The sequence below is a fragment of the Mytilus galloprovincialis genome, chromosome 7, assembly GCF_965363235.1.
Source record: "Mytilus galloprovincialis chromosome 7, xbMytGall1.hap1.1, whole genome shotgun sequence".
NCBI lineage: Eukaryota > Metazoa > Mollusca > Bivalvia > Mytilida > Mytilidae > Mytilus > Mytilus galloprovincialis.
Genome location: NC_134844.1, coordinates 55,216,206 through 55,288,294, shown reverse-complemented (window position 1 = coordinate 55,288,294; position 72,089 = coordinate 55,216,206). Strand labels below are relative to the sequence as shown.

Genomic DNA, 72,089 nt, shown 5'->3' with positions numbered 1-72,089 from the left:
TGTTGCAAAGATGGTCTTTAATTAACACGGACTTTCGATTGACTATTTTTAAATCAAGCCAAGAGACAAAAAACAACTTTATAACTAAAATGTACTTATGTTTTCATCATTAGCCAAATTATATTTTTCTAAATTTTCATTCATTGAACTTATTTCTTTAATATTTTGTTGACGTTCAACACATTTTGCAACACAGCTTATGCAACATTAAATGTACATGTGTTCTCTAAATCAACTTACCTTCATGTTCGAGCCCCTTCACATATGAGTTTGTCTATATTGAGTCTTATTTATATAACTGATTTACAACATAATTTAACAAATGTTAACTATTTACACCTCTGGATCGATGCCACTTCTGGTGGACGAGGATATCACCAGCCCAGTAGTCAACACTTAAGCGATTAAGAGTTGCCATGAATATCAATAACGTGGTCATACATAAATTTCCTGTTTACAAAACTTTGAATTTTTCGAAAAAACTAAGGATTTTCTTATCCGTGGCATATATTACCTTAGCCGTATTTGGCACAACTTTTTGGAATTTTGGATCCTCAATGCTCTTCAACTTTGTACTTGTTTGGCTTTATAAATATTTTAATATGAGCGTCACTGATGAGTCTTATGTAGACGAAATCGGGTCTGGCGTACGAAATTATAATCCTGGTACCTTTGATAACTTTTTACACCACTGGATCGATGCCACTGATGGTGGACGTTTCAATCCCGAGAGTATAACCAGCCCAGTAGTCAACACCTTGGCGATTCAGAGTTGACATGAATATCAATAACGTGGTCATACATAAATTTCCTGTTTACAAAACTTTGAATTTTTCGAAAAAAACTAAGGATTTTCTTATCCCAGGCATAGATTACCTTAGCCGTATTTTGCACAACTTTTTGGAATTTTGGATCCTCAATGCTCCTCAACTTTGTACTTGTTTGGCTTTATAAATATTTTGATATGATATGATCGTCACTGTTGAGTCTTATGTTGACGAAATGCGCGTCTGGCGTACTAAATTATAATCGTGGTACCTTTGATAACTATTAACCTTATTAAATATTTCACAGGTAAACGTATGTTTTGTTTATCAATTTCCAATTGATAGGTTTGTTTCTGTCATACCATTCACGATATTATTATAACTGCAATAGACGAGATTGTTTCTTCAGTGATGCACGAGGCCTGAAAAAAAAATCCGTATCTTACTACAAAAATGAACAGCTGGTGAAATTAAAATTGTTTTACAATTACATTGCAACTTACTTAGGCAAGCTTAAACTAAATGGTGTAATACCACTATTAGTCTTTTTTTAAATTTGCACTTTCAAAAAAGTGTGCAGAATCTATCTTTGTTTCAAATAAAGAAATAAACTGTGTGAATACATATTTATCCTGACCAGTACTTTGGACAACTCATTTCAAACAAACTCATCATAGTTTTTTTATCATGAATTTTACATTTGCATTTGACGCGTGTTTCGGCTGCAGCAGATGCATTAAAACGGCCACATAAAAAACGAAGTTGAAGAGCATTAGGTACCAAAACTTTCTGAAAGTTTTACCAAATACAGTTTAGATTTTCAATATTCTTTAACAGTTCTTTGTTTACCAGACAATAACCATCAGTGGAAGTAAACATTCACATATCCCTTTGTTTTGGTGTACATGCTTCAGTAACCATGATTCACTTATAGGGTCTTTGCATCGGAACTAAACACATTTATTTAAAAACCATTTTTGTGTTCTTCTCATATATGTTATGATGGTATGATACTAAACCAATAACGGAAAGGATTGTGCCTGAGTTTCATATGATGAAGACATAACCTTTAATCAGTTTAATTGAAGTCTGGAGCTGGCATGGTACTTAACTGCTAGTAGTCTGTTTATGTATTATTGTCATTTTGTTTATTTTCTTTTGATTACATCTTCTGAAATCAGACTCGGACTTCTCTTGAACTGAATTTTAATTTGCGTATTGTTAAGCGATTACTTTTCTACATTGGCTAGATGTATAGGGGAGGGTTGAGATCGCACAAACAAGTTTCACCCTGCTGCATTTTTGCACCTGTTCCAAGGCAAGAGCCTCTGGCCTTTGTTAATCTTGTATTGTTTTTAATTTTAGTTTCTTGTGTACAATTTGGGGTTCAGTATTGCGTTCATTATCACTAAACTAGTATATATATGCTGAACGATTTTAAAAGCGCAACACTTATTTTGTTGATTTTTTTTTTACCAAATCTTGTTTGATTCTCTAACAACTACTTTTCCTGCTTATCATACTTCTTTCTCTTTACAAAAAATCAAAATCTGATTCAACTGTGGTTATTGAACATACCGAATTTTTGAAGTCGCACGAATTTCTTAAAGCGAACTTTTGGACCCATGAAAGATTGTTTCAGTTTGTTTTGCTTTGTAAAACAGTTCTTTCAATCCTTTGTCTCACTTAAGTCAGTTAAAAAAAGTTGCATCTCCATATTGCCAAGACTGAGGAATAAAAAACTGAATTAGCTCTTACGAATACTGCAAACATGAAAACATAAACGTGCTGCAAGCATACTATATGACTTCAGAAACTCGTCTTACTGTCCTTCCGACAACGATACAAGTAGACAAGATTTGTTGATAGCCATCAATGTACAGATCAACGTGTGGTGACAATGAAACGTCAACAGAATTTGATTACGCAACATCATTTGCCAGACATGTTCACGGCCGCAACGTCAACTGCTAATCAAATTGCCGTGTGCCATTGCGTACAGGTTCATGCCATAAATGTTTCCCATCAACTTATTGCTAAAGAGTCGACTGAAAGAAAACCTTTCAAACCCTCAAGTTCAAACCGCATAAGTGCCAAAACCAATTAAAGGGTTGAACAAATGCAAAATCAGAGGGTGTAAAACAGAACCCAAAATATGTCAGACAGAATTTGTTGACCTTTCTGACAATTATTTTGGCGTTTGTAACAGGCAGTCATTGCTTTTGACGGTGACACATTCAATCAAAAATAACAAAACATTAATCTAGTGTTGCGTTTCTAAAGTCGGTGAGTATATATTTGTTTAGGGGCCAGCTGAAGGACGCCTCTGGGTGGGGGAATTTTGTCGCTGCATTGAAGACCTGTTGGTGACCTTCTGCTGTTGTCTCTTCTATGGTCTCTCTTACGGGATTGTTGTCTCTTTGACACATTTTCCATTTCCATTCTCAATTTTATTTTTAATCTCAAGTTTCAAAAATATTCTATGCAAACAGAAAATATAATTAATGGTGCCTTAAAACACCCAAAATATATGTTTGTGACTCAGTATGTTTTTAGTGCAATAAATTCCCTCAATTCATGGCAAAACTTCGTACTTTATTTGGCCTTTTTAACTTTTTTGGATTCGAACGTCACTGACGAGTCTTTCGCAGACGAAACGCGCGTCTGGTGTATATACAAATTTTAGTCCTGGTATCTATGATGAGTTTATTTACAACCACTGGGTCGATGCCACTGCTGGTGGAGATTTATTTCCCCGAGGGTATTGCCAGCCCAGTAGTCAGCACTTTGTGTGCTGACATGGATTCGTCCTGGTATCTATGATGAGTTTAATTTCAGTCCTGTACGAGTTATAATTACAGAAGGCAAAAACTAGTACTTACAAAAGCAAATACCGTTTAAGGCCGTTCTATATGCATGTTTTTTTCTGATTGTATGTGTTGAGCAACGCACTTTTCGTGATACAAAGCTATACTAAAGGTTGGGACATAAACAAGAGCGAGCAAAATGTTGATTACCCAGTCAGCCTTGGAGACCGTTATGACTTACCGAACAGTCAAACGTTTTCGTAAGGGTTTAACTTCCGTTCAGACCCTACAGACGACAACAATAACCATATGTATAATCCATAGCCCTACTTTGGGACATAAAAAGATCATCCAATGTTATTCGTGATGAAGACGGTAGACATTATTCCTCTTGGTCTTTTTACTTTTCGATGACATCTTTGAGAAAAGGGACGAGACATTCTTGGACAAAACCTGTCTCATCAGTTGTCCGCTCAGATACCAATGACAAAACCCGAGTCGTGTCACGAGAAAGGATCATGTAGTACATTATTGTTCTTATTGTGCATATGTGACAATATTGTTAGACATTTCAAGTATATGTAGTTCTTGGATCTTCTTGGTTCTCGATACTTCGTTTTAATGCAAAAATCAGAAAACTACTCAACCTTGAAAAAACTATTCAACGTTTTGAGATAACAAAAAGAAAAATAGCAAAAATACTGAACTTAGAGGAAAATCTAATCAGAAAGTCCATAATCATATGGCGAAATCAAATAACAAAACACATCAAAAACGAATGGACAATAATTAGAATAGTCAAAATATGGGTACAGCAGTCATCATCGTGTAACAATTTTAAAAGGAACAATTTAACAGAACACAAAAACCTCTATCGTTTTATTCTTTTGTATCGGTCCTACTTTGGTGCAGACAAAATAAAATTACGAGTTGCTTGAAAATTAGAACCAAATGTGAATTAACCATTTACAACATGCCGGATATCACTAGTTGCTTAGAAACGGCGTACCATTCTGAAGGACTTTAGATCAACCTTAGTTTATGATAGGGTTTGTGTTGTTCAGACGTTGAAACAATTTACGTTGTGTTTTCTTTGACTTTGTTTTTTAGGGGTTGTTTCTTTTTTTAATTTTTTTTTATGTCAAGACGTTGTCAGTATGCATTTTGAGTTATGCGTGTTGATGTCTATCTAATCGTCTGTTGTGAAGAACAATGACCAACGCAGGGACAAGTATGTTACTGCGATATAAATAAATTTGGTGTATTTGCTGTCTTCTGATTGGTTAAAAGTATTAGTTTTATTTTCAATGATGTCAATTTTTATGGCGACACGCCCACTCTGACGTTGTGTATTCATACGCAAACATGTGTGTACGTACGTTGTTATTGTTAATATAAATAATATAAAAAGTTCTTTGAGCCTTATGTTTGATAGAAATTTATTTATAATGAATGGCAATAATTTAGTTTGAATTTATTGACCCATAAAATTAGTTTTTGACTCTTCACATTTTACATAATCCGCTTCGCGGATTATTCAATGTGAAGAGTCAAAAATTAATTTTATGGTTCAATAAATTCAAAATAAATAATAGCCATTCATTAAATAAAACCGAAGTATATGTCTCTGCCGAAGCATGTAGATCCAAATTTGACATATGCAAACTTCTTTAAACAATATTCATTCAGCCAGATTTATCAAACAAGGCATATAAATCGTATCATCAACTTTAAAAAACGTGCATTTGACTTTAAAACAATTTACGTAGTGTTTTGTCGTTACTTAGTGTTTACGCTGACTAGTTTTGCTTGTGTTTTTGTGTTTTTTGGTTTTTTTTTTTTTGCACGGCGTATTAATATTTTCGTCTAATGAGGTTTGCATGTCCTTCTTAACGCTTTTTGTAAAGAACAATGACCTACTCAATAATGTTACCACGATATATAACCGTAGTAGACGTGTCTGCAGAAATATAAAGATATTAGTTTCACAAGTAAAAACTTATACAATATAGTTTGAAATTTAAAGACCAAAATTAATAAACACTTTTTTAACTATAAATAAAGTCAAAGCTTTAGGTATGATGTATTTACCAGATTTATCATACTTCACCACTTGTAAGTCATTTTTCATCGTAACATCAACTTCACAAAATCTGCCTTTTCGTCATATTGACATACAACCACCACATGATCTCCCAGTTGAGCTGGTCCTGCGTAATGGTCACACAGATGCATGGTATAAGGGGAAGTACCAACAATAATATCCAAGTTACCCAGACGTAATCCTGAAACAAATTAAAAGCTAATCTTTGTTTATCTATGCTAACATTTAAGTATAATTCGATGTTTTTTATTCGTATATTAGGTAAGCTTAAGGGCATCCGATACAGTTTCAAGGGAGTTAACTCTTGGCGCGACGTTAAGCGTTTGAATTCCCTTAAAACGTCACTTTTTTAGGGACGTAATGCGTGTTATTTTCCGTAATTAGAAACGTAATGTGGATTTTTCGATGCTCCCATTTCTGTTTCTCCCGCATCTAACTTCTACACCATTAATATTAGTGCATTTGATTCTAACAGGTTAACAGTCTAATAAAACCATAAGAAATAAAACACATTACTGTTTCTGTGAGATCTTCAACAAAATATCGTATAGTTAGCAATCTCAAGATGACTGACCCATTTAGTGTCACTAATATAATGCATGTCAATTATCATTTTTGATATGAGGAAGGCGTTACCTTAAATGCCAGCTTAATACCAAGACTATATCCTATAAATTGATTGATTGTTGGTTGCTTAACGTCCAGTGGCATATATTGCATGCAAAAATTTTGACGGGACGTATTATGGTATACAAATGTCAGACTTCCGTCTGTCCGTCGTAAACATGGTACAGCATATTATCCTAATGTCATGGTTTTTTTTTCATGATGGTCAAATTATCTGTATGCTTTTTGGTGAAACTTTTTAGTAACCAAAACAGGGATGTTTTTTCATAGTCCGCGATGTATCTCAAAGACGATTTATGATTTTTGCTAAAAGCTTTACACACTTCTTAGTTATATGAATCTGAAGATCTGTATACTTTTTGAGGATGATTAAAATTTTATTTTAGAGTTATTGAGTTTATGTAAAAAGAGGTGGTTTTCACGTGTGTCGTCGTATTTCAGAAACTATAGAAAATTATTGCATAAAAAAATTCAAATACTTGTTAGTTAAATTATTCTTAATATCTGTATATTTTTTCGTGATGATTCTTTAATTCATTTTTGAGTTCTCAGAGAATTTTTATTCAGCTACAATTTGGTATCATAGAAAAGATGTTGTGATATACAAATTTCCCTTTGAGCAAGAATAAGGAATGAGTCAGAATATACTTCCCATGACTTCCTGTACCACCCCAGTGTTGTTTTAAAAACGTTTATTATGTTTCTTTCATAAGACGACGAGCGTATCATGCGCTCGTAGTGCAGCTGTTTATTTTGTTCTTTTATTTCTTTTACAAATATATTAAAGAAATGACGGAATGACAGCAATTACAATGCAATTTCCAATATAATTAATATTTCCGAATAGCATAACTCTTTTAAAGGATAGTTGATATGCACTGATTTTCGAACGTGTCCATACGATATCAGTTTAATATAAATTTGGCAAGAATAGTACACTTGAAAAAACTAATTAACCATAAGGACCGGAAGGACAGACAGAGGAATGAACGTGCGATATTTTATATACCCCGCAATACGTCGCACTGTGGTGAAAATAAAAATATAGATATATAGCAATGAAATTCGCATAGGTCATATGTCCAGTACTCTCGCTATTAATTTAATCGTTTTTTTTTGCCAAATGAAAAATTGAAATATTTATTGTATAGTTTCTCTGTCTGGACAGAAGCATATTGAAGATTCTCCTTTATAAGATATAATTTTGTTTTCTGACAACAACACAAAAGAAGATGTGGTATAATCGCCAATGAGACAACTCTCCACAACAGACAAACATGACACAGAAATTAACAACTATAGGTCACCGTACGATCTTCAACAATGAGAAAGGCCCATACCGCATAGTCAGCTATAAAAACTGTGAATTTTAAAACTGTTTATGAGCCTCCCAATTTTATTCAATTGTTATCATTGACCCGAATAAAAGTTTAATTTTATGAATTAATGTGAAATTCTTAAAAAGTGATTAAAACGTAAATAGAGGAATTTAAAGGAGTATTGTAATGAAACAGCAGCCCACCAAACAAAACAAAACATAAAAAAAAACCATCTAGAGGTCAACATATGGTATAAATTAGTACATACGTTAATACACGAGTGTGTACAGTACATGTACCTGTATGTGAAAATCTAAATTGCCGAGTCTTTAATTTTAAAAGCCGTAAAAATTATCAACAGTCCGTAATCACTTTTCTTGAGATATTTCTCACTTGGACCACAAACAAAGAGATTTATGATTTACATGATTTTATTTTCAAAAATAATATTACCTATTTATAGGTAGCTCTTTACAAGCAATATTTATACATCTGAAAAATGTCGCCGGTAATTTGCAGCGATAACGTCGAAAAAGTCTGCCAGCAATGTCGTACACTTTAGCGCTAACGTTGAGGTTACAAAAGGGGGACGCAATTTTTAGAATAAATCGCGTTTATCATAGAATCCAGCACGGTGACATATATTTTTTATTTGAGATTTGGAGAAAGCATGACAAAATACAGTTTATGCAGAAAAATGATAAAAATGACATTTTCAGAAACACTTTATTTCCATATTTTTTTGGATTAAAAAAATACCACTTTGAGCATCCTGTCCGCAAGATCAAGCGAGGCTTGAATAATTGTATAGTCAATCGTGTAGGGATTTATTGTTTTCCTTTTTGTCACTTATCACAGCTTCAAATTGAACCCTATCTTACTAATTTACGAGGAAGAATATTTGCTCCAAAAATTTTATAACATTGACTACCTTTTTTACAATATTGAACAAATCCCCAATTTTCAGCCTCAATTTTCTCGAAACCGAGCACGGTGACCTATGTTTTATATTGTGTTTTATTTTATAACTCGCCAAGGCCTACAACATATTTCAGAACTATAAAAATGACATTATATCGAAAAACTGTATCGGATGCCCTTAACACCTGCATAACAGTCAGATAATAATGTATACACGAACGTAAACAGCAGACCTAAAACACATTTAAAATTTTAGAAAGTAATCATAAGAGAAAAATTTAAATAAAAACACCATAAAACACAGGCTTACAATTTTGTACGCCATCTTCGAAATTCGTCAACAAAACAAATCGTCATTCAAAAAAGATCATTGTATCTACTCATAAATGGAATAAAGTGAAATAAGTGGCATAGGGTAAAATCATAAAATACTGAACGTCGAGGAAAATTCATAAAGGAAAATCCCTTATCAAATGGTAAAATCTAAAAATCAATCCCATCAATCGAATACAATTATTCGTTGATAAAAGTTCAAACCAGTATTTTATGATATTATACAATATAAGATATATCAAAGGATAAATACTTTGCTTATAACACACCATTACATTCGTTGTACATTGTTTGACACCTTAAATAAATTGGCAAACATCTTACTGAACTTTTTCAATATTCGGAGCTTTATGAAAGCCCCATATCGCACTGCCATAGCATACAATACAACTTATATTATGTATCAAACAAATAAGATATGCGAAAACATTCAAATATAAGGATGGTACTTCAGATTTCAAAGCAAATACAGCTTTTCTACTTTGCTCAGCTAATTGTTTTCGATGTGTTTTTTTGTTGTTAGTCGTGATAACAGTGTCCGTAACACTACCATCAAAATATCACTTTTTTCAACCCTCACATTTCTAAATACCATCCTTTTTGTTTTATTATTTTTATAGTTAAACCCCATTTTTGAGTGTACATTAAAAGTGTGTCTAAAAGAGGGACGAAAGATACCAGAGGGACCGTCAAACTCATTAATCTTAAATAAACTGACAACGCCATGGCTAAAAATGAAAAAGACAAACAGACAAACAATAGTTCACATGACATAACATAGAAAACTAAAGAATAAACAACACGAACCCAACCAAAAACTAGGGGTGATCTCAGGTGCTCCGGAAGGGTAAGCAGATCCAGCTCCACATATGGCACCCGTCGTGTTGCTTATGTGATAACAAATCCGGTAAGTAGTCTAATTCGGTAGGTCATATTCATGAAAGGGAAGGGGATTGTAGTTACGACGTTAGGAACATATCCGATATCATTTGTGAAACGGTTATTCCGTAACGGTCAACCAACTCGTGATGGCGTCCGTAAAATTTACGAAGGGATGATTTCAACTTCACCATTTTGAACTATTGGTTTTATAGCTTACTTGTCAGCAGTAACCCTCTATCAAGAAAATCATGATAGGAAATGCAAGCACGGGAATATCGTATCAATTGGGAGATATATACCCCGTATGCAGGTGCTGCTGGAATGTTGATACTTAGAAATGGAAAGTTCACAATTGGAAAGTTGAAATCATCCCTTTTGTCTAAAATATCTTTTAAGCCTTTCACAGAATCATAAAATAGAATCATATCATCGGCATACATGAGCAAAAATAAAGACAATTCCTGACCTTCATTCGGTACATAATCGTTACCTCAAAATTACATATCAAAATCGTTCATGTACAATGAAAACAAAATATAAAAGTACCATACATAGCTAAGTGAAATCGAAGGACTATCGATATTGAACATCGACACTTTGGTTGTAAGTGGGCCGATTTATTGAAAATATAATTGAAATTACTCAGTTAAAATAATAATAAAGAATAAAGATAAAAACAAATATATATTTAAATCAACATTTAACTAGGTTCAAATAACGGTCCCGAAACCACATGTCAATCCCTCAAATGTTGTAAAAAGAAATTGAATGGTTATTCAATACTTTAGAAACCATATAAAAGTTAAGAAATGTTGAAAGTTGTATTAAATATAAAATGTTAGCTTAAAAATAGAACAAAACATTCGTCGCCAGTAACCAATATTATATTGAAAAAAAGTAAAATCACAAAAATACTGAACTCCAAGGAAAATTCAAAAAAGAAAGTCCCCAATCGATTTAGACGTAAACATTATCTTTAATTGTTGTTTTTCCAAAATATGTTCGATTTAATAAGTACCTTTAGTTTTACCAATCTTATGAAAAGAATAGCACTACAATCAATAAAATGATATGCACCATCTGTAAATTCCCATCAAAGATGCACAATTTGAAGATCGTAGGATATAATGATATAGGTTGAAATATTTATCAAACAATCAAATAATAAACATTGACGTACAAACTTTAATTTATATTTGTGCTCGCAACAATAGAAAAAAGAAAATCGAACTCAAACATGTAATTCTAACGGAAATTGTCATTCACTTCTGTAATACGAAAAGGAGTAGATAGCTTAAACTGCTGAAACAAAATGTTTTGATATACATTTGTTATTTTTTTATAATCAGAATAAGTCAAATAAATAACTTTTGAGGTCAAATCAGGACATTAAAAATGATAATACATATACTAATAATTTACGTTCCTAAAATTTAATCTTTTCAAAATGAAAAAAACCACGAATGAATGAAAATATGAATTAAACAAGACGTCTAAAGTTCATTATAAAACAGTTTGATCATGCCTAAATTGACATTTGTAGAATAAAAAAAAAAGAAAATGCGGTATGATTGACAATGAGACAACTCTCAAGAAGAGACCAAAATGACACAGAAATTAACAACTATAGGTCACCGTACGGCCTTTAACAAGGAGAAAAGCCCATACCGCATAGTCAGCTATAAAAAGTCCCAATATGACAACGAAAAACAACTCAAACGAGAAACGTAACGGTCTAATTTATGTAAAAAATAAACGAAAAACAATTATGTAAAATATAAACAAACGACAACCACTGGATGCAGGCTCCTGACTTGGAACATTTCTTTTTGTAGAAAAGATAACTAACAATAAACAGAATGAAATAAAATAAGTGGCATAAAGTAAAATAAAGTACTAAACGTCGAGGAAAAAAAAAGAAAATCCCTTATCAAATGGCAAAATCTAAAGCTCAATCACCTCAATCGAATAGATAACAGCTGTCGTAATTTGGTAGAGGAATTTTTGTATATAGAAAGTGGTGGATTGAACCTGGTTTTATAGCTAGCTTAACCTCTCAATATTATAACAGCCACATCAAATTTCATTATTTAGACACTGATGCGTGAACAAAACAAATAGACACGATAGGTAAAAATGTTAAAAACGGGTGTCAGCAGTCAAAGTTGTGTAATAATGTTAATCACTATATAAACAAACAAATGTACATCAAATAAAGAAGCACAAAAAAATAAAAATTCAAATTAAACAAGCTCATCTTTTTTTTATTATACAATATGAAAGAATCACGTCAAACATGTCAAATGGATATCACAATAAAACAGGACATAAAAATGTACTTAGGTGATCTGAGGTAAAATTAAATAAATCAAGTAGTCAAAATTGATACTTTAAGCTTGAAGAGTAATAGTTCAGGATCAAAATTAGCTAAAAATATTGATAGGTCATGGAGCTCCTTTTCGAGATATTTGATTTCTAAAATACGGCGGGAAAAGGCTGACTCGGACTTTTACCTTATATATTTGCATTGGTATTGTTTTGGCCTCAAATCAAAAGAAAGAAAATCAAGAATCTGCTTAAATTTTGTCAAATGACCTTTTAGGAGCTATGAAGTCTTATGTTAAAAGATAAATAGGTGTTATGGGGCAAAATATGTTACCTTGTATCGCATGGAAAACACCAAAGATTCTGTACATTTAACACTTATTCCAAAACCTCACCTAAGTACATCCTTGTCACTAAAAGAGATATTAATAAAGACAAGTAAAAGAATACTATAACACATTATAAATATAATAAACACAGAATATATACTTCAAAACCATCGTGTATTATTTGTTAAGTGGATACGGAATATATTTCAACAAGGTCTTGGTACCTTCCGATGAACTGTTTTAGAAAAGAGGACGAGAATTCTTTAAAATACCCCTGGTTCAGTAGAAGCTGCAAGCTCTTGAATACCGAATAAGTAAGGAAATGTATAACCTATATATAAGTGATGTTGGTATATATTGCTACTAACGTGGGGGAAATTGATAATTTCAAAATTAAAATCCTCTCGTGTGTCATAGATTCTGGTACTGAAATGAATGACTGTGTATGTCAAATTCGAAGTATAATTCTGTCAAAAATGAGGCGAGGGAGCCATATTTTTTCCCATCATAACAAACCGAGATAATTTTTGTTGTCAACTATGCAATATGGCTGCGTAAAAAATGATTAAATTGTACACAGAAGACTAAGTTAATGATATTTATATGTACTGGTAAAAGCATTGGATAGTCATTATTTTTCACCAGTCACTCGACCATATGACCTTTAGTATACTTTACATCTAGTAACTAACATTGTACATATATAACTTTATATATATGCATTTTTTACTATATTATGTGATTTTAAATAGAGTTGGTAATTTTTGTTTAATACACATACCTTGCACATGTATTATGGAAAGAGCTTGAATAGGCTATGCATGTTGCTTAATCCTTTTTATATCTAAAATAATGAAATAAGTTTAAAATCTCAGTTCCATCTACGATTAGTTGTCTCAGGGAATTGAAACCTTTATTTCTCAATAATTTCTAAATTAATGAACGAATAATTTAAGAAAGATATGTTATGAATCATATCAGTATTAAAGTACCGCACATAATAATAGAGCTAAGTAAAATAGCAGACAATCAATAATGAATATCTACACTTTGTTTGTTATTGGGCTGATTTTGTGAAAATAGAATTGAAATAACTCAATAAAACATATTACAGTTATTTGAATGAAGATAAAAACAAATATATATATAGATATAGATATATCAACATATAGCTAGGTTCAAATAATGGCCCCGAAATCACATGTCAATCGCTCAAATTTGTTAAAAGAAGTGAATGGTTATTCAATTCTTTGGAAACCATATAAAAGTTAAGAAGTGTTGAAAGTTGTATAAAATATAACATTTTAGCTTATAAAAATAAGAAAACATTCGTCATTAGTAACCAATATTATATTGATGTCGAGGTAAACAATATCCTTAATTATTGTTTTATGAAACAAGTTAGATTAAATTAAGTACATTTAGTTTTATCAAACATATAAAAGTTGAAAAATGTTGAAAGTTGTATAAAATATCAAATGTTAGCATACAAATAGAACAAAACATTCGTCGTTAGTAACCAATATTATATTGATTTCGAAGTAAACATTATCTTCAATTATTGTTTTTTTTCAAAATAAGTTAAAATTAATAGATATTTTTAGTTTTACCAAACATATAAACAGAATAGCATCATCTGCAAATACTCATCAATGTTGCATACTTTGAAGATCGTAGAGTGTAATAATACAGGTTGACATATTGTTTAAACAATCAAATAATAAACATTGACGTACAAACTTTAATTTATATTTGTGTTTGCAACAATAGAAAAGAAACTCGAACTATAACATGTAATTGTTAAGGAAATTGTCATTCACATCTGTAATACGAAAAAGTAGTAGATATCTTAAACTGCTGAAACGACAAGTTTTGAAATACATTGCTTTTTTGTATAATCAGAATAAGACAAAGAAACAACTTTTGAAGTAAAATCAGGGGATTAAATATGATGATATAGATACTAATAATTTACAGTCTTTACACAATTCGAAATGAAAGAAATGAAGGAATGAAAATAAGAAGTGAAAAAATGTCTGAATTTCATTGAAATATAGTTTGATCATTTATCAATTGATATTTGTGGAATTTGGCTATTTTTTATGTCCTTTATGAGCTCCTTATGTTGTTACGTAAATATACAAACATGGATTTCAAAAATATATAATTTCTTTTGGGTGCTCATAAGTAGCATGCATTTCCTACTGTATTACATTTTTTTTTAAATACAGTTTTTTTTTTTTTCATTTAGCTTGTACACGTTATTTGGCGAGAGCTTGTTTAGGCTGTGTCTGTTGATCAATCTTTTCATATCTAAATGACTAAAATATTTTTTAAATGACATTTCCATCTACGGTCAATTGTATACGGAAATTGAAACCCCTGATTCTCAATAAAGTCTCAATTAATCAAGACAATTTCAGAAAGACGTGTTATGAATCATTTCAGTTTCAATTCAATTCAATTCTTTTTTAACATTGAGCAAATAAGGCTCATCAGCACAAATACATGTAATTTATGATATATATGCAAATACAATATATGATTAATAAATACAAGATACATACATAACTGATAACTGTAAAATGCAACAAACGTCGTTTTTTTTTCTCGTATTAAAGTATAAAGAGTGTGTTTTTTTTTTTTTCTAATTTATTAACACTTGTGATATTGGCCTGTTTCAACAAATTTGAAGATATGTGAAGACAATCTAAATCTCGTCAGATTCACTCTAAAATTCACACTTTTAGTTTGGTAAAATTGTAAACAAACATTATTTACAAAGTATTTATACTAAAACCACTGACGGCGAGCCATTCAATAATTGATTCAAGAATTGATTAGGTTAATCAAATACTCCAGTTTTGATGTTTTATGAAATACTCAAGAGTGTTATTCACAACTATATTATTTTAATGATACTAGCAGTCATTCTGACCCAAATTAAACAATACATACTTCAGCTGATAAATCCAACTTTTTCTGTTATTACATCGATGCAATACCTGTTCTTTGTAAAACAAATTGAGTATACAATTATTTGTTGATAAAAGTTAAAATCAGTATCTTATAATATTATACATTATCAGATATATCAAAGGATATCTACCTTGCTCATAATACACAATTACAACCCCCTTCCCTTTCATTAATGTGACCTACCGAATTAGACCATTTACCGGATTTGTAACTCAAAAGCAACACGACGGGTGCCACATGTGGAGCAGGATTTGCTTACCCTTCCGGAGCACCTAAGATCACCCCTAGTTTTTGGTGGGGTTCTTCGTGGTGTTTATTCTTTAGTTTTCTATGTTGTGGCATGTGTACTATTGTTTGTCTGTTTGTCCTTTTCATTTTAAGCCATGTCGTTGTCAGATTATTTTCGATTTATGAGTTTGACTGTCCCTGTGGTATCTTTCGTCCCTCTTTTGTACATTGTTTGACACCTAAAATATGTTTGCAAATATCCTACTGAACGTTTTCAATATTCGGAGCTTGATTAGAGCCCCATATCTCACAGCTATAGCATAACATTCTACTCTTTTATGTATCAAACAAATTAAGGTATGTGAAACCATTCGAATATAAGGATAGTAATTTTGATTTCAAGGCAAATAGAGCTTTCCTCCCTTGCTCATCTGGTTGTTTTTTGTTTTGAACAATTTTCGTTATAATTCAACAGTATACATAAATGAAAAAATACATCAACAATGTCAGTAACACTACAATCAAAATACCACTTTTCTTCAACCCTCACATTTCTAAATACTATAATTTTGTTTAAGCATTATTTACAGTTAATAAAATGTAAAAGAAAGTAAAGGTAAACCATACTTTGAAAACCATATAAAAGTTAAGGAATGTTGAAAGTTGTATTAGATAAAAAACGTAAGCTCATAAATAGAACAAATCATTTGTCGTCAGTAACCGATATTATATTGATTTCGAAGTAAACGTCATCTTTAATTATTGTTTTTCAAAATAGGTAAGATTTAATAAGTACCTTTAGTATTACCAAACATATGTAAAGAATAGCACCATCTGCAAATTCCCATCAATGTTGTATAATTTGAAGATCTTAGGGTGTGATAGTATAGGTAAAAATTTTGTTTAAAAAATCAAAAAATAAACATTGACGTACAAACTTTAATTTGCATTTATGCTTGCAACAAAAGAAAACTAGAGGCTCTAAAGAGCCTGTGTCGCTCACCCTGGTGTATGTGAATATTAAACAAAGGACACATGACAAAATTGTGTTTTGGTGATGGTGATGATCTTACATTTTTGTACTTTACTAAACATTCTTGCTGCTTACAATTATCTCTATCTATAATGAACTTGGCCCAGTAGTTTTAGTGGAAAATGTTAGTAAAAATTTACAAATTTTATGAAAATTGTTAAAAATTGACTATAAAGGGCAATAACTCCTTAGGGGGTCAATCGACTATTTTGGTCATGTTGACTTATTTTTAGGTCTTACTTTGCTGTACATTATTGCTGTTTACAGTTTATCTCTAACTATAACAATATTCAAAATAATAACAAAAAAACGGCAAAATTTCCTTAAAATTACCAATTCAGGGGCAGCAACCTAACAACCGGTTATCCGATTCATCTGAAAATTCTAGGGCAGACAGATCTCCACCTGATAAACAATTTCACATCCTGTCAAATTTGCTCTAAATGCTTTGGTTTTTGAGTTATAATCCAAAAACTGCATTTTACCCCTATGTTCTATTTTTAGCCATGACGGCCATCTTGGTTGGTTTGCCGGATCACACCACACATTTTTTAAACTAGATACCCCAATGATGATTGTGGCCAAGTTTGGGTAAATTTGGCCTAGTAGTTTCAGAGATTTTGTAAAAGTTAACGACGACGGACGACGACGGACGACGACGACGACGACGGACGACGACGGACGCCGGACGCCAAGTGATGGGAAAGCTCACTTTGCCCTTCGGGCCAGGTGAGCTAAAAAATGAACTCAAACGTGTACAGTAATTCTAACAGAAATTGTCATTACTTCTGTAATACGAAAAAGGAGTACATATCTTAAACTGCTGAAACGACTTGTTTTGAAACACATTTGTTAATTTGTATCAAAATAAGTCAAATCAGAGTTTTTAGTATGATAATATAGATACTAATAATTTACGTTCTTAAAACATATTCTCTTCAAAATGAAAAAAAAACCACGAATGAATGAAAATAAGAATTAAACAAAACGTCTGATGTTCATTATAATACACTTTAATTATGCCTAGATTGACATTTGTCAAATTAAAAGAAACATGTGGTATGATTTCCAATGAGACAGTTTTTCACAAGAGACCAAAATGACACATACATTTTACTTTTTAACACCTATAGGTCACCGTATGGCATTCAACAATGAGCTAAGCCCATACTGCATAATCAGCTTTAAAAAGCCCCGACATGACAATATAAAACAAAAAACTAACGGCATACTTAAGGTAAAAAATGAACGAAAAACAATAATGTAACATATAAACAAAGACAACACTGAATTACAGGCTCCGGACTTGAGACAGGAACATACATACAGAATGTGGCGGGGTTAAACATGTTAGCGGGATCCAAACGTTTCCCTAACCTGGAACAGTGGTATAACAGTAAAACATAAGAACGCACTATCAACATCAGTTGACAAAGGCATAACTCACAAGATGGATAAAAAAAAGCAAGTGGACGTGGACGGGTACTTGTACATCCCATCAACAAAACAACACTAGGTGCAGATCTGGGAGTAGTCACAATTATCTGACATTTAGTTCAAAGCCACTTACAACTAAACAAAATCATGCATCTAAGACTCTACTTGGCAATTCTTTCTGGTCCTTTTTAAAAGAGCTCCTTTAATATGAAAACATGGATTTCAAATGGATTTTTTGTTAAAGCGTTTATGATGAAGAATAATCCAAACGAAGCACTTTAGATGCATCAAGTATAAGGTTTTTATTTTATACTATGTATATTAATATAAGGATAAGTGAATAAATAAATAATATCAGTTTCAGTGAAAAAAAGTATTATTCTGAATTGATTAAATTCATAAGCAAGGATGAAATGATGATATCAAACATGTATGTTGAAAGATACATTAAAGGACATAAAAAAACGTTCAAAGTGCATAATGCCTACTCTCTTACAGACGAAAAGCATTGAAAAATAACACGACATATTTATTAATAGCATGAAGGTTGCAATATGAATTTGTAACGTGCAGGTACCGAGACACTCAATTTAAATTAAAAAAATAATGTACAATGTTTTCGTCCTTACTCGAATAATACAAATCAACTTGTTATTCTGTAAAGTAAAGCTGTTGATATTTTCAAACCATTTTAGTTGATATACAAAGGCTTAAATCACAGATATCAAATATTTAATTGAAGTATGGTTATAATTGTATAACCAGTAATGATATAGGAACAACACCATCTACTATTTCAAAATGTATTTGGGATCAATCTTGTAAAACTTGAACAGTAACAGTCATCGCTGATATGTATATCCACTAAGACAAACTAACTTCCTGAAGGTTGCATATTTTCTTAACAGAATTGAAATAAGTCTGCCAAAAATCATAGTATCAATTACTTGTTATTCACATTGTTAATATTTTCTCACGAACATTCCTTCTCCAGCGAATATTACTTGATTATTTAATTTGACTGGGCGGGCGGGGTTCGCTTATCATAGACCGGTCCATCTATAGATAGGTGTTTTGGGATAAACTCATCAATGAAGTGACAAGTTATGGCCATAGATTTGTTTAAAATTTGTAAACAATATATGTGTTTTCGCAAAGTAAATAGTGAAAAACAAACGTTGATTTTTCGTAAAAAATAATATTAAGTTTAAAAACATTTGACAATTGTCACATTTTGGAAATTGTGAATATAAAATTTTAACTATTCTATTCGTCCCTTATCATACACACTTCTTTTTTATATCTATTTTGTCAAACTGATACGTGGTTAGAAATCAATTATAATTAAAACGGAAATTATTCGGATCACACACATCTTAAAATAGACCAATCAGTTGAAATAACATTAGTCATACACATCACTCACACAAACATTGGTGGTACTTTAATCGCACCTGAAAAACTTTCTAACATAATTATTATGATAGTTTTACAATATTACATAACGTGTAGGTTTATATCGTTTTTATCATTGAACCATTATTAGATAAACAAAAATGTAAATATAACCAATACTAAAATATCTTGTATTCGATAGAGCTCTTTTGATTGGTTAATGAATTTAAAAAAAAACTGTTATAATTATTGTCACATAGTGATAAAATCCTGTATAAGTTGACTGTTTAGAAACTTTATACATTTAATATAAACTTTTGTATAATCAAACATATGATCAATTATTCAACAGAAAGAAAGTTAGACATGTTTGCACCGTGCTTAACATTATCATGGATTCTATTAACACGCATTTCACTTTCTGTTGCGTCTTTTCAAGAAGGGAATGGAACTTTTGTAGTTGAGACCAATAAACGATTAGTTTCATGGAACACAATACTTACGGCATCATCAAGAATAGAATGTTCACTTTTATGTGCCAACAATGGTGACTGTTGTTCTGCCAGCTACAACGAGAAAAGTATGTTCTGTTATTTGAACAACGATTGTCCACCCAAAATGGAAAAGGATACCAATTCCAAGGCATTAATTAGAACATGTAGAAAATCAGGTATTTGTTTTAAATATTTGTATTCTTCTTTTTTGCTAGTTTTTTTTCTGTTTTGTTGGTATTAGAATTAATAAAATTTTGATGTAGTTAAGATCAGACTGCACATACTTCGTTTGAATTAGTATGTGGGATTTAACTATTTCTGATTTTTATAAAAACAAAGTAAATTTTTATGTTTCGTATTATCATTGATCATTTACTTTATTTGAATTTTATCATTGTTTTAACAAGGTTATTCTAATTCGGCGTTTCAAAAGCTAATGCATTCTGGTTTATATTTGTGTTATTATACAAAAGTATTTAACAAAATATTACAATTGGCTAAAAATGCAAAAGTACAATAAATATTCAAGCAATAACGTGACGTTATTTTCATTTGTGGTACGCATAATAAAATAAGTACAAGTCCTGAAGCGTCTGAAACGGCCACTTTTTTATGTTTTCCTTTTATTGTTCCTTTGACTGGTATGGATATTTTTTTTAAGCCAAAACATTTCTGGGCATTTAATCATTATACAAGCAAGGGAGGTATAACAAGACTGTTATGAGAGGAGACCTGCTCTAGTGAATCACAAAGAGGGAAGCCAAGCCCCCAACCTCCTCTTAAAGACGCCTCTGTCAAATGTTAAATGTTAATAATGGTTTTATGAAATTATTTAAACTCTTACATAGGGAGTTTGGCACAGATGGTCACTGATTTTCTTCAAACTTAACATATTTACCAGTCTTGATGAAACAAACAAAAAATGGCAAACTTTTGGCTCCTATGCATATCGGTTGTCATAGCAACTGATGACGAGTTTTACCTGTTCTTTATATCTATCATTTAAGTTAAAAATACTATTTTTAATAAGATTTTTCATAATAAATAAAAAAAAAAATATTTTTGTTATGATTTAATTAAATATATGCATTTTATTAATTCTTTTAATGTAATTGAAGGTAGATCATAAGTATAGACTTTTTGAGACAGAGTTTTCTTATAATTTGCCAAAATGAAGATTTTACTATGCTTTTTTCAAAAATATGATATGATATGCTATTTTGTAAGCTATGAGTCGTTGAAAATTGTTTATATTTGGTTAGATTTTTCATTAACAAACAAATTTATATGCATACAAAAATTTCTATGAGTTAGAATTTAGAAATAAATTGTTAGAAGATAGGTTTTATTATATGTTTTAAGAAAATAAAAAGAAGAAATGGTGTCAACTTGTTTTCTTCCTGCTAGTAAAAATTTTAAAAATCCATATTAGTTCAGTATGATTGTTTTACTTTAAAAGTTATCTCCCCTTAAATGGCTCATTAGAAAAATGATTCCAAAAACAAACAAAAATGATATTTGTTTAAATATTATAAAAATAGTCTAACCATTAAATTGCAATTTTTTCTCCAAATTTGCAGATTTGAGCAAATAGCTAGACCGATTTTGAACTGTGATTGTATAATCCAAGATGGAGGTTTACCATAAATCTACCTTTAAAACTAATATGTTCATATTAATTTTCAATCATAACCACATATCATTCTCCCCTTTTTGTGGGGTTTGTTTGAGGTCATTTTGAATGCTCACCAAAAAAATTTGCAGACACCTAAGTAAAAGACAACATTGAATTCAAAAATATATTATCAATGACGCGAAAAAGTCATAGGAAATTATGTTTCCTTTTATTATGTTACCATGAATACATCATGATTACTTTTAATTTAAAAAAAAAATGAAAAATTTTGAAAACAAATGTTTTAAAACTTAATAATGCAGTCAAAAAAAAAATTGAAAAATATACAATATGTAGAAGTTATTGTATTCATCATGTTCATCAAAATTTTAAACATATTCATATGTATCAGCATTATAGTTTCAACTGTGTTGCTATTAAACAGTTTCATAATAATACACAAGTTTGAAACTATTAAAAAAAAAGAGTTTCAGTTAGTTTCTTAAATGTGCTCAAAAGTGAAAACTAAAACACTGATCATGTTTTATTGTATACACACACGTATATATAAATATTTTTTTAGTATTGTAAAGCGATAATGATGTTTCCAATGGAAGGAAACAAACACAATTTCTCTAATCTTGATAAAAGTGCTGATTATGAGGAAGTTTCAGTCTGTTTTCATGGTCATGAAAAATATACAAGAAAAACAATTACTCATTTTAGAAAACAAAACCAAATAAAATCATTTAAAAGAATATATATATTCAATTCTGCAATATTTGCCATTGAATTCGTTTGAAACAAGCAGTCCATTTTCAAAATTACTGATGAGTGCTGGTTTTTACAAATTCATTTTAATGAACTTCGATTCATATAGCAATGAATGTATACAATTTTGCTTACATTGTGCAGATTTTCTTGTTTGCTGTTCTGGCCGAAGAGGAACTTTCGAGATATTCTAACAAGTTCCATGTCCCTATGAGGACCCGCGGACCTGCGGGTCTTACGATGAGCAGTGGGGAAAAATATAACGTCTAGACAATGTTCATCTAAGGGGTATCATTGACTGCCCGCTACATATATGCTTCAGTGATTCCATATATAATCAACTGTTTACAATGAAAGGAGTAGACCCTCAGGGCCCCATGAATCCAACTTATAAGGTAGCACTATCTAAACTTTAGTAATAGGCAATTGATGATTGAAATATACATGTACATGTAATTTTATTTTCACTGAAAGCCCATTTACAGAAAGATAAGAATTAGTATATTGTCTTGATTTTAACCAAAAGAAAAATAAATTTTACTATGAAACAGGACTCAATGTTTATAATATAATATACATGTTACTTTTGTCCGTTACTTATTCATGTTATTGTCTATTACTTTTTTTCTGTGACTTGATATCCTACGTTCTGCCAGTTAGGTTGACCAGGATAAATGACTTTATACATATGCTAGTAATATGCTTTGCATAAAATATATATAAATACTTAGATTGGACTACTAATTTATCAAATAAGAAAATATTAAATGATTTTCAAATGATACTAGCAAATAATAAATGTATTGACTTTCGGGATCATTTAAATTAAAACAAGACTCTGGCATACCTCAAGTTAAGTCCTTGAATATGTTAACTTATACTTTATAAAAGTATTTTTTAAACTACCAAGATATCGTGCATACAGTCCCTCGGACATACCTCAAGTTGTCCGCAAAATGCTTATTTGTGTGTAATGAAAATATTTTAACTACCAAGATATTCTGCACAAAGCTCCAGCTCGAATTTATCAACTTACACGTATTTTAGTACTGCAACCAGAGTTCATTTTTTAAAACTTTAATGGTCCGGAAGAACACACACCTAAATTATATATCGATGGAAAGAGGAAAACGTGTACAATAAGAAAAGTTGGGTCGTAAAAATCCAGAGTGGTCACAATTTTGTGAAATTGAGGTCAAAGGTCAGACCTAAAAATATCAATATTTCAACCACAAGGACAAAAAGGAGAAATATTCTGATATTTATTCAATAGAATGCTACAAAAACGATTCAATCATAAGCATATGCTATAAACGATGTTAAAACGACAAATTTGACTACTTATATGAAGAGCTGCCATTACAAAATGGCGTTGATTTGGAACCTTCTGATTTTTTTCCATTGAAGACATAACAAAAGAAGAAGTGGCCTTGACCTTTTCACATCCATAAACTTTCATATTGTGTATAGTATTTCACTATAGTATATTACAGAATTATTTTCTAACGTTTAAAACACCACTTTATCAAATTATTTCAATGTTTTTTCTATCTTTGAAAAAAAAAATTCAAGCGCTGAAAATTGTGCAGTAAGTACAAATTCATTAAGTTTATACACTCCCCAACCTCACTCGGAGATCATAGAAATAATTACCATTCATGTTACAAAGTGTCATGTCATATGATTTGCTCACTTATTATTTACCGTCATGATTCGGTCAAACTCAGATATAGTCTTACCGTTGCATAGGAAACACAAAAGAAATGTGAGTACAAAGTTTCGATCAATGTTCGTGACCCATATTCCTATATGCATATGCATGATGTATCTGCACTGCCAATCCCAAATGTAATGGGGCGAATGTTGCTACAGAAACGATTGATTTTGTAATAGCCATACGTTTACGAATTTTTGTTATCTTTAGGGACAATATACGGTTCAGAAGCGCCTTTGTGTTATTTTTCATCAATTAACTAACAAATGAATTTTTGAGCAAAGGCTCCGTGTTGAAGACCGGACCGTGACCTTTAATGGTACCATTGGCACTCATATCACATCTTCCTATATCTATTAACAAGCTATGCGGGCATAAGAGCACTGGTGGCAGGGTGAAGTAATTGTTCTTCTTTTAATGTATCCTTGATATTTTCAGACACACCTTGGTGTAAATCTGAAAGTCTTAACATAGACTTCAATTTTCCTGCAGCATATATGGCATCCCCTAAATTGAGTTCAGGGCTAAACTCTATATTTCATATCCCTTGGCCCCACTGTGTCTGAATTGTAAGGTGTCACAATATCTAGTTAGTTCTGGAGTTTGGCAGTTTGGTAAGCATCAGAGACAATCTTGGATAAAATTGATCGGTATATATAATGGATGTGTTACATGAGAAAGGCTTTTTCTTATGGAAGAACAAATCACATCACTAACAATCGTTATTAATGAACTGACAGCAAGTTCAAATTCTAATTTTTCAGTAACTGTTTTACTTAATTGCACAGGTGTTGACTTCAATAAGTACTTGGTTATGCATGGATAAATGATTACTCACATTAATAAGCACAACTTAAAAGACTGTCAACACATTTAAAGGACCCAGTTTTGCGTAGTTTTCTGTTTTTTTTAAAGGTTTTTCTTTTACACAAAATCCCTGTTTTCATATCCAAACTACAAGGAAGAAACTGAGCGCGAGATTGTATAAAAGTGTCAGGTTGTGAGGATACATGTCGATTAGTTTGATCACATATATGGATTTCTGTTGTTTCTAATTTAAAGTTCCCCAAGGGTGACTGGGGAAACGAAATATGGTCACTTGGTCTTCCCCCGACCGGCAGTAAAACGAAGTGGGGCGTTCGTTTGGCTGTGCGGGATGTATCAAGTTCGCAGTCACGTCCGGTCAAAATAGGGACGTTAAATCCGATGCCTCGTGTAAAGGGAGTGTCATGTTCTTTGCACGTTAAAAACCCTTGCATCAACTCTTTGAGGGGACCGTAGGTGGCATGTTGCAATGGACAATTTCTGTCCCAATCCAATATACCATCATTTTCCATTGGCAGTCTAAATTTTCCCGATCATCATCCCGAATGGGCTCTATTATGACAAAACCTACCTATTGTTTATATTGTTAACTTGTTCTCATCCTGGACATGCATGAAATATTTGCCACTGGACGTTAAGCAACCAACAATCAATCAATCAATCTAATTTAAAGATGCACACCAAGTTTGCCTTCTAGTGCAAGTCTCATAACATCACTGATGATTCGCCCACGGAAAGCAGAATATCAAGAGAAGTTGGTTTTAGCATCACCTTGTCACACACCAAATCTCTGCGAAACTTCAATAGTACTTTTCCCCCGACCACTTGCATGCATATTAATTGCTCTGAAGTTAAACATTGACATACAATGTATTTTCACACGATGTCAACTATAGTCATTATCCGGAAAAACCTCTTATCCGAAGGATTTGGTTAACTTTTATATAAAGTCAAAATTTTATTAACAAAAATATAACTTTTTTAAAGAAAATACACGAAAGAACTACTATATATATTCAAATCACTCAAAAATAAATTAACTTCTCCTACAAAATATACATAATCACATCGAAACTATCAAATTGATTGTGAAGGAAAAAATAAATGGTGGAGCTGATTGACGGATAGGAAATTTCCGTAATTAAAAAAAGGTACAAATGATGTTTTTATTTTTGAGTTTTTGACAAAATTGTTTAGAATTTGCCCAACAAAATTTGCATGCAGTATCGCAATAATATCGTTTGTCCTCTCAAATGTCAAATACTGTTTATGAATCATATCTTTTTTCGTTTTCAAAGAAAAACGCGTTAAATTTCTATCTAAAAAACAGCCAACTTTAAGTTTGAAAGTTTTAATTGGAGATGGTATTATATTTATGTCTTCATCATTCCGATGATCCTTGATGATATGTGCATAGAAAATATTTACGAAAATAGCGGGAAATTTAATCAAAAAATATATTTTTGGATTTTAAGGTAACTACCCAAAACCGTAAATTGAGGGGTAACCCCGTTAAAGGGATAAAATACAAAAATGTGACCATAGAAACTTTTTACGACCCGACGGAAATTAAAATATAGATATTATTCTATCATTTAAAAAAAATTGCAGCCGTGTGTTATTCCGGACCATTAAACTCGTTAACTAAGCGTCTTTTTCGATGTCAGTTGCAGTACTATGTATGGCCTACTTCAAACATGTTGTGTGTTACCTTATATTTTTGATCAAACGTGTCAAATTATAACCGGTAATATACGAAATAGTTTACAATACAGTAAAATACAATATACTACCTAATACTATAAAAGTTCAAATAACTCTGTGCTAGTTATAGTACCATAAACTGGTTTCCCCAGTTTTTTTTTCTTAATTATTTGATACAGACTTTACCATTCAACTTTAATGTATTTTTTAAGCAAATCCTATAAGATATAATTTTAAATGTATTAGGTAGTACAACAATCAGGACACAGACAACGTTACACAAAAACATATATGTTTCCTTCTTTTTTTTAATCATATAAAAAAACACAGAAAGTTTCATCGGTAAGTTCATAGCTGTTGTTGGTCAGGTCATTGTCAACGTTAGAAAGATACTTTGATTATATATAGTAAGTCATGTATGAAAATATTGATAAAATAAATAAGCTAAAGACATTTGAAACTACTGTTTTGTACATCCTAGCAATACTTTTGGCTACAACACACATGCACTTTAATGCGTTTCAATTTTCTTTTTCTTCATTTTGTTTTAAGATATAAATACCGGAACCACAACAAGGGAAAAATTGTAACGAAGTTTATCATTATTTTTTTTAGTATTAGTACTATTATTAGTATTAGTATCAGTATCTTTTTTTAAATTTTCTTTGGTATTTTAATTTAGATCTTACTTTATATGAGCAGAAAATTCATATTGGCAGAATTCATTTAGATTACAAGGCTTCATCAGGGGGTACCTACACACAACCAAAATTATTAAAGACAACACAAGATATGAATCTTGGTGTACAGTATGCAAAACATGTAAGTTATATAAATCACTTGGGATAGATAGCAACACAAAAGTGTGTAATGTATGTGGATATTATGTTATTATATTGATAACATTTTGTATGCATATCTATAGCATCCATAGAAGTAGGTTCTGTAAACTGTAGGGGATTAGCAAATAAGGTAAAAAAGATTAGATTTTTTTTTCAATTTGTAAGAAACGTTATGATATTACGGTGTTGGTTGATACTCACAGTTGTTTAGAAAATAAAAATAAATGGCCTGAAGAATGGGGATATACAGGTAAAATTAGTAGTTACTCAAACATGAGCAGACAAGAAGAAGTCTTGTTTAAAATTCTTTTGAATTTAGAATACATTATGAGATGGTAGATGATAATGGTAATTTCATTATTTTAGATATTACTGTTCAAGATTATAGGTTAACACTTGTAGCACTGTATGATCCAAATAAGGACTGTCCTGGATTTTTTCATTCATCGGAAAGCAAAATTTGTCTTTATCATGTTTATGAAAATTCGTTAGTTATAGTTGTTGGAGACTGAAATCTAGTACAAAACTATAGTATTGATACTCTGAACTATCAGACTGAGAATAATCCCAGAGCTCAAGTTAAAAGTCATGAAATGATGAATAATTCAGACTTACTAGCTAGATATTTGGAGGATACAAAATCCTACAGTTAAAAGATTTTCTTGGAGGGGCCTTAATAAAAAACAAGTTCGTTTTGATTTTTTTGTATTTCTTCCGACTTAACGTCGTTTGTTGTGACATAAGATATTTGGATAAGCTATATATCTGACCTTTCACCAGCGGGTTTGAGCTCAAATATATTAATCAGATCAGGAGAAAAGGGACTTGGAAATTTAACAATAGTTTATTGAAGGATATTGATTTTATAAACAAAAAGGTCAAGCATGATATTAGAGAGGTTATATCTGAATATGAATGCAATCCGAATAAAAATCTTGAAAACCTTGATAAGGCATACAAAATTAATTAACCAACTACTTTGGGAAACTATTAAATTGAAAATAAGGGGCACAGTCATTTCTTGCTCTTCTTTTAAGAAAAAAGAAAGAGACAAAATGGAGAATATGCTTTTTGAAAATTTAGAAAATTTAAACATCCTTTTTGTCTTTAATAATTCGGATGAAATTAGACTTGATATTGAAAAGACTGAAACATAAATTAAAATTTTAAAAGAAGAACAAATTAATGGAATTATAGTAACAGCAAAGGCAAAATGGCAAGTTGAAAGGGAGAAAAATACACGTTTCTTTTGTAATCTTGAAAAAAAAACATTATACAGAAAAAATAATATCAAAATTACTCTTGTAAGGTAATTAAGTTTACAAGATCTAACCGCTATACTTAGAATAAAAACATTATTTTATGAATCTTTGTACAAAAGTTCTAACCCAAGGGATGAGGAGAATGCCACATTCATGAATAAAAATAACCCATTCTTAAATAAATCTGGCAGAAAAGAGATTAATTTCTGTGAGGGTTAAATTACCTCAAAAGAATGCAGTATTGCCCTTTAAAATATGAAAAATTTAAAGTCACCAGGCATAGATGGATTTACTGCAGAATTCTAAAACATTTTCTGGAATGACATAAAATGTCCACTTGTCAATTGGCTGAATAAGACCCTTACAAAGGGTAATTTCTCAGTAAGTCAGCGACAAGGGTTAATAGTATGTCTACCAAAGGATGGAAAAGAAAAACACTTCATCAAAATTGACGTCCAACTACTTTACTATGTGTTGACTCTAAATAAGCATCTGCTTGCATAGCAAATTAATTATAACCTCTTGATAGATACATTAGAAGAAGAAGATATTCCAGGATTACTATTACTGGTTAACTTTGAAAAAGCCTTCGACATGGTCGAATGGTCCGTTATTGAAAAAATCTTTAGATTGTTATGGTTTCCACACTTTGTAGACATTACAAGTGCAATTTAAAATAATAGACATTTATCAGAATTTTTTACTTTGGCTGGGGGGGGGGGGGGGGGGGTTAAACAAGGAGATCCTATATCCCCCTATCTCTTCATCCTTGTGTTGGAAATTCTTAGTGCAGCTTTCAAATATGACCCAAAGCTATCTGATGTCACAGTAAACGACTCAGAGTTTTTACTAAGTCAATATGCAGATGACTCCTTTCTGATTCTAGATGATAATGAGGAATCTCTTGAACAAGCATGCACATTTTTGATAACTTTGCTGCTTGTGCTGGTTTGAGGGTAAATGGAAATAAAACTGAATCCATATGGGTTGGCTCAAGATTGGGCAGTAATGAAAAACTATTACCAAATAAGAAATTATCTTGGAATACATCAGGAAAGTTTAAACTATTGAGAAGTCGCTTCAATCTCTTAAATGAGGATAAAACTTTAGAAATCTATACAGAAAAAATTAAAAGCATAAGAAGTCTTCTCAATTTATGGTCATACAGAAACATGACATATATTGGCAGAACCATAGTTATAAAAACTTTGGCTCTCCCACTTTTGGTACAGGTTCTGACAGTACTTCCAAATCCACCAATTCCGGTTATGCAAGAAATACAAAGAATTTTCCTAAAAAATTTATGGGATAGACAACCAGACCAAAAAAAAGGAAGATTATTATAAATAATTATGATGAGTGAGGTTTAAAATTCCCCCATATAGAAAATTTGGTTGTCCCTAAAATGTCATGGCTTTATAAATTGGTAGATCACTTGAATGTTTCCCCCTGGAAAATTGTATTATTGAGTTATATAGAAAAACATGGAGGGCATAGCATATTGTACCTAACAAAAGAGGGTATGGAAAAAATTGCACCAAAGATAATCATTTTTTGGAAGGACAATATTCTTAATCTGTCTAAATTGAAGCCAGCAAAGGTGAAAAATGAAAACAATCCCATGATTATTCTGATCAACCCATTTAGCTGAATATTAACATTAAAATTAGTTGGAAAGCTATTTATTTATGAAAATTATTGTAATGATGGTATATTTTTTAAAAATAATCTAATCTCAGACGAAAAAAACATACAAATATTTGAACAGTTTGAAACTCATTATGCAGTTAAAACCAATTTTTGTTGAATATTATGGACTTGTTAGTGCAACCCAGGTATCTAGAAGAAAACAATTTCAGATCAAGGTAGATAAGTTATTATTGAAAATGATATTGTAGACAGACTTAAAATGATAGAAAAACAATGTAAATATTTTTATCAACTATTTCTAGAAAATATTAAAGAAAATCCATCAAGATCACAACACAAATAGTCTAAAGATTTATAACATATTTTAAATTGATGATTGGGGGATAATGTAATCGATGGCATTTCCTGCAACAAAAACACTAAACTTCAAAATGTTCAGTGCAAGTTATTACATAGATTTGTATCCACAAACTATTTTCTATATATATAAATGTGGTTTAACAGAAACAGAATTCACTTTTTGCACTGAAACCAAAGAAAGCTTACTGCATATCTTTTGGGAATGTATAAACAGCAAACATATTTTGATAGCACTTAAAAATTCATTATTAAAATGTGGTTTTAGCCTTAAAAATATAGAGGCAAAAGATGCTATTTTTGGTATTGGGGAATTTTTTCCCCCATGTAATGTTGTACAACATATAATGTTGATTTTACAATTTTATATTTATAGCTGTAAAAATTCAGGAGAAAACCCTTCTGTTCAAGGAAGTATTACATATTTGAAATACTGTATAAGAATAGAACAATATACAGTGAATTTCTTATCGCCTACACAAAAAGAATATATAGATATAAAATGATTGCCATTACAATCTGTCCTCGGTGATTTAAATATTCCATAACTAGTACAAACATTATAATTATATTTTGTTTTATGTCTTGCTATTTAGAGTTGAAGTAATATGATAATATCTTTTAAGACCATATTTAGAACTGTCCATGTGTGTAATCCTGTTTGATTGTTTTCTGTCTTTATGTCAAAACAAATTACTAAAAATAAAAAAAGTAAGGAAGATCAGTTTTTCGGAATTTTTTAATAATGTTTTCCGATTTTATATATTGAATGATAAAACTTTATTATGATTTAAAATTTGAAATATTTTTTTTTTTCAGAAGGAAAAAAGTTATAAGCTTTTTTATTTGGGTCTGTCAATGTCAGCGGTGGCCTGGTCAGGTCAAGTTTTATGAAGATTTAAAAAAGTTTTCAATATTTTTTCCGATATTTATGTCTTAAATGGTCTAAATTTATTACAATTCAGAAGTTTGAGAAAGATCGGTGACTATGTGTGCCGAAAACGTTTACGTATTTACAGAGAATGAGTATTAAGAATGTTAATTATATTATTGAGGTTACCGTAGTGAATTTTTTTTTCAATCTGCTATAATATAAAAAACGGAAGATGTGGTATGATTGCCAATGATACAACTCTCCACCTGAGATACATTTTTTGGTACATTGTTCTTAGATTCAAGAGTCCCTAGTTCAGACAATGTACAACTTGCATTTTTTTAGCATACAACTTCCACATTTATTTCTTTATTTTAAATGCATAAGTAACAGTAAGTAAAGGGTGAAATAACATGTAAAAATATTTGAGTTATGTGTTCTAAGGGAAAGTAGTGATTTGGTCCAGTTAGAAAACCAGTATGCCTGAAGCTGTCGCACTGAATCACAGACCCCGTACATAAAATTATCAATGCTTTAAGTTAGAGATGATAGACTTTTCTATAAGTTTGTTATAATTGGTCACAAAAGTAATACACTAAACTGTAAACATTTTTTTTACATATCGCGTTGTGATTTTTTTAGTTTTGCATGTTTGTCTAAAAGAAATGCACTACGAAATAACTGTGTTCTCGGGCCATACTATCCAATCATAGGGTATTAGAGTATATTGTAGTTAAAATTAGCTACCCAATAGTAAGATTAACCAAATGGTGACATCAAAAATTTGAAAAAAAACAACAAAAAAACTTTAATATGAAAATAGTTTATTAGAAGTTTAACAATCGTAAAAGCATGTACAATGTTGCTGAAATGTTAGTTCGAGACCAAAGTTCACAATATCATCAATTTTGATGCGTTAAGATACGTGAAATACATAAACATTAATTTTGGCAAATTCTTTGATTAAGTTTGTGATACATCTTTTTGAAACCTTTTAAACTGTCGATTATACCGCTGCAAGATATTATAAACCACATTTTGTTTATAAATGAATCTTTCAAGTAAATTTTGTTTACATTGCTCCAATTTCTTGACAAAAAACTGAAGCAGCAAAGCAAATCAACAAAACATGGACCCAGTCATATGCATAAATAAAATCGAGAATGGAAATCGGAACATTTTGAATGAATACTGTCCATGTTAGTTGTTTCAAAAATGATATGATAAATTTCGTGTCCAGAAATAGAGAAGTAACAACAAAAATATGATAGCTATTTGTTGCACTATTTCATGATAAATGTTGCCAAACAAAGTTTGTTTTAGATTTGAGTGCATTTGTTTGATAGGTCCCATAAATCCGCACAAGTCATGTAAACAATCTAAAGATCATATGAGGAATTTGAGGTTCTAACGCAGACAGACAATAAATCACACGCAAACGTTCCGGAAATCACGCATTGATTGGTAAGCTCCGTATTGAGCCGCCTATTACACAATCATATCCTTCTCATTGTACAACTGAAGGTAACCGCAGAAAATTTATAACCCAACGTACAAGTATATTAACTTTGCCACGATTAGGCTTTGAAAAGTTGAGAATACTACCATATTTTAAAAATGAAGCATGTTTCTGACAAAAAAAGAAAAAAAAAGATTGCGGAAAAACAGTCCTCCAAACCGAAAATAGACTGTCTGCTGCATAAGTCTTATCTTCAAATTTGACACAGATGGATTACTTAAAACTTGAATGTATATATACGTGATAAATTTTATGCTAATATATATTTGATAAATATCTATTGAAATACTAGTACACTGCAGATCTACTTAAATACCATCAATGCCAGTTCAAATTTATAGATCCTAGAAATCAATACAATACTTACCTTCAGGAGGTAAAGGGAGACCAAAAAAATGTATCATTCATCAATTTATATCGTTTCTTTAAAAAGGCGTCGGATAAGGCTTTATATGTTTACCAATGATACTGTGTAAGGGAGATATCTAAGAAAGAGAACAATAACCTGCATGTACGCTAAAGTCAAACATATCTTGCGTATTCAAAATGGAGATAAACATACTGCTGAAAACTGTAGACCTGCATCTCTAAAATAAGCCCATCTCTCTAACCTGTATCCTTAGTAAATCACTAGAACATATAATTGTATCATCCATAATGAAACATCTAGACATTCACGATTCACTATACCCACTGCAGCATGGTTTTAGATCAAAAGTTAGGTGTGAAACACAACTTTTAACTTTTACACAGCAAATACTTGATTATATGGCAAACGGTAAACAAACTGACGTAGTTGTCATGGATTTTTCAAAAGCGTTTGATAAGGTGGACCACCTAAGACTTATCCTAAAACTGAAACGCATGGGAATAAATAACAAAACAACAAATTGGATAGAGGCATGGTTATCACATAGATCCAAAAAAGTAGTTGTTGACAGTCACACATCAAATAGTTGTCCTGTATTGTCAGGCGTTCCCCAAAGCTCTGTTCTCGGACCATGTCTGTTCTTAATTTACATTAATGACATGCCAGACAACCTCAAAAGTAATGTTCGCCTCTTTGCAGATGACACAATTGTGTATCTAACAATTTCATCATTAGATGACTGTCACACCCTTCAATCAGACCTACATAAACTGGAACATATGGAGCAAGAATGGCTTATGTCCTTTAACACAGACAAATGTGAAATCATCCACATAACAAGAAAACATAAACCAATCATCTATAAATACACATTACATAATCATATTTTAAAATCAACAAACAAAGCAAAATATCTTGGCGTTTCCATCACAAACGATCTGACATGGAATTCTCATATAAATGACATCACGAACAAAGCAAATGCATCACTGAGATTTCTTAAAAGAAACGTCAAAACTAACAGCATAAAAACAAAAGAACTGTCTTACAAAACATACGTACGACCAAAAATAGAATACTGTAGTGTCGTCTGGTACCCCTGGCAGAAACAACAAATACATAATATTGAAATGGTACAGAGAAGAGCTGCCAGGTATACACTCAACCAATACAGCTATCAAAGCAGTGTAACAGCCATGCTTAAACATCTAAGATGGCCAACATTACAACAAAGAAGAAATCTTGCATCCGTCACCATGCTATATAAAATTCAACACCAATTAGTCTCCATCCCAGTAAATACATACCTAATACCATCTAAAGAACATAAATTTATATAGCCATTCTCTCCCACAAACTATCATTTATATTCATTTTTCCTAGAACAATAAGGTTGTGGAATTCCCTACCATACCAAGTAGCCTGTAGCCCAGACTTAGAAGCTTTTAATTCTGGTGCAAAACCACATGTATTGCTAAACCAAATCATGTTTTTATCTATTTTTTAACATCATTAAACAATGGTTTCAAATATGGCTTTTCATGCAAATCCTATTTTCCTAGGGTCTCTTAACTGATAATGTCATCTCAGATTTCTGTAAAGTTTTCGACAAAATAACCCATGTCCATAATACACTACTTTCAAAAATGGTCGAATTAGATTTTTTAAATATTAAACGACGACAAACGACGACGGAGGACACATATGACGACAGACGACGACTGAAGACGACATATGACGACAGAAGACGGACAACGACGGATAACAAGTGATGAAATAAGCTTTCAGTGGACCCTTTTGGCCAGAGTGAGCTAAAAATGCTGGAACAAATAGAGTGATCAATAAAAATGTAAAGTGGGTGGTGCATATTTTTGCCGTTTTGCTATTTATGTAAAATTAGTGTTCCTTTAACAAGCACTAGCCTAAATAGATGGAAAAGGCTGTTTGTAATGTTCGAGCTTTTGATATTCATCTTTACCCCATTTCCAAGGTTTTCCCCACATATAAAGAAATATGCAGGTGTTTTTAAACAATCTTAAACAATCGATGTTAGTAGAAATGGACGAATTGTGCGGCGAATATGGGTCACTCACTATAGGACAAAAGTTTTCATCCGAACCCTCCCCCTGAAAATCAAATGGTTGCTCCCTTATAAGTATGACTTTGTGAGACATTACTTACAACCTTTATTATGATGTACTTAGTCGTACATGATTTAAATACAGATACACTGTATGTGTAATATGGTCAACGGCAATCTTGCTGTATCAGTTATCCGTGATGATATCGATATCACTCACAGTTGCAAAGGCTTTATAAGACCTTTAATATATATGACATCTCGTCATCGATGTCAGTCAAGGTTGCAAAGGCTTTATAACGCCCTAATCTGTATATAGTCATGCCACATAAAAAACATTTACGTGAGGTATATAATAAACTATATTACCTGTATTGCTTTGTAACTGAGAGACGTCACCTACAATCTGTAAGACTTTATTTTTTGTCTATGTGATACAATGTACGCGTGAGAAATGAAGAATAACTATGTTTACGACACAAACTTGATTGCCGACAGCGACACTACCACACGTAAAGCATACTAATGAATAACATAGCAGTTACTGCGGACCCAATTCATCAGATCGGTACAAAACACACCAAGTATGAGTACCGACCTACCAACGAGAAAACAAACTATTTTGCCATATATATATGTCCATTACTAAAATATTAATCAAGCATAAGTAAAGTATAATAAAAGAACCTGAATATGTACGAAGGCAACGCAGGATTGGAGAAAAACGGATTTTCTTTATTCAAAATTATATATGATTAAGTGTAACGATTTTTCATTCTTTAAACCTTGTATCTCTCTATTTTTAATTTGGTCACTAATTAAACTCTGGTTTTTGTTTTTCGTGACCGTTATCTATTATCTTATTCTATATAATTTAAGTCTAGGTGAATTCAAATAATATATGCACTTAATGTTTTTATTTCAAGGGATATGTTTTTATGGCGAAGAATCGTGGTCCAAGGCAAAAGGATTAAACATCAAAATGTTTTTCATGATCTAAGTTATTTGTTTCGCTAGTATTTTTCTTACCCATTTTGTTATGGATAATTTCATATTGAAAGTTATATAATTAAAAAAAGTATAATTGTTTGAGTACATAACGATACAAATGCAAACGTTTAGTCTCAATATTGTTTTTTTAAGTTACACCAATCCCATCTACTTCGGAATAGAATGTGTGTCCTTCTGTTTTAATGAAAACACTATAGTCTGCTCCAATCATCCTGAAATTCTGCATCACTAGCTTCGACCGAGACTTGGCGATAAAGGACACTTTTATAATAAGATGAAGTAAATAGTATTTCAGAATTTATTATATCATCATTATGTTTTGTCTCATTGTAGAAGATAGACCTATTGACTGTAATGATATTCCTGACACATATCCAAGTGGTGTATATAAGGTGTTTCCAAATCAAACAGAAGGATTTGATGTTTATTGTGAAATGAATTCTGACGAAGGACACTGGACGGTTAGTTAGATTAGAGTTACGAAATGATAAAACAAAAAGTATTTAAGACTCTATAGTGGCACGTACAAAGATGTAAAGCATTAAAGAGGGCCCAAAATTCAAAAACGTTGTCTTAAATACGGCTAAGGTAATCTATGTCATGTATAAGAAAATCCTGAGTCTTTCGAATAATTCATACTTTTAAAAATAGTAACTTTATAAAAATGACCATAATTATAATTGAGATGCATGTCAACACCGAAGTGCTAACTACTGAGCTGGTAATTACCTTGCTTAAAAAACATAAATAAAACTGATTTTTTGGCAAACGCATACATCATTTTAAGTATTTACTCCCTGAATCGAAGTCTACCATCGTAAGTTAGGAAAACATGTATAATTATTATTCAAAAGAACAGATTGATAAACAAAAAAAACTTAAGAGAACCGTTAAAAAAACAACAGATAATTCAAAAGCGAATAAATAAAAAAAAAAATAAACACCCTCAAAAGTCTAGCACTTTTCGCAGTTTAATTTGCTTTGCTGTTGTTGCTACATCTTAAAGAACAAGGCGTATTCTGATATTGACAGAATAGACGTTTAACATGTTTTTACTTTAAAATCCTCAGATTTTGATTACCGAACCTTTTCTAAGATTGTAATGCACCACTCATATCAAATTGACTTATTTCTTCTTACAGGTTTTTCAAAGAAGAGAAAACGGCTACGTTGACTTTTACCGCGGATGGAATGAGTACAAAGCAGGATTTGGGAACCCGAGTCATGAGTTTTGGCTCGGTTAGTTTGCATTGATTAAAAGCATTTACAATTATACTAACCATTATTTGAAAGTTAAATCAATTGTCTTTTTTTCAAATCCGGTATTTTATTTTTAGTTTCTGTACGTTGATTTAATTATACACCTAGTCTGTCCCAAACTGTAGTGGGTACTATTTTCATTTGATAAGTGCTTGACGGCAGTAGCTTAATATAAAATATCTGAATAAAGATTTCGTCACCAATCAAAACAGGTTAAGAACATGCAGGGATATATCAGTTTTGTTCATGGTTTCTAAAGAAAATCTTTTGATAGAAAATATCATCAGACTGACCACGTTAGTCATGTTAGTACCGGTTTCCTCAACATTGTCAATAACAATTCCCTGTGAAATGTGTTATCCTAAGGTCCGAAATATCGTGAGGCTAAATCAATCAAATGGAAATAAAACTTCAAAATACTGAAGGATTCAGTCGAGGATTATGCCGCGTAATCATGGTAATTGGCTAAGCGCAAGTAGAAAGCCGTAAATACTCTTCCCAAATAGACAAAGGCTGTATTATAAGGTCGTTGATACAAATCAGAGTTGAGAAACTAAATGGGTCTATCCATATCCATGATACGTCAATCTTCAGAGACCCAAAATATTGCAAAACTACTGTCCTACTTTCATGACAAATGTGTTGTTGTCCCTGCAGATAAAGCCAACAAACAACATCGTGTGTGTGTGTGTAAAACTCATTACGTGAACTGCTTGATATTCGGTATTGACAATTCACTTGTTATCTAAACATATAACCTCACGACATTTACTAAAGAGGAAATCCTTGATAAGCATAGGTCTGTTCTATGTTCCTTCTGACAAAACAGAGGATTTTAGCTTCCAAACTGTGAACTTTCCATTTCTATGTAGCAACAATCCAGAAGCGTCTGTATATGGAGTATATATCTCCCAGTTAATACGAAATTCCCAGGCTTGTGTCCTGTCATGATTTCTATGATAGAGGGTCACTGCTTAAAGGGAAGCTATTTAATCAAGACCGGACCAATCACGAGCTGGTTGACCGTTATGGAATAACCGTTTCACAGATGATATCGATATGTTCCTAACGTCGTTTCTACAATCCTTTTTCCTTTGCATAAATGTGACCTACCGAATAAGGGTGTTCGCCAGGTTTATAATAATATGAGCAACACGACGGGTGTCACATATGGAGCAGGACCTCGATATATACCGATATATTTAAACTAATCATCCCATATCTTTTTATATTTTTTAATTTGTCTATTTTAGGCAACGATAATTTGCACTCTCTAACTTCACAAAACAACTTTGAAATGAGGATTGATTTAATCGATTTCGACGGGAACACTGCATTTGCAAAATATAAAGTGTTTTCGATTGGAGATGAAAGTTCAAAGTTCAAACTAACCGCTAATGAATACCATGGTACTGCAGGTACGTATACAATTATGTTCAGGTTTGTTTTAACATTCAGAGTTAGTTTTTGCTATGTGTCTTGTCAATATGCCTTTTTATGATTTTTTGTTACATATATGACGTGGCTCTGTACATCCCGTCACTGTGTTATTGTAAAATGGTAAATTTGTGTATGCTTGTCTTTAATGTTTGCTTATATACTTGGTCTATATGTATTTTGTGCTTCTTTGTCCCATATGAGTATGCTTTATTTTAGTTATTAAGATTATAACAAAATGTTGACCACTGTATATTTGACATTTGTTACCTATTAAATCTGTTTGTTTTGTTCACGCATCGTTGTCAATATAATGGAATTTGATGCGACTGTCATACAAGTTCGAGGTTAAGCCAGCTATAAAACCAGGTTCAATCCACCATTTCATACATAAAAAATACCTGTACCAAATCAGGAATATAACAGTTGTTATCCAGACGTTTAATGTGTTTGATCGTATGGTTTTGCAATTTGAGTAGGGTCGCTCCATTTTGAATTTTCCTCTGATTTCAGTACTTTTATAATTTTACTTTTTAGTTGTATGGGTACAATGTAATTAATTAAGCATGATTTGATTAGACGAAACGTGAATCATTTTATGGATAGAATGTTGATTTTTATTAAGGTTTATTAATTTAATTAAAACAATTAGCCTGGGATTTAAAAGTTCAAACAATCAGGATACCGGTATATCTCCTTTTTTCGACATTATATCTTATCTTCCTTAAGGAATTTATACCTTAACTTACTATTATTATGGGAAAAACTTGAGCAAAGCGATCCCTAACAAAACGGGGATGGGCTCACGCAAAGTGAACACTAAAATTGAATATGTACATGTAATAGTAAAAGTTCAATGATAAGTTAATATTGATATTAAAAGACCTCCGAACAAAAACGGGTGTTCAGATCCCCGAGCCCGAAGGGCGAGGGGATTTGAACAGCCCTTTTTGTGAGGAGGTCTTTGAATGTCAATAATAACTTAATCATTGAACTTTTACTGACTTACAAACCGTCCAAAATAGTCAAGAAAAGTACATAAAAAGAACTTGCAGAAACCTAATTCCTCTGAACTGGACGAGTCTAAATATGTTCAACTTAAATGATAGTTAAACAGTACTCAGACTGATATATACAACTAACAGTTACCAAATTGAAATGATAACGGACCGATTTAATGGCATTACATCATATAATTATTTATTTATGATAAAAAAAAAATGACATCTAAATAACACCAAATGATAATTTTACAAAATTAAGGGGGGAATTTATTCTTTTTTAGCCAACTTTTCAAAATAACGATTTCTTATATAATTAATCAGGCAAACAAAACCCCATACAGACCTCATTTATAACTGACCAATGAATATAATGCCCAACAACTTCATGCTATATATACTTGATGTTTTTGATCTATCAGTAATCATGAAATATATTCGTAAAGATCAGACCTTAGAAAACAGTAAGTAAACTCTTCCAACAATTAGCTACAGCTTGTTTCAGAACTTCTAATCGGACAGACCTAGATGTATAAGGTCCTTCACAATATTCATCCGGTAAATGTTCCTTTTGTTTCTGATTTGGAAATTTGGGAATTTTCCTGCATTACGTTAAATAATTAGTTTTGTCTATTCAGTCCAATTAATTAATAAATCTTGCTTTATTTGTGTTTTTTTTTAAATAAAAACTATGCATGCAAACTTCAATGAATAAAACCGTATTAAACTATGTTTCACTGGCCTGATCAAAACTTGTGAGGTGGGATATATTCGCAAGTTCAATGCATTATATGAAAACAAACTCTTTAATTTAGTCGGCCGTTATTCCCATTTCATTTCTAAATGAAGCAAAAACACCTGAAAACAAACCTTTTATCTTTCTTAGTTTTATCCTTGCCTGACAAAAACAATCATATGTTATAAATCGTATTAAAACAGTAGATAAGAACCATAGTAAAAAATATTTGAATTTGTTAATAAGCAGTCTATTATGTAATAAACGGAAGAGCCCCCCCCCCTCAAACAGAAACCCATAAAAATATATACTATAATCTATAAAACTATGGAAATTGTAGAAAGTAAAAACACAAAAATACTGAACTCCGATTATAGCATTTTACAAGATCTTGTCTTTGTGTGCTAAGTACTAGTACAGAGAAATCAATATAGTTGGTCGATTGTTGTTTGCTTTACGTCCAGTAGCAAATATTTTATGCATGTTCATGACTGTAAAGATTGTTGCCAATCTTTAATTTAAAAACAATATCTTTGGTTTCTGGATATTAAATAATGACTAAACAACTTTTAAAAGTATCAGAGATTATTATTATCAATAATAATAAATACAGGTAAATGGAATACAATATGTTAAAACGTTTGAATGTGTTTTTCGTGTATGCGTTATTACCTCTTGTATTCTTTCAAGTTTGGTTCAAATTCGTTTCGTTATAAGAAAAATCCGGTTTTTATAATACTTAGCACGCCTTATCCTTACGTGTAAGAATATAGTCCGTTGCCGGTCAAGGTTAAATCATGTACATAACTGTCAGTACGTACATACATATGAATTATAAAGAAAGCAAGCATAATTTCGTACGTCTCGACACCGATTCAACGATATAAAGCATGTAAATACAAGTAACTAAAGAAATGTAGGATTCATAACAAGCTAGAAAACAAAGATGTTATTCGAACGCCACATGTTGGCGGAATTTCGCAACGTTAAATCGGCAACTGTCAAATTTGCCGGGAACGACGTTACGTTTACAAAAAGGTACTGCCGCGATATTTAACGTTCACAACACTGCCCTCCGTCAAAAATAGAATTTCGTCTCGAAATTTAAATACCTACGAAAGATTAAATCATTATATACAATCGAACAAAATTTAAACAAGCACCTGCTGTCTCAATAGAATATTAAAATTAAGAAAATTTGTTTTTATCTAAATCACGAATAACCTACCACGATCTATGACACGTATACATAATGATTAAATTGTACGAACGGCATACAAAACAATATGCATATAAATAATATCAACAAATGTCTAGTTTTGTGTCTTTTCAATATAAATAAATGTTTTTTTTTAAATTTTCAACGTCTTCTTTTCCAACAACTTCACTGTATTATTGGTTCGTCTCTTTTTGTCCTCTTCTGTTCTTTGCTCCTTCTGTGTTCTCTTCTGCTATCTCGCTTCTGTGTCAACTTTTCGTCTTTTCTTCCGTTTCCTCCAATCTTTTTGTGTATCTCGAGTTACATGTTCCTCATTCTCAAATTCATTCGTAGTTTGGTCTAAATCTGTTTTATGTAAACCTTCTTTAAGTTGACTTATCTTTTCCTCCTGACAGAACATGTTTCCATCCTCTTCTGTAACTATAACATTTATAATTTCTTCAGTAACTGGAACATTTTCATCTGTAACACTTAAATTATCTTCTGTAGCATGTTGCAAAAGTTCAGGCAACATTTGGACATCGACCTTGTCCGTCTGATTACCCTTATAACTTGCACTTGTAATATTTCCTATATATTTACACATGTCTGCATGCGTACTTGCTACCATAATTTTTCTACTATCTTCAACAACTGGTTCAAGTATAGAATACCGGCTGGACAATAGTAGGAAATGACCGTCTGACTAGCATTTCTACTCTGGAAGCATATTCATGGATGTTTTCTTTGTCCTGTTTCCTTAATGTGTGCAATTCCTGTCTATACGTCTCTGGATATCCATGGTCACCAAATCTGTTTGACATAGCTGCACATAGCCCAAAGAAAGATCTTTTGGTCTCTGGTGAAAGGTAGGAAGCATAAACCATTGCCTCATCTTTCAGTGCGGTTACTAATTCAATGGCTTTAGTATTAGTATCCGATCTGTTGATCTCTGCAATAAGTTCAAATTGCATAAAATAGGCATTCCAGGGATCTCTGCCGTTGTAAAATGGCACTCTGTTTCTTCTCCCATTGTCTATCTTGGAGTTTTCATAATATGGTGCTGTTGCTGTGGTCTGCCATACTGTTGCCTAGGTAACCAGTTTGGTACTGAGGAATTGTTTGGAGACTGCTGGTAGTCTGGACGTTGCTGGATTTCAGGCATGACTGTACTCGTACAAGAATAGTTTGGACGATGCTGGATCTCAGGTATTGTCGTATTTGCATAGGCATATGATGGTTGTTGCTGGGTCTCTGACAATGTTGTATCCATGTATGTATGTGTAGAACGTTGCTGGGTGTCTGGCAATGTTGTGTTATTATAGGAGAAGTTGGACGTTGCTGGGTCTCTGGCAATGTTATACTACTGCAGGAGTTGGTGGAACGTTGCTGGGTCTCTGGTAATGTTATATTGTTACAGGAGTTTGTTGAACGTTGCTGGGTTTCATAACTATTTTGACTGCTGATAACAGGGTCAGATTTCATCTGAGGGAAATATTGAGTATTGTTTTTCATCTGAAGGTTTTCATTTCTTAATGCCTCTATTTCTTGTCTCATCTTTATTATTTCATCACTCTCACAAGATTTTTCTTTTGTTATAGTCGCTATAGCACTATCACTCTTACTTTGAGTTGGGAAAAGAAATGGGTTTGTGCTTACTCCTCTTTGAATATTATTCGCCGTACTACTAAATGGCATGGGGCTTGTATTTATTTCCCCCTGGTTTAAACTAATAGCCTGGTTTGAGGCTAAATAATTATAAGAAGTGACATCACCAAATGAGCAGGTACCAATATTTGTAGATGCAACAGACCAAATGGGAATGATTGGACTAGCTAATGTGGTAATTCTCCTACTAAGTGAATTGGACCCCTGTGGTTTACGAGATCTGTCTCTTAAATTATACATTTTACTTTTAATTGCTAAATGAAATCAAGAGTTTCAATTTACTAATCAACTTGGATTAAACTTTATCCTTGTTAATCTGGTACTTTTTCAGAATTATTCAACTTAGATTACCTTTTATCCTTGTTGAAATTGAAAAAGAATTTCCTATGTATTACTTTATAAACACCTTTTAAATTATGAATATATCTTATTTTGTGAAATAGACTATAATTTTTTCAACTTTGACCTTATCCAAATATTATTATCTACAACTTAGATTTATATTTATCCTTGTTGTAAAAAAGAAGCTTTTGAAATAGACTTTAATTTACAACTTTGAAATAGACTATAGTTTTTACAACTGGACCCTATTGAAAAATTATAGTCTAATACTTAACTTGGATTCAGCTTTATTCTTGTTAAAAATAGACTCCTAAATTCAAACTCAACTTGGATTAAAATTTATCCTGGTTGATAATGGCATTTACTTTTACTAAATTTAAACTTTCAACTTAGATTAAAATTTATCTTTGTTGAATTGTACCCTTAACTATTTTCAACTTGGATTTATATTTATCCTTGTTGATATATATTCTAACTAACTATATTATCACTTTTCAACTTGGATTAGAATTTATCCTTGTTGAATTTTAAATTATAACCTTTTCAACTTGGATTAGATTTTATCCTTGTTGATATAGATTCTGACTAACTAATATATTTTTTCCTTTTCAACTTGGATTAGAATTTATCCTTGTTGATATAGAATTTAACTAACTATATAATTATTTTTCAACTTGGATTAAACTTTATCCTTGTTGATATCTTTTAAACTCAATAACTATTTTATTTCAACTTGGATTAGAATTTATCCTTGATGAATTTAAAATTACTTAAATATATACTATAATCTAATTTATATTCACCAACTGTACTATCTATTTCTTTCAGCTTTTGTTGAAGTGTCTTTTTTTTTTTTTATGTGTAACCAAATATCATAAAATATGGACAGAAACAATATTATGTACTTAACAATTGCGTGCCTAATAAAATATTCACGTAGATTCTTAAAATTTTCTTAAAAAAGAAAGCTAAATTCGCTGCCACCAGTGTAAAGATTGTTGCCAATCTTTAATTTAAAAACAATATCTTTGGTTTCTGGATATTAAATAATGACTAAACAACTTTTAAAAGTATCAGAGATTATTATTATCAATAATAATAAATACAGGTAAATGAAATACAATATGTTAAAACGTTTGAATGTGTTTTTCGTGTATGCGTTATTACCTCTTGTATTCTTTCAAGCTTGGTTCAAATTCGTTTCGTTATAAGAAAAATCCGGTTTTTATAATACTTAGCACGCCTTATCCTTGCGTGTAAGAATATAGTCCGTTGCCGGTCAAGGTTAAATCATGTAAATAACTGTCAGTACGTACATACATATGAATTATAAAGAAAGCAAGCATAATTTCGTACGTCTCGACACCGATTCAACGATATAAAGCATGTAAATACAAGTAACTAAAGAAATGTAGGATTCATAACAAGCTAGAAAACAAAGATGTTATTCGAACGCCACATGTTCGCGGAATTTCGTAACGTTAAATCGGCAACTGTCAAATTTGCCGGGAACGACGTTACGTTTACAAAAAGGTACTGCCGCGATATTTAACGTTCACAACAATGACTATAACACATAAATTTTAAATACAATAGGTAGGTCGTACAATAGGAGGTCGACAGTGAGGTTGGACGTGAAACTTTAAAATACCACTGGAAAATGAGGGCATATTGAATAAGGACAGAAATTTAGACTTGAAACAGCTGGCAATATTCGGACCACTCAAATAATAGGTGTAAGAGTTTTTAATTTGCCGAGAGCGTTGATCCATAAAATCTACCCTGAAGTCGATCATTCAGGTTGACGTGTAGTTTACAATATAATTTCACGCATCCAATTTAGGTTAGATACTTTAAGCTTGCTTTTGTAACCGTGAGAATTCTGTGAAGGTGTATTCTGTATTGTTCTTTAGTTTTTGGTATGATATTCTGTACTACCGATCACTACCGCTCTCCTGGTTGGTCTCGTGTGGGGGTGTTTGACTCGAGAGCGGGAGTTAAATTGTTCGAATCCCGAACGGGTCAAACAAAGACGTTAATTCAATTGTTATTCTATTTCAACGCTAAACACGTGGCATCTTGGAGTAAGAGCACAGACTGGCCGGCTCAGAGTCGGAGATGTGGGCGGATCGGGTGACTTTTCTTCCTGTGAACTAATATCTTATGAACTTGCACGATAAAAACAAAAAAAAAAAAACGACCCAGCTTGTCAGTCTAGTAAAAAAACGGGCTTAATACTCTTATTATATTTATATGTTATCGTCCTGAATATCAAATGTATTTGCCGCTGGTCGTCATCCATTAACATTATTTATTTTACCGTTATAGTAACAGTGAAGCGTTTTTCTTTTACTGGTTTATATTACAACTTCTTAAATTTTCACCGATCAAAATTAAAATATGGCAGGTGAAATTTTTCAACCAAACACTTGTGATTGTTGGGATATCTTTGACGGTAAATAATATTAAATCAATTGTGCCTTTTCGGATATATAATATTTGACGAAAAATATTATTGAATTAACTCTGTATAACTATTATTTAGTCATAGGTCGGTTTTGAGCTTATTATTCTGTATATACACATCTTTCTATAAAAAAAGACCGAATGTTGACTCTAAATATTTTTTTAACTGTGTCTTTGGGTTGCTGTCGCATTAATGTATACCTTTATCTCCTTTTATTTAAAACCAAATGATTCGCTTCGGTACAGAAATATTGACATCTCTGAAGCTCTCCCGTCCCACAGTATACCCTTGCTAAATGGGTGCGTTCGTTTGGCTTATTGGATATATAAATACGCAGCTTTGTCCGATCAAAATATAATATGAATGCATATCCGATGCCTGGTGCAGTGAGAATTTCACGCTATCTATACCTTAAAAATACGTAAGAGGGAAAGACGATCTACGCACGAGTTGAATGATTGAAATGTGTAAACAACAAGAAAGGTCAGCTAAATCTTTTCAAATAAATCGCATGGCTGATTTTAAGAAACATTTTTTGTGACTTTTGCTAGAACAATTATAGTAGATGAAAAAAAAAATATAACAAAACCGACAAGCAAGACAATACAAAAAAGTCAAACGCCCAAAATAAGTTGAATCTTTTTATAAATTGTTGTCAACCTTTTTTTATCATTTTTTTTGCTTTTGTGACAACTATTATACCAGTCTGAGATACAAATAAACTTGAAACAGCAAATTTTGTCACCTAGACGTGACAGCCGTCATTGTAAGCTTCAATATATGAGTTATTGCCACTCAATGAAGATTGTTTTTCTGTTCTAGTCCCCTCCCCTATTAGTTTTGATGGAAATTATACAATGTAATCCCTGATGTGTACTACGACAACGTTTTTTAATGTTAAAAACAAAATGCAAAGAGAAAAATGATAGAAGAAATGATAAGATTTACGCATAAAAATTCAAATGTAAATAATAATGAAATATATAAAAACTGGAAAACTGTTTGAGACTATAATCAATTGAGGACACATGATTATACATCACTAAATGAAGCTGATTAATTGATTGCTCCTTTGTGTACAGTGGCAAATATGTCATGCATATGCTAGATGCCAAGTTCATCAATATGAAGCAAATCCTTACAAATTTAGAGTGGCACTTTTTTTACAATAAGGCAGAGCGTTCGCTAGAGGTAAAACGTATGCCGTATACGTAATAGAATAGATTTGAACCATAATGATCGAACTCTTAAGTTAAGCTATTAGCCCTAATTCACTCTTTTTTCTCCACGATAGACGAATGCCATAAATAAAACGGCATGAATTTACAATCGGCCACTATAAGTAAATGAGATATGGACTTTTTTATAAATAAATTCCTATTGCAGCCAACATCTCCCGGTTCGGAACACTTTAACTGTTACAGATTATTAATTCCACAAAATACCGCCTGATTATTGATCGGCGATATTTAAGCGACCAAAATCATTTTGAATCAAACAAATTCTTAAATTGTAAATTAAGGTATTTTGCTGGGTGTTTTTTCACAATCCTATTTCGGACCCCCTGACTTTAAGAGGGCGTATCTAATTTGTCATGCCCAATTAACCTTGAGTAAATGAACGTCAACTTAAAGACCTACATCGGGTAAATAAGTTCGAGGTACAATAAGTAGACAATAGAAATCCTTTGTGAAATGAGATCGTCCCAGGTTTCTTAGATAACTATTTTGCGTTGAATAACAATGAAAAATGCACGAGCAGGTTTGTAATTTACATTATTACACATCCAGCTATTTAAATGTTCCTCTAAAAAACAAGAGCAAATACAAATCAGTAAGGTTCAATTTTTTATGGAGTTTTTATAATTTCAGGTAACAGCTTGGCACATCATAACGGCCATCGTTTCTCAACGAAGGATAGCGACAACGATAACCACCCTAATCACTGTGCTACAATGTTTCCTGGAGCCTGGTGGTTCAATTACTGTGTAAGATCTGATCTGAATGGTCAGTATTTTCAAAAGACTCCAGACTCCGCCCATCAAGGAGTTTATTGGCGTTCATGGAAAGGATCAAACTATTCTTTGAAAGGATCATTGATGATGATGCGTAGAGTTTCAAACTACACATTATATTTTGTTTAAAAAATTAAAAGTATTTGATGTAGTAGTTTCCTGTTAACATCGGACTAGACATTACTTCGGCAGGGAATTAATACAGATTACATGTACACATCGATAATCTCTAGATCAAATTTGATTTATCCTATACTATCATTTGACTATCACACTTATACTACACTAAACATCTACAAACTCCTATTCGTTATTAAAGTACATAATATCTGTACAACTATGCAGCTTTAGTTTGTGTTTATAATTGACATTGTTATTAACCATGTTAAAAGAGACAGGTTTATGTTATAGATAATGCATATTTTAAGGTTTTTCTTGTCGTAGAACACACCGAGTTTCTTATCATCTACATTTCACCTGGATAGATGCACGCTTGATAAAGCTAGTTGGTCTAGCAAAATATTGCGTTTATTTTCATCATTTTGTAAATATTTTAAACATTCTTATATTTAGTGCAGGCGATTTGGTGTCACGATATCACAGTAGCATGGGTTCGAATCCCGGCGAGGGAAGAACCAAAAATTTGCGAAAGCAAATTTACAGATCTAACATTGTTGGGTTGATGTTTAGACGAGTTGTATATATATATATATATATATATATATATATATATATATATATATATATATATATATATATATATATATATATATATATATAGACTCTATAAGAATCAACCAACCAGTAAACTTAATAGGTATTGGATCATCAAAATTGACAATACTACACAAACAGGAAAAATTATATGAGTCTAAAAGATTGTGAGCCGAAATATTTGCAATTATTGTATAATTTATATTATCTGTTCAGTTTTTCCATCTTTGTGCGATGATATTCAACACTTTTTAGTGTTTTGTTTTCCATCTATTTATCGGTATTGTTACACAATCTTTTAGACTCATATATATATTATATATATATATATATATATATATATATATATATATATATATATATATATATATATATATATATATATATATATATATATATATAAGAAAATTATTAAAAGATAATAACGGTTTCAATGCATCACTTTTTTACTAGTACTTTCACTGCTTCCGCAGATCTTCAGGTAATGTGACTTGTATATAAATAAAACAATTGATTGACGTTAACAATAGTATGACGTTAACAAATACAAGGGAGACTACTAATGTCATTTTAAGACTTTAAGAGGGTGTCCATGGAAAAACCAGGCAGTGGATGGCACATGACATATTTTGTTTTAAATTTTTTTTGATCTATTTCATATCACAATTTCATTCTTTCTTAGGGTTAAATTTTGTTTTTTTATTAACAACAACAAATAAAGAGAAAAAAATACATAGAAAGCACTGCAAATTCATTGAAAAGGGGAGATAACTCTTCATTTTGTACAAAATTTAGTTGCGTTGTTAGTGAACTTCAAAATCATTTTCTGATCCATCCACTGTTGATACAAAAATATCTTTGACATATACATCCTTTGTATGATATAAACATTGCTTTGGAACTAAAAATTCAGTGGGAAAAAAATTATGTTGTGCCACCCATATCATATGATTTGCCTGATATTTACTTGGACAGCCTCTTAAAATGTTACGTTAAAATTAAAATATCATTTATCATTTAATCCCGGGTTGAGAATGTTTATGAATAATTCTTCTTTCTTCTCCGGAGAAAATCATTTTGACGATTGACCATATACAATGGAAATATTTTAAATCGTCCATTAGAACAACGATGGAAATGGTCGTTTGCCCTGATGAGTGTTAAATCTTCATGGTTGGTTTGCTGTCTATGTAAAGTCATTCTAGTCCGCAGTTCATTTTTTGTCTCTCCAACATAGAATTCCTCACAATTTGAACATATGATAGAATAGATGACGTTTGAACTTTTACAAGACATATTAATTTGCTTAACAGTAAAATGTTTTCCATTTTTGAAATAAATTGAACTTCCTACTATTAAATTTGGACAAGTCATACAACGTTTATCGGTACATTTTTTTACAATTGGTACAGTTTCATTAAAGTCAAATTTTGAAGATGTTAAATATATATATATATATATATATATATATATATATATATATATATTGATCGTATCTATGTCAATGAGTTTGAAACGAAGGCTACAACTCGCAAAGTTAAGGATTTCATATCTTGACATGAATCTAGAAAATTACCGACTAACGTTCAGGAAAAAAAACTAAACTGATGACAACAAAGAAGATTATTTATTTTTTTCAATATCAATTTTTAAATTTCTTGGCAGAAAAAAAAAATAGCTGCACCTGCAAATAGAGTAAACACCTATGACTTTATACGATATTCTAAAATGTCCGTTTCCACTCATAGTTAATTTGTAAATGGGTTGCTGTTGTCGAATTGTTATTCCTTTAAATGATATCCTCATAACTTGGTACATTGTTATTATTTTAAATAGCAACAATTGAATTAATTGAATTTACACAGTATCCAATGTCTACGGATCTTATAATGGCTGCCTACATAATAAAAAAAAAGTGTTTCACTTATTCTGATTTATTTTATTATTTTCTTAAGGATGTACTTAGGTGATTTAAGTTAAAATTTAATAAATTAAGAAATCAAAATTGATACTTTAGCTGGAAGAGTATTAGTTAAGGATAGAAATAAGCTAAAAATAAATATAGGTCATGGTGCTCCTTTTCGAGATATCTGATTTATAAAAAATAGCGGAAAAGGCTGACTCGGACTTTTACCTTATATTTGAATTGGCATTATTTGGGTCTCAAATCAAAAGTACGAAAGTTAAGAATTTGCTTAACTTTTGTCAAATGACCTTTTAATGAGCTATTAAGTCTTCTGTATGTTAAAAAATAAATAGGTGTAATGGGGCAAAATATTTTACCTTGCATGACATGGAAAAACGCCAAGGATTCCGAACATTTCACACTTATTCCGAAACCTCACCTAAGTACATCCTATAGTCAAATCTAGTTTGATTAGGGAACACGTTTTATGTTCAGATGATTTGTATGGCTTATCTGAATAAATTTTCTCTCATGAATACGTTTTTTGTTGTTAGTTGTTTACGATTTTCATTGAATTCTTTTACATTGTTTTGATAGGAGGCTACTGTTTTGTGTTTCCAAGCGTACATAATTGTAGTAAAGTTTAAGAAAATTCATTTTCATCCAAATGGAAACCTTTTTGCTTTGTACATGCTCATAAAATGGAGGATGTCTCGCTTATCCCTAGAAAATGTTTGTCAGATAATAATTAGAAATAAAACATCAATTGAACCACAACATATAAAAAAATTCACTAATCATATGAATATAGACATGTAGAATATAATTATAGAACCACAACTTATAATCAAAGAGCCACATCACATGACAACAGCACAATAACATACAAATAATGAAACCACAACTTATAGCTCAAAACCCACAAGGAATGACAATATGTAGAAATTGTCTCGATATATTTGAATTGTTATCCAATGAATAAAAAAAAATCTAAATAAAAACTGGCTCATCACTGATGTTGTCGATGGCTAGTTAAATTAAAAACACAAAATAATTAATTGACTTTTAAATAAGTTCTGGGGAATCCGTCATATAGCTTTCAGTTTAACATATTTTTTTCGAACAACATTAAATACAACATGATTGTAGTTATACGCAAATAGGTTCGATAACAATATTGGTTTTATATTAATCTTTCTCCCTGTCAATGGGAAAAAGGAAATTGTTGGCATTATGTTACTAGGATATGTGTCTCAAGGCTTTAGCCTATCGTTTCCGAGGTAAGAAGTCATTATTGATCTAAAAAGTTGGTTGATATTCAGTGGAAACAAAAGAGTTTGGGAATAATTATGTTCCTAAAGTAGGAAATAAATAAGTTACTACTATCTGTTCTGATACATTCATGAACAGATTTTAATTTAATGAGATTAATTGCATCATATAAATGTTCATTAAAACTACTGCTTTCCAATGCACAATATGTCTGGCATGAGTTGTTTTTATTTTCCTTATATATGTAACGTTTAATAACAGTTATTTTATCTTGTTATCAAATCTTGGTTAAAACCTCAATTTCACATTCGAAAGTTAAAAAAAAAGAAGCTTATTATAACATGTATAAATTTTCCCCATTTTCTTCGTTTCCCAGACCGAATATTACTTATCATTCCTTAATGACTAACGTTGATCAAAACACAAACAAAAGTTTTAAAAAAATACTGGAGAATGTGTCTATGAGACACGGTATGCCTAGCTCGTTCATTATATTGGTTTTAAAGCAAAATATAATAACATTCAGATCATTTAAGTGTGAAATATAGGTTAGAGTGACCTCATTTACAGTGTTTATATTCAATACTTCCGAAGATCTGTCCACTGACCAAATAGCAATGCCTTATTATGTCTAGCATATCGGATATGGACCTAATTGCAAAATTTAAACAAAGACATTCATGCGTAAAATATAAGTAAAAGTGACCACATTATAAGTGAACCCTGTAGTACTTTCAAAAAGCTATCCACTGACCAAGTATCAATGCTACACCATGTCTGGTATTCGAGAAATCGACTTAAACTCAAAACTTAACAAGATTCATTCATGCGTAAAATGTAGATCAAAGTGACTAAATGATTAGTGAACCATGCAGTACTTCTCATGATCCATCAACTGACCAATAATAAATGCCACACAATGTCTTGTTTCTGAGTAACAGACCTACCCGAAAACCTAACCAACAACATTATGTACGGAAAGAGGAGCGCACTGACGGACGGACAGGGGTAAAGTTATATATCCTTCAACATACGTAATCGGGGCAAAAACCACTTTAACCCCCTTTTTAGCTCACCTGGCCCAAAGGACCAAGTGAGCTTTTCTCATCACTTGGCGTCCGGCGTCCGTCGTCGTTAACTTTTACAAAAATCTTCTCCTCTGAAACTACTAGGCCAAATTCAACCAAACTTGGCCACAATCATCATTGGGGTATCTAGTTTAAAAAATGTGTGGCGTGACCCGGTCAACTAAACAAGATTGCCGCCACGGGTAAAAATAGAACATAGGGGTAAAATGCAGTTTTTGGCTTATAACTCAAAAACCAAAAAATTTAGAGGAAATCTGACGGGGTAAAAATGTTCATCAGGTCAAGATCTATCTGCCCTGACATTTTCAGATGAATCGGTCAACCCGTTGTTGGGTTGCTGCCCCTGAATTGGTAATTTTGAGGAAATTTTGCTGTTTTTGGTTATTATCTTGAATATTATTATAGATAGAGATAAACTGTAAACAGCAATAATGTTCGGCAAAGTTAGATTTACAAATAAGTCAACTTGACCGAAATAGTCAGTTGACCTCTTTAGGAGTTATTGCCCTTTATAGTCAATTTTTAACCATTTTTCATAAATCTAAGTTATCTTTTACAAAAATCTTCTCCTCTGAAACTAATGGGCCAAATTAATCCAAACTTGGCCACAATCATCTTTGGGGTATTTAGTTTAAAAAATGTGTGGCGTGACCCGGTCAACCAACCAAGATAGCCGCCACGGCTAAAAATAGAACATAGGGGTAAAATGCAGTTTTTGGCTTATAACTCAAAAACCAAAACATTTAGAGGAAATCTGACAGGGGTAAAAATGTTTATCAGGTCAAGATCTATATGCCCTGATATTTTCAGATGAATCGGTCAACCCGTTGTTGGGTTGCTGCCCCTGAATTGGTAATTTTGAGGAAATTTTGCTGTTTTTGGTTATTATCTTGAATATTATTATAGATAGAGATACACTGTAAACAGCAATAATGTTCATCAAAGTAAGATTTACAAATAAGTCAACATGACCGAAATGGTCAGTCGACCTCTTTAGGAGTTATTGCCCTTTATAGTCAATTTTTAACCATTTTTCGTAAATCTTAGTTATCTTTTACAAAAATCTTCTGCTCTGAAACTACTGGGCCAAATTAATTCAAACTTGGCCACAATCATCTTTGAGGTACCTTGTTTGAAAAATGTGACCGATGACCTGGCCATCCAACCAAGATGGCCACCACGGCTAAAAAAAGAACAGGGGTAAAATGTAGCTTTTTGCTTATACATGTAACTCTGAAACCAAATCATTTAGAGGAAATCTGACAAGGAGTTAAATTGTTAATCAAGTCAATATATATCTGCCCTGAAATATTCAAATGAATTGGACAACCCGTTGTTGGGTTGCTGCCCTCCAATTGGTAATTTTTAAAGAAATTTTGCTGTTTTTGGTTATTATCTTGAATATTATTATAGATAGAGATAAACTGTAAACAGCGATAATGTTCGGCAAAGTTAGATTTACAAATAAGTCAACATGACCGAAATAGTCAGTTGACCTCTTTAGGAGTTATTGCCCTTTATAGTCAATTTTTAACCATTTTTCATAAATCTAAGTTATCTTTTACAAAAATCTTCTCCTCTGAAACTAATGGGCCAAATTAATCCAAACTTGGCCACAATCATATTTGGGGTATTTAGTTTAAAAAATGTATGGTGTGACCCGGTCAACCAACCAAGATGGCCGCCACGGCTAAAAATAGAACATAGGGGTAAAATGCAGTTTTTGGCTTATAACTCAAAAACCAAAACATTTAGAGGAAATCTGACAGGGGTAAAAATGTTTATCAGGTCAAGATCTATCTGCCCTGATATTTTCAGATGAATCGGTCAACCCGTTGTTGGGTTGCTGCCCCTGAATTGGTAATTTTGAGGAAATTTTGCTGTTTTTGGTTATTATCTTGAATATTATTATAGATAGAGATACACTGTAAACAGCAATAATGTTCATCAAAGTAAGATTTACAAATAAGTCAACATGACCGAAATGGTCAGTCGACCTCTTTAGGAGTTATTGCCCTTTATAGTCAATTTTTAACCATTTTTCGTAAATCTTAGTTATCTTTTACAAAAATCTTCTGCTCTGAAACTACTGGGCCAAATTAATTCAAACTTGGCCACAATCATCTTTGAGGTACCTTGTTTGAAAAATGTGACCGATGACCTGGCCATCCAAACAAGATGGCCACCACGGCTAAAAAAAGAACAGGGGTAAAATGTAGCTTTTTGCTTATACATGTAACTCTGAAACCAAATCATTTAGAGGAAATCTGACAAGGAGTTAAATTGTTAATCAAGTCAATATATATCTGCCCTGAAATATTCAAATGAATTGGACAACCGGTTGTTGGGTTGCTGCCCTCCAATTGGTAATTTTTAAAGAAATTTTGCTGTTTTTGGTTATTATCTTGAATACTATTATAGATAGCGATAAACTGTAAACAGCGATAATGTTCATCAAAGTAAGATCTACAAATAAGTCAACATGACCTAAATGGTCAATTGACCCCTTAAGGAGTTATTGCCCTTTATAGTCAATTTTTAACAATTTTCATTAATATTATATATTTTTCTCTGTTACTAATGGGCAAAGTTCATTATAGATATAATTGTAAGAAGCAAGAACGTTCAGTAAAGTAAGAACTTCAAACACATCACCATCACCAAAATACAATTTTGTCATGAATCCATTTGTGTCCTTTGTTTAATATACACATAGACCAAGGTGAGCGACACAGGCTCTTTAGAGCCTCTAGTTTATTCTTATCATGTTAAACCTCTATTTATCTGAGGAATTCTTTTTTACAGAATCAGATGGGACTTATTCTTTGATGAAACGAAATGTCCTACATACCTTCCTAATTCCTCAGGTAGGGTTGTATAAGGGGGAAACAAACATGATTTTGGATGCGGTCTTAATAAACTTTTATGTGTACCTTAGTAAATCTATTATAAAGTTCTTTTTGTATGTCAAGTGTTTCCTTTGATGATTTCTCTTCAAGCTACAAGTGCAATTCATAAAAGCAATAAATATAAAAATAAGTATTTGAGTTGTAAATGCACATATCTCATGCTGCATTGATAACATTTCCCCATATCCTCCTTGCTTATAGTTACATTGTATCATTAAGGTTACGTACTAATCGGGGTTAGAGTGACTCTTATTGTTGACCACATACGAAACAGTTTATTGTAGATATTTTTTAGTTTGTACTGTTGGTGTTTTTTCCGCCGATTTAGTGCATGTCCCTCAATTTTTGATTTTGTCTAACATAATAAAATGTCAGTCACCTTGTAACTGTACTAACAGTAGATGAACGCATATTTACACTAATTGTAAAAGCAAGTGACATTGACCTATAATAATTTTTCATTCTGACGATACGTACATCGCTGTTATTTTCTTGTTTGATACTGTTTTCTGTCCAATTTTCTTTCTTTGGTGTATCATATGGTTTCTACTACTGATGGGAATGGTATATCGACTATCTGTTGAAAGCTGCGATTTTTAAGTTTCTGTTCTAAATTGGCCTGTTAAATATCATTAAAAATTATATGTAATGTCTCAGAAACTTTTATATTATCATACTTACACAAACAAATTATTGTCAATATTATCAGTTGTATTTATCATTCAACGTATCATCAGTTTGACGTAAAAAGAATGCTATACTTTACAATGTGATGGTTCTCTTTGCAATATTTCATTTGTATTTTTACAGATTATACAACTATAACATTATGTTTAATACACCATACATCCACATTACGAATTATTCGTTGTTAGAGCTACTATTATTGACCACATAAGAAACAGTTTATTGTAGATATCCCCAATTTAGTGCATGTCCCTCAACTTTTGATTTTGTCTAACATAATAAAACGTCAATCACCTTGTACCTGTACTGACAGTAGATGAACGCATATTTACACTAATCGTAAAAGCAAGTGACATTAATCTATAATAATTTTTCATTGTGACGATACGTACACCGCTGTTACTTTCTTGTTTGACACTGGTTTCTGTCCATTTTTCTTTTTCTTTGGTGTATCACATTGTTTATTCTACTGATGGGAATGGTACATTGCATTTGACTGCAGGATTTACTGAATTATCGTATAGAATGAAAATAAAACGACAGGACAGAGATTACAACTAAAACGAAATGCAGGAAAACATTTTTCATCTTGGTCCCCCCTTTAAAATCAAATGGTAGCTCGCTATTAAGTCTATAGTTTGAAGACATATCATCAGGAAATGTTGATTTCAAAATTCAGAACGAGGCTGAACTTCAAATGAAGAAGGGTTGGTGCTTGACGAAAAACAAATTCAACTGTCACATACTGTTTTTAATGTTAGATATGGTGACAAACATATTCGTCATATGTATGACTTCGTTAGCAATTACTACAGTCAGCTCGGTACGTAGCACAAAAAAACTATATATGTACCTACACCTCAGTAAAAAACAAGCCAAATCGTATCTACTGGGTCATTCTTGTATGCAATATTGTAATAAAAGGACCATATACATATGAGAGGGGATCTGTATTTGTGTTAAACAGTTTTCTCTTTTTTAAATTATATCTGATTGATTATTCTCTATTTTTCCCATTTAAAACCTTATGTCACTCATTTCCTGATTTAGTTCACCTATTTTTGCTATATTCTTTGTTCTTCAAGCCTAAAAACTATCTATACCCACATATTTTAGGTCTAAATTCAAATATAAGCGCAGTAAAAAAAAGTTTTATTTGTATTTCTGTAGAACATTGGGAATTTAATTTTCAAATGTTATCTTCTTTTATTGTTTATTTGGAAACTAATTGAACGAATAAACAGTTCACAAAACAGTGCACCAATTAAAGCAATTTATACATGTGTTTTGCCTTTAGAATGGGGTAAGAACTCGATCATTCCTAACGGTTTGTGAATACATGTAGAGCACGTCTCGTTTAAACATAGCAATATTTAAGAGTATTGCATATGATGTAACATTCAATTGTTTTCATTGGATATGACGATCACGTGTTTCAAAGAGAAGTTTACGTATCTGACGCCTTGTTTCTATTTTTACGCATATTGACGCTATGTTTCTATTACTACGTATATTGTTGGTAAATATGAAAATGATACTATATATATATAGATGTATGACGTCAGGACGTCACACACAACAACCACAGAGGAAGCGCCGTATCAGAAAATAGAATTTGCAAGTTTATGATGAGTTTTCAAGAATTTTATGTTAAATGCAGACGATTAGAATATAAGAATGGCAATGCAACAGGCAATGAAGTTTAAATAAAATAGTCTCCATAAATAGTTAAAATTCTTGCAAAATACAATTTAAAAATACACATTGAATGTCATTTTCCTTATACATTTTTCACATAAGTAATACCGAAATTAAGTACTTTCACTGAGTCAATACGTTATATACGGACCTGTAATGATTTTAAGAAAACACCAACTTTCACTCTAGCTAAATAAAGATATTCTGTTGTCCTCGTTATCAGTTTAACATATCCCCCATGTAAGATGCCGTCACATTTAAACCCAAGATGATCTCCTGTATGGCTTGGCCTAAGAAAAGAGTTGCTGCACATAATGTCATATCATTATTGTATTGTCCAATTAAGATATCTTAATTACGATATCTTTCTCATACGAAACAGTTTTTTTTTGTGTATAAATATTATAATAACAATAGTTGTGATTTTTTTATTATTTGTCATGCCTTCATGGTTATTAGAAAATTACAAATTTATGTAATGTGCTATATAAATATAATGTATATTTATGTATATTATGGAAAAGACGAAACTAAGTTGAAAAACTTGTGTCTAATCCATTTGTTTTGAACAATAAAATATGTTTAAACTATACAAAACAGTTAAAAGTTTAGACTTGAATATGTATTAGTTAATAATATTATAATGTTCAATACTTGTAAACATTGTTTATTTTTTTATTTTTTTTTTTTTTGGCATTGTTTGCAATAGCGTACATTTGCCTATAGACCAGACAAGGTGAACCATTATTCACATTAACGTTTCTTGATTAATAAATAACTTGTATATATTTCGATTTAGTCAGTTTTGGAACTCAAAATTAACATTACCTGCCTATATTTGAGGGCGGTTCAAGGTTTGTATAACAAAGGAAGTAATAGGAAATATAAAAAGCCTGTTGTTTTTTTTATCTAGGATAGTCAAAATACGTAACGAGATGTATGAAAATGTTTTTGTTCGTTTACCTTGGGCCACTCCCATAAGTCTTTGTCTTGGTTTTATAGAAGACATGTCTGAATCTATGAATGAAAAATGAATAATGCAAAGTTATGTCGCTAATGATCGTCGACCAGTACACAATGTATTCAAGAAATCAAGATAGACTGATATTTATACATATATAAAATGGTGCCATTTAACACTGTTCTCTTGCTACAGGTTGCATTTCTGTAAATATTGACATTGCAATTTCCCACAGGAACTCCTTTTACGGCTAAAACTGTACCACTTTTACTTTGAAGTTTTGAAAAAAAATCTTATCCTAGAATTAAAAGTTCATATGCACCACAATTTTTCAAAGGTCAAAATACAGAGCTGTGTGGCATATTTTCAATGTGTATATGCCCTGAACTTCTCAGAGTTTAAACTAACACTAATTTTCTTAACTATCCCTACCTCGAATGCAAGGTTACCACAGATTTCAATGTAAACAATAAGCACATGTTTATTTACTGGTAACATTCCCAAGTTATGTCTCTGTGAGATGGAACACAGAGAGCATAAATGGGAACCAGTATGTAAACAAAATTAATTTTCTATGAATATTCAAGATCTCCCCAAAAGAGGTGTGTTTTGAAAAACAGCTGTATTTACAAAGTGTAACCTACAAGAATAAAATTAGAACGATGTGTTCTGTTATTAAACAATTAAATATGGCGGTATACAATTAATCAATTTTAAGAGAACTTCACTTAAAACTAACTTGCTAGAGTAGAATGGCTACGATATAAAACGTTGAATAGAATAAGAATATAAGATACAAGAAATCATCAATCTTAAGGTTTGATACAGTAAGACAACTGCTTTTAAAAAATAAACAAAACATTACGGGGTGTATGTTTTGGACTACCGAAATTGTGGCAATGTTTACCGAAGTACATTGTTTTGCATTAACCAAATAGATTATTCATGCGCCAGGCCAATAAAATGACACATGTATACAATTTAGCTGCAATAGAGGTTACGATTGGGGAAATTTAATTTTGTATTTCCAATTTTGAAGAATTATCATGATTAAAACTTGTTAAAAGGAATATATTGATGTATAAATAAAGTCAACAGTAGTATACCGCTGTTCAAACTCATAAATCCATGGACAAAAAACAAAATCGGGGTAACAAACTAAAACTGAGGGAAACGCATTAAATATAAGAGGAAAACAACGACACAACACTACAATGTAACACACACAGAAACGGACCAAGCATCAGACAAAATCCAACGAGAATAACAAATATAACATCAAAACCAAATACATGAATTTGGGATAGACAAGTACCGTGACACGTCTTATCGCAATGTGAATTTACATTAAAAAATAAGAGGAAACAAACGACGCAACGTTAAAAAGTAACACACACAGAAACGAACTATAATATAACTGTGGCCATATTCCTGACTTGGTACAGGACATTTTTAAAGAAAAAAATGGCGGGTTGAACCTGGTTTTGTGGCATGCCAAACCTCCCCATTTATAGCCATGTGAAATATAACATTAAAATGACAACTCAACACCACAGGACTACAATATAAATAAATTGGAGAATACAATTGACAAAGAAGCACACGAATAACAGCCAACAAAAAGCAACAAGTTGAAAATTTTAATACGCCAGAAGTGCATTTTATCCACACAGGATCTACTAGTGATGCCCAGATACAAAAGTTTGAAAGCCGAAACAAAGCACAAAGTCGAACAGCATCGAGGACCAAAAGATCAAAAAAGTTGTGACAAAAACGGCCAGGGTTTTCTGTTAGTTACCAGAACATCCTTATTATTTAGAATAATTTATACTTTAGTAAACAGTAGATTTATAAAATTAATAAACAAAAGCTGTACATGATAGAACTGAACTATTAACTAATTACAGGAAACAACTGAAATACATGACATAACCAGACATTTGCAACACAAAATGTAGACACATCCGAATAATTTTAAACCTCAACGCCAAGTGACGTCATATTTGAAATTGTAAAAAATGACAAAAAAATGATGACGTCATTTGAATTTGTAAAACAGATCATCAAAAAAATGAAAAATGACGTCATTTGAATGAATAAGATATAATTAGGATTGATTTAAGATTATGTTTGAACTAAATACTGATATTGCATTTAATAACAATGCACATTTTAATATTTATTAATAACAAACTAAGGTAGCAATTAACTATATTATAAAGCTATGTCCGGTTTGTTTTGAATCTTAATTCAAACGTAAAATATCGTACTGATTAAGTTGAACAAAATGAAATCTAATAAATGAATGCGGTGATTAATATTATTTACCATAACACATAAATATAATAGAAAAACCGTCAAAACATTTGACAAAATTCGATGAGAATTACAAATATAACATTAAACATTTAAACTAAATATACCAAGTCACCCACAAACATATCATACAGTCCTTCGGACTATTTTTTGTATGTGAGTGCATTTGTTGAGTTTATACACCAATACGTTACCTTAAAATGACATTAGTTCCTGTACTTGTTCATATATAAAGTCCATGATACATCATTAGGAATGATATTTATGTAGTTACAAATTACTTTCAGCGGGATAAATCGTAATCAACGTAACTATTAAAAGTGTTTCCTTGTCAATATATAGATAACAGGATTGAAATTTTGTAGTTGCACCAGACGCATGTTACGTCTACATAAGACCCATCGGTTGTGATCGAATGTAAAAGAGTTTAAAAAGTACGAAGTTGGAGTGTTTTGACAAATACACCTAAAGTAATCTATTCCTTAGTACTTCAAAAATTCTGAGTTTTGTAAAACGTTTCATATAATAAAAGCCACTACCAGATAAGCCAAAAACATAACCTTAGATTATATTGATTAAATTGGGTACAATAAGATAGAATATGAACTGAAATTTTTAAAATAGCTGTTATCACTGAACATAAAACATCCTCATAAACTCATAGTTTACAAGCGTCGTAGTTGATGCACATATTATGCCGATTCTTTACCCTCACGACATGAGGTATTTTAATATAATTATTCCTATATTTCAGAAATTTTAGAATATCTTCCTGTGTTTTAGAATTACGGTCTATGCTTTTTGGTATTCATGTTCAACTTGATATAATTGTCTTCAAATGTCTATGTGCTGCTATTAAGGCTCAATTACCTTTGACAAAAAAGGTAACTAACTACCTTTGATAACTATTTACAAACGGCTATACATTTCTTTGTCAGCCACTTCTTCTATTGAAAATAGTAAAAAGGTTGCCAAAATATGACTTAAGAACATGTTTTTGTTAATTTATACGTACACTTCAAAGACAATTGTTACAATATTGATTAAATACAGTCATACACTATATTGTTTGCCAAAAATGCAAATAAAGTTACATTCTTTTTCCAAATTGTAAATTATAGATTAATCGATGTATTCAGTTTTGATTTTTTTTTCGAGCACAATATGTTGTGAAACAAAAGACCAGTAAACCATACCTTTACTTTAAGTCATGTTAAATTTAACGAATTACTTATACTTTTTTGTCAGCTCTTATCTGGTACAATATCAAAATCGGCTTCTAAAAGTTTTATTAAACAAATCAAAAAGAAATAGAAGATACCAAAACCCGAAAGTTCACGCACTGCCATATAACAGAAATAATAAAACATAATTGTACATCATTTGACATGAACGTATACTTTCAAATACAGTTGAGCTTTGCTTAAACCTCATTCTTTTTCTTTGATCTTATTTTTAGAGCTCAATGACCACCTAATTAGTTTCCAGGAGAATTGGGGTCTAAGACTAAAACATCGTACTCAGACACGTTTATTACTGAAGTCAAAACAATTTACTTACACGTATTTTGTTGTATTATGTTTCTGGGTTATTGCATTTCACACCACATTTCTGTTGGTCATTCTTGCCTTACTACTTTTCAACAAGGACAATTAAAGAAATAATTACACATTTATATAAAAAAATTAGGGTCTAAGACTAAAACATCGTACTCAGACATGTTTATTATTGAAGTCAAAACAATTTACTTACACGTATTTTGTTTTATTATGTTTCTGGGTTATTGCATTTCACACCACATTTCTGTTGGTCATTCTTGCCTTACTACTTTTCAAAAGGAAAATTAAAGAAATAATTACACATTTATATAAAAAAAAACATGATTTATCAAAAACGTTTTCGGTACTTGAAATTCAGTATTTGCATTCAATTTTCTTCCCTCAGCATTTTTTTTTTTTTTTATTTACAGAGTAATTATCTTTCTACAGCAATGATTCGAAGGGTAAAAGTAACACAATGCTCCTGTATCCTTCTGCTTGTCTGTCCGCTTGTAACACCAGTGTTGACAATCTTAAATCTGCATATTCCAACAGATTTTTAACATGACATTTTTTGTTTTCAGTTAATTGCTATAATGTGATTTTATAGGTAAAAGTTTAAAACTTCTATTTCTATCTAGATCAATTCTAATGCCACACATATGACACATATCATTTATTTTAACTAAAAAATAATTGAGTTATCTTTATCCACAAAATGTGTAAATATAAGTGAAAACTCTTTCTATCGTATTACAAACTATTTGAAAATAAATTTGAACTAAGAAGAGAAAAAGAGACAACTTCAAATTTACAGTGACCAGACAAAGGGCATCTTCTCTGCCGAAGAATCCCATCAATATTATTGGTTAATTTCCTAGCGAATCATTGAATTTATTAAACTCGTCGAATAAACACCAATGTGACAATGGATCCAACCCGTTCCTTGGATGTGGAGAATTCGATGGACCAGTTTACTCTAAACGCTACAATTTTTACATCTCCCCACTGAAGAGAGTTCACGTGCTACCATTGGTCAAGTATAATGTATTCGGAATGGGCGTGAATTATTTCAACCGATTGATGGCACAACACAGTTATCAGAAATGTTGGCTGAATCTGCAAAGGGTGAAGAGGAGGGACCCAATCGTTACCCTTTGCTAGCGAAGATCGGCTTATGATTCTAAAAGCGCATTATTAGTAATGGATTTTTCATAGGGTACCAGTGGTGTTCTATATTTTATTTCTTTAAAACTATACACACTAGCACAAAATTGATAGCAGTTCCTATAACAAGTGATGTCACAGTTAAACTCTCATAACAAACAAAAAAATATATATGCTTTACGGCAAAGAATGACTTAAACTGCAGCTGACAAAATTCGTCTATTTTATCGCTTAATGAAAAGCGAAGATTTGTATATATTGAAATATATACTTTGTAAAATGTGAATTCGATTTTCTGTATTGTTTAAAACCGAATTGTATAAGCTTTTCGATTAAAAGATATTCAAATACTGTATCATCCAGTTAAAAGCCGTACAACATTCTATTCTGAGTACAATATTTTTTAAACTTGGGTTATTAACCTACGATTTGTGTTAAATTAAAAAAAAATACAAAAACTCAAAGGTTTGCGTTTTTTGAAAGGTTTGCTTTTTTAGCATTTTTGTTGAGTTATATCGGAAAGAATTGTGTTATAACGCAAATAATTGCGTTTTAACGTAAAGGTTTGAGGTAAATGGCAAATGTTTGCGTTATAAAGAAAAGGTTTGCGCTATAACCTAAATGTTTGCGTTATTTCGCAAATGCTTGTGTTATTTCGCAAATGGTTTGCGTTAGTTCGCAAATGTTTGCATTACAAGCAAGTGTTTGCGGGTTTTTTTTCGAATAGGTTTGCGTTTTTTTTGCATTTTTTTGCACTATACAACAATATGGAAAACCTTACGATAATCAAACCGCATCTTCTTATCTTAAACACAAAGCGGGAAGTCATCCCGATGACCTAATTTATTTCAATATTTGAAATTTTTTTGTCACCGACTAACAACCGTTTTGTTTTGAACAACTGTTTATCATTCTCAAATTGAATTTGAATATACTGCTGCAATTGACACTTATACATATTATGATTACAACGATTTATGACACAATCAATGATTTCAATTTAAGAACTGCAATCTAAAGATCTTGAGTGGTAACATACTATCAGTTCGGTGTGAGCGAAGGCTCCTTGTTTATGGTCGAAGTTTGGCCTATACTGTTTTTATTTTGTGACTTAGATTAGAGGTGAGTTCATTGACAGTCATACCACATCTTCATATATTTATCTGCCTGTTTAAGAATAATTACCCGTTGCGCAGTTGAGACGATATTAAGGAAGGAATCAAATTTGTCATGAGTGAGTAAGCTTTGTCGATTCTCTCACGAACTAAATTGAAGTCGGATGTCACTGGATCAATGCATCTACAAACTTTAATAATGCTTTTTAATTAAATACTTTTATTTTCTTAACATATTACAATGTGTGATTTCTAAATTGAAACTCTACGCATCATCATCAATGAGCCTTTTAAAGAATAGTTGTTTCCTTTCCAAGCACGCCAGTAAACGCCCCAATGGAGTGAGGCCGGTGTCTTCTGAAAGTACTGACCATTCAGATCAGATGTTACACATGCATTAAACCACCAGGCTCCGGGATAATTTTTGGCACAGTGACTAGCGTGGTTATCGTTATCGCTATCCTTCGTTGAGAAACGATGGCCATTGTGATGTTCCAAGCTGTTACCTGAAATAACAATCATACCATCAAAAATCGAACCCTATTCAATTTTGTTTTGCTCTTATTTTTAGAAGAACACTTAAATAGCTAGATGTGTATAAATGACAAATATTTCAATTTAGAGATCACTTTGCGTGAGTCCATCCCCGTTTTGTTAGCGATCGCTTTGCTCAAGTTTGATATTGATATTCAGTATTTCCTGTAATAATAGTAACTTAAGATATAACATCCTTAAGGAAGATAAGGTATATACTCTTTATTGAAGATAGGATATATGTTCCTTAAGGTAGATAAGATACAAAATCCCAAAAGAAGATATCCAAGTAAGCTCCCCATTATAACATTGACTGTTTTAACTTTTTAATCCCAGGCTATTTGTTTTACTTAGTTAATCAACCTTAATTACAAAAATCAATAAAATCATTCATGTTTCGTATTCATCAAATCATGTTTAATTTCATTGTACCAAAACAACTAAAACTACAAATAAAAAGTAAAATCACCAACATACTGAACTTTTCAAAACGGAATCTCCCTAATCAACATGATCAAATGGCAAAATGAAAAGTTCAAACACATCAAACGAATGGATTACAACTGTCAAATTCCTGACATGGTTCAGGCATTTTGTTTGTAGAAAATGGTGTATTGAGCCTGGTTTTATAACTAACTAAACCTATCACTTGTATGGTAGTCGCATCAAATTAAATTATATTGGCAACAACGATGCACGAACAAGACAAACAGACTTAATAGTTATCAAAGGTACTAGTATCATAATTTAGTACGCCAGACGCGCGTTTCGTCTACATAAGACTCATAGGTAAACATGTCAAACATACAGCAGTCAACATCATGAACATTGTGTTATAATCTTAATCACAATAAAACAACAACATACAAATATGTAACGAAGAAGCATAAAATGGCATATAGACAAAGCTGCATATTTAACATTGTTAAATTTAATGGGGAAGAATACACAAACTTACCAAAGTCCAATAACACAATGACAGGATGTATAAGTACAGAGCAACGTCATTTATCTAACAAAGAAATTTGAAAAGGCATATTGAAAAGACACATAGCAAACACAAACTTTGAATGTTAAAACACACCCTAACATGTATACGTACCTGCAGTACCATGGTATTCATTAGCGGTTAGTTTGAACTTTGAACTGTCATCTCCAATTGCAAACTCTTTATATTTTGCAAATGCAGTGTTTCCGTCGAAATCGATTAATTCGATCCTCAATTCATAGTTGTGTCGTGATGTAAGAGAGTGCAAATTTTCGTTGCCTAAAAAAACCCAAAATGTATGGGATGATAAATTTAAATATATCGGCATTGTATTGTATTGTTGAAAAAAACAAATGTATCATACACAAATTCAAAACTTAGTTACGCTTTCTCCAGAAATCTCTCTAAAATTTCCAATTGCAATTGACGTGCATGTCCATACTTCAATGTAGATGATGTGTGTCCTGATTAATTTGCTTGTACACAAAGTTACAACCCTCGGGAAGACATGTCACACCCAACATTAACACATAATATTTTAATTTCGGATTCGGATTAATCAGTAACAAAATGCTGTTAGACCACAATTCTTTGATGCATTGAACATAGTGGATAGTTGCAAATAACAAATTTGCAGGAATTGTTTTAACCTCGTCGGAAATAAAACTCACACCTCTCGCACAGGCGGCAAATATCCAATACTACGAGCCCACCGAAACGTCACGTGTTCTACGATTGTCCTCATAATGCAAAAGGTAAAATCACAAAAATACTGAACTTAGAGGAAGATCAATTGGGAAAGTCTGTAATCACATGGCAAAATCAAATAACAAAACGCATCAAAAACGAATGGACAAAAACTGTCATATTCCTGACTTGGTACAGGCATGCAACAAAGTAAAAAAAGTCAGTAAATTGATGAATAAAACCTTAATCCTATACCCTACAAGTAACCATTATATATTGGTATGTCCTATTAGTGGGCATTATGTTTTCTTGTCTGTGCGTCCGTCCATTCGTCCGTTCATTCATCCGTTTGTCCGTTCGTTATTCCGTCCGTCTGTCTCCCTTCAGGATAAAGTTTTTGGTCGAGATAGTTTTTGATGAAGTTAAAGTCCAATCTACTTGAAACTTAGCACACATGTTATCTATGATATGATCTTTCTAATTTTTATGCCAAATTTCAGGTTTTTCCACATTTTCACGGTCCATTGAACATAGAAAATGATAGTGCGGATGGAGCATCCGTGTACTATGAACACATTCTTGTTTAACGTATTTTTATTTCATGTGTAGAAAGGTTTTCGATTTTTTACTTAGTGACATTTATGTACTGCATTTTCTTAACCTGTTTTGATTAATGAAGATTATTTTCATTCATATATTTATATTGAGCTGCTACCGTCAAGACTTCTTTCCAATAAAAGATAGTATGTCATAATTATCCGTCTGTTTTGCCGTTGATATAAAGATAGAAATGAGTTTTAGAAGATATACATTTTCAGAAGACTATTCATATTACCTACCTGATCTGAATTTCTGTGATTGAAAATTTCGGTACTTAGTCAAGTCAGACATTTGTCAGAGGAACCAAAAAAACTAAAATTGAACAATTTGAGGGAAATGTTTCAGTCTTCCGACGATTTTGTCGTGTTAAGACAAAAATGCGGAAATATTATTTTCCCATAGATTTTATACCGATTAAAGATTTATTTTATGCATTTATTCATATGCAAACTAACCTAGCCAAAACTCATGATCCGGGTTCCCAAATCCTGATTTGTACTCATTCCATCCGCGATCAAAGTCAACATGTCCGTTTTCTCTTCTTTGAAATACCTGTAAGAAGAATTATGTCAATCTAATATGAGTGGTACAGTACAAAATCTGTGACAAGGTTCGGTATTTAAAATCTTAGGATTTTTTATAAAGTAAGAACATGTGAAACTATCCTGTCAATATCAGAATACGTCTTGTTCTTTAAAATATAGCAACAACAGCAAAAAAAAATCATTCGAAACGTTTCAATATTAATATTGCTAATCTTTTGAGAGTGTTTATTGTTTGCTGTATTCGGCCATTGAATTATCTGTTTTAGTGGGTTTTTTTTTACTGTTCTCTTAGTTCCTTTTTTATATTAATCTGTTCTTTTGACAAAATTATAGTAAATCCAGCTTGACACATCTTTTCCGAAAGTATAATAGTTATACATTTTTTGTCTAACTTAAGGTATTATACTTCGGTTCAAGGAGATAACTCTTTAAATGATATATGCGTTTGTAAAAAATCAGTTTCATGAACGTTTTTCAAACAAGGGAAATACCATCCCAGAAGTAAGCACTTCGGTGTTGACATGCATCTCAATTATATTGGCATTTTTATAAATTTACTATTTTCAAAAGTATGAATTATTCGAAAGACTAAGGATTTTCTTATCCCTGGCATAGATGACCTTACCCTTATTTGGGACAGCTTTTTGGAATTTTGGGTCCTCATTAATGAGGGGGGGGGGCAATACCGTTTTATGTTAACCTGTTTTGGCCCTTTTCAAGGTGTTGTTAACTGTTATCTGAGACAAATTAAAGCTGTTAACTGTTTTCAACCCAATTTGTTAACTGTTATCAGCATTTTTGCATTTTTATTTACTGTTTATGCCAAAATCGAGGTGTTGTTAGCATGTTATCGGACCCCCCCCCCCTTTCATCAATGCTCCTCATCTTTGTACTTGTTTGGCTTTCTAAATTTATTGATCTGAGCTTCACTGAAGAGTCTTATGTAGACAAAACAAGCGTTTGTCGTATTAAATTATAAGCCTAGTACCTTTGATAACTATATATTTTTTTAAGAGATGGAAATGAGAAAACTAAAATTCGAAACTATCAAAATAATTCTTAAAGTTGTTTTATTATACCATTTAAAGGATCTGTTGTGCAATGCTTTTTGTTTTATCATTTTTTAAATCTTACTCACCGTCCAGTGTCCTCCGTCTATATTCATTTCACAATAAACATCAAATCCATGTGTTTGATTTGGAAACACCTTATATACCCCACTTCGGAATTTGTCAGGAATATCATTACAGTCAACAGGTCTCTCGTCTAAAATGAGACAATAATAAAGATGATATAATTAATTTTAGACTGAAAATGATTAATTTGAAATATCCTTTTTCACCGATGCAGAATTTTAGGATGATTGGAGCGATTTATTTTCGGGACTTTCGCGAGTAGAAAAATATCGCGAATATAAATCGTCGCGAATATGTAAAATTTGGATCTCCTTATTAAACTTCATCAGGTTAATAAAAAAAATCGCGAAATTCAATAGCCGCGAAGTGGTCAAGAAAGGGCAAAACGCGAAATAAAGTATCCGCGAAAATAAGTTGGTTTACATTATCGGTTTGTGTCAGTTCATTGACGGTGCGGCGAGAGAAGTTTTTAAGCTGACAACATTCGGTGGCCACAGTATCTTCAATGTCTTTCCACTTGATCACGGGTATCATCAGCTCAGTAGTCAGTATTTCGGTATGTTTCGGTAAAATGATTTTACTAATAGTTATCAAAGGTACCAGGATTATAATTTAGTACGCCAGACGCTCGTTTCGGCTACATAAGACTCACCAGTGACGCCAGATCAAAAAAGTTATAAAGCCAAAAAAGTACAAAGTTGAAGAGCATTGAGGATCAAAAATTCCCAAAAGTTGTGCCAAATACGGCTAAGGTAATCTATTCCTGGGATAAGAAAATCCTTAGTTTTTCGAAAAATTCAAAGTTTTATAGCAGACAATTTAAGTGGTGTTAATAGTTATTAAAGGTACCAGGATTATAATTGAGGACGCCAGACGCGCGTTTCGTTTACATTAGACTCATCAGTGACGCTCAGATCAAAATAGTTATAAAGCCAAATAATTACAAAGTTGTAGAGCATTTATGATCCAAAATTCCGAAAGGTTGTGCCAAATACGGCTAAGGTAATCTAATTTCAGGTCTTTTAGGTGTTCTTTGTTATGACTTACATTCCTTTGCGTTGAATCTTATCCTCAGTCATTTGCCAATAATTCTAGGTTATTGAGATATTATTGGAAGATGTCAAAATGTTTCTGATCTGTGTCTTTAATGATCTGTCAAGTAGGCAGTCATCTACGAACAGTTAAACTGACAAAATGACTGCTTCTGTAAGGTTATTTATATGACAAAGAAGACAAAGGTCAAAGAACTGTGTCTTAAGCTTGTGGGACACCAACGTCAGTCTTTACTTCTTCGGATTGTATTCCTTCTGCTACTACTTTTATTGTTCTATTGATCAAGACAATATTCAGTCAATTGTTAATTGATCCATCATCGCCCATTGTTGATAGTAGTTTATTATGGCCATACTCTATTTTGTCGAAAGCTTTAGAGAAATCTGAGATGGTAATATCAGTTAGGAGACTTCGGCATGTTGTTTTTCTTGAAGTCGTTTAGAGTGACTTGTAATTGGGATTAGCATGAAAATCCAGA

General features: G+C 31.7%; 2 protein-coding genes across 2 annotated transcripts in view; one reads left to right on the top strand and one right to left on the bottom strand.

Moving 5' to 3' along the window:
• The first annotated feature begins 27,783 nt into the window (after window positions 1-27,783).
• Window positions 27,784-48,848, top strand: LOC143084221 (ficolin-2-like). The gene is made up of 5 exons (XM_076260631.1): window positions 27,784-27,799; window positions 36,908-37,035; window positions 37,717-37,813; window positions 39,088-39,252; window positions 48,555-48,848. The coding sequence occupies exons 1-5, from the start codon at window positions 27,784-27,786 to the stop codon at window positions 48,824-48,826; spliced, it is 678 nt and encodes a 225-aa protein (XP_076116746.1). The 3' UTR covers window positions 48,827-48,848.
• Window positions 48,849-66,320: 17,472 nt separating this feature from the next.
• LOC143084220 (ficolin-1-like) overlaps window positions 66,321-72,089 on the bottom strand; it is a 7,341-nt gene continuing 1,572 nt past the window's right edge. The window contains exons 2-5 of the mRNA XM_076260630.1: window positions 70,561-70,688; window positions 69,333-69,429; window positions 67,705-67,869; window positions 66,321-66,574 (exon numbers count right to left, since the gene is read on the bottom strand). Coding sequence (XP_076116745.1) covers window positions 66,321-66,574; window positions 67,705-67,869; window positions 69,333-69,429; window positions 70,561-70,688 — 644 coding nt within the window. The remainder of the gene's footprint in view (window positions 66,575-67,704; window positions 67,870-69,332; window positions 69,430-70,560; window positions 70,689-72,089) is intronic.

Bases quoted from the DNA above. Each gene is read 5' to 3' on its own strand.
- LOC143084221 (XM_076260631.1), top strand. The intron at 37,036-37,716 runs GTTAGTTAGATT...TTCTTCTTACAG, and splicing joins CTGACGAAGGACACTGGACG to GTTTTTCAAAGAAGAGAAAA. The intron at 37,814-39,087 runs GTTAGTTTGCAT...TGTCTATTTTAG, and splicing joins GAGTCATGAGTTTTGGCTCG to GCAACGATAATTTGCACTCT.